Source organism: Neolamprologus multifasciatus, chromosome 23 (assembly GCF_963576455.1).
Source record: "Neolamprologus multifasciatus chromosome 23, fNeoMul1.2, whole genome shotgun sequence".
NCBI lineage: Eukaryota > Metazoa > Chordata > Actinopteri > Cichliformes > Cichlidae > Neolamprologus > Neolamprologus multifasciatus.
In genome coordinates, this window is record NC_140460.1 from 42,871,078 (window position 1) to 42,942,842 (window position 71,765).

The following is a 71,765-nucleotide window of genomic DNA, read 5'->3' on the forward strand; positions in this document are numbered from 1 at the left end:
AGATGATGAGGATGTAAACCTGAGGGGGCTAAATAAGTATATACTTCTGCCTACTCCTTTTCAAACAACTGCATGGAATGATTTTATGAAACGTTGGTGAATGTATATGTTTGAAATAAAAAAGAACTGAACTGAAAGCAGATGTCAGGTCCAACATGAGCAGAGAACACTCGCCTGCATCGCTTTGCATCAAAGTGTCACTGGACGCTCTCCGAAGAGCAGTTTCAGTAGAACTTTTCTAAAACCTTAGCAATAAATGTAGCAATGATTTGGAGATTGCTCTGTAGTTGTGAAGAAGAGCAGGGCCTTAAAAACAAGCAGGGACCAGCTCGAGTAAAGAAACGGGCAAAACCTTCTAACAGGAGCACATAAGATGCTCATATGTGGATTTACTTTCTCACACAGGGCTGGATACATATGGCTTTGTTTTTTTCTTTAATAGTAACTGAAACCAGGATTTAATATTTTTATCTATCATTAAAATTAGTCTGATGATCTGAAAAATGTAAGTGTGACAAATGTGCAAAAATACTAATAAATGTGAAAAAACAGCTGTACTCGATTCACAGCGTCCATGAGCTACCTCAGTGTAGTTAGTCTGAATGTTAGTGAATGATGAGACTGAATCACACCAGGAAACACTGGGCCCTGAAATAAAAAGAAACGTAAACATGATTCTTAGTTTCTTTTAGAAGAACTTACAGAGTCAGATTATTTATTCTAGTGCAGTGAAAGGTCGTCTTTTTTAATCTCTGCTCTCTCTCTTAAGCTGGTTTTAACAAATGATTGTAAGAAAACTTCAAACCTAAAAGTAAAACGTCACCGGTGTTAAGAATCAACCACGAGCTCAGCTGTGTTAGAAAAGCAACAGGAACAGAGGGAGCTCCATCACCTCCACTGTTCTCCAGCACGTTACAAAGCCTGAGCTTCAGCGTGCACTCTGTGTTTTTGTTTATTCTTAGTATGTCTTGTATGTGTGTCTGTCTGTTTGCTGGGTTTTTTGTGCCCTACATGTGTGAGTCAGTGTGAATGACTAGTTTACTTTCTCTTTATATTCAGCTTGAGTTTAGGGAAACCGAGCAGTAACGCCACCTTTCAGTTCTTCTGTCTCTGCATGCAAATATCAGCTAAACCCAGACGCTCAGCACTGCATCAAGATTTCTGTTATCTTCCACTTCTAATCAAAACAATTGGATTTGAAATGTTTATAATGATGCACAATAACTCCTAATTCCTTACACTGGAGGGGAAGAGGGATTATTGCTGGCACTGTGACAGTCTACAGTTTCTACAAACAGTTGCACTTTAGAGTAGAAAAGCACTAAGAACCAGTTCAGTTGTTGCAGCATGCTGGCAGCACTGGTTCTACTGGTCAGTTTGACCTTGAGTGGGCTGGACCAGTGAAACTCGTCCTCCTGTCAGCTCATATTTAATTGTTTCTCTGTGTGATAAAGAAAAAGCTGCTGACACAGAAAGAAATCTGTCAGCACGACTCTTTGGACTTAAACTGTAAGAAATGTGCAAAATTACAGAAACCGTTCTGTGAGCTCAGATGACTGTCCAGCTTTTGTTTTTAATAACTGTTTTTAAAAGCCTGAAATTCCGATATTAGAAAGCGAAAAACAGACATTTTTCTGTCATTGAATTGTTTATTGCTCACTGACTGTGTGTGAACGGCCATGAGGCAGGAAAAGGTGTCAAATATATGAAAACTGGTGAGCAGCAGATGAAACAAGAAAACGGCTTCAGGCACATTCAGACCTGTGAGACTCACTGAGCCACGGCTCTGAGCTTCCTGCGTCTCTGCCAAACACACTTTGTACATGCTGACTGTGTTCAACACTCAACTATAAATTTAGGCTTTTTCAATGAAGCGATTTTTATTCAGTGTTTTCACAAAAGCCTATTTTTATGGATTCGCTACAGCGGAGAACACATGAGGTTTAAGACCTGAGCTGTAAATCACTGTATCAGCTCTGCGCTCACCAACATCATCTCATGTTTTCACTCATTTCTTCACCGACGCGATGCTTTTAAATCCGTCTGTGTCTCTGTGGACCTGGCCTGTACCACTATCTGTCCTCAGAACTTTGCCCCCCTCCTTCTTTCACATAATGGTATGATCCCGGACTGTCTTTGCACGTGATTGGTCGCATGGTTTGCCCATCATAATAAAGTCCCACCCCTGCCCGCAGGGCTCTCAGCAGGGCTCCCACATACCGAGGAGTCATAATGGACAGATGAAGTTATCTCGGTGGCCCTCGGGCCCAAGTTTGACACCGCTGGTCTGAAAGCCTCCACACCCACTCATTACCTGGACCAACTCCCTTTTTGAGAAATCTTTAGAGCTTCACTTAGTTTTGGCGCCTCTGTGTTAGAAGGAGATGAAAGACTTGTTCATTATGGGATGGATCAGTCCACATTTGATGTGTTAATAATGAAGAAATCCTTCTAAGTTTCACTCATTTGCAACTGCAGCTCAACAAGCTTTCATGTAAGACTACAATAATAAACTGTAGTAACTCCATATGAGTCGCACACTTTGAGCCTCACTCCTCTCAGTTATCCTTTAAATATGATCAGTTTGGATCCTCGTGGATTAAAGGAGAAATGAAACTGTCCACGCAGCATGAGGGAGAGAACAAAAAGGGGGAAATAGCTTTTACCATCTTTTAAACCGCGATACTCTAATGGAGCAGCAGTTTTACATAAAACATGCCACGGTAGTACCACATGTACAGGTTATGCGTTCACTATTATAATGGCGCTCAGCTCAATGGCATTTTTAGGGTTTAATCTGAGGTCACGTGTGTTGCTCAGATATAAATGCTTTCCACTGATACTCATAAAACATCGCAGTAATGTGCAGAGCCGTGGTTACAGAGCAGCTGCCTAAATGTTAAAGTTTGTTCGGTTTGTGTGGTTCAACAGTTTTTCCTCCTCATTCTTTCTCTTCCAGCGTTGATCTACTTTCCAACAGCTTCAGTATGACTCACGAAGCATATCTAAACACAGCAGTTGTTAGAGAGCGGTGTGACATCGTTGCTCCGTCCTCCAGCGTCTCTCCTCCACGGTGGCTGGCCCCTCCTCCTGTCGGGTCTCCGCCGAGCGAGCGGAGGAGACTCGCGGCTCCTTCCCCGACGGAGGTTCACAACCAGGGTCACTGCTTGAAGCAGTCAGGGATCGGGAGGACTGTACTTTAAGATCTTTTTTGCTTTTTGGGGTTTTCTGCAGCACGTCATCTTAAAGTTTCGGTTTTAACAGTGTGGTTAAAATGGGACACAGGAGCCCCCCTGCAGCAGAGGAGGTAAGGATATCTGCGCTTGACTGCAGCGCTTCAAGCAGACGTTTATGAAACCTTTATGCATCATTCAGCAGAGCCTCAAGTCATGCATGCGGGATGAAAGTGCTGAAAGTAAAGTTTACCTTTGACAGATTATGACTGACATCTCAGGCGAGCCTTTCCACCAGAAAGTGAGCAGCTGTTTTTTCTGTTCTCTTTTCATTGTTGTGTCATTACAGTGACTTTACAGCAGCTGCTGTGACGATAATCCCGCAGGTGAAGATGGATCTTCCCTCTCAGTTCGTCCTAAACACTCTGCTGGTGCTGATTGTTGTTCCTCTCGCCACTTGTGGCTTCTGCCCCCGACTTTGCTCCTGCCCTCAGCCCACTGAGCTCCACTGCACCTTCCGCTCCCTTCTCACCATCCCAGCAGCTATACCCAAACACGTGAAGCACATGAACCTGGGGTCAGTCCCTCTGGCATCCGCAGCATTGATTTATCACGGTTATTAACCTGTCAGTGACTGGATCAAACACTCAATGCAGTGAAATGCTTTATGTAAACACTTAGGAAGTGTTCTGCATGAACTGGTTGCATGTCTGTTATCCTCTCCACTCTGGTTTTGTTATTTAAGGTTCAACAGAATTAATAACATCACTGACGAATCACTGATGGGCCTGAGGAAGCTGGAGACGCTCATGCTTCATGGGAATGACTTTCACCAGCTGCCTGATGGAGCGTTCACGGAGCTCAGTTCACTTCAGGTGCAATGAAATCAATAAATGGTTGCAGGGGGGTTGTTGTTTGAGCAAAACAGTGAATTTTAATGATGAATCCATATCACTCTCATATGGTATATCACATGCACATATGATTACGAGTCTATACATAAAGCCTATATCTCCTAAAATGCTCGGTTTTAATACAATAATAACTATTTTACTGATTTTACAGCACATATTATTGATTAATTCAACATGAGCACTTAAATGAGATTGTGTAAATATCTTAGATTTATCCACACAGTCTAGTTTTAGGAATAAAAAAGCAAAAGATATCTGAACATGGGCCAAACTGGGAATCGAAATTTACAAAAGACATCCAACTTTAATCATTTTATCTGCTGGACACATTCCTGGTTCTTCCTAAGAATTTGTAAGATATGAAGTAAAAATTGTGTAATTTTAAATCCCAAATTTCTCCCTGAAATGTTAATGAAACAAAGCACTGACATACAAACTGCATGATGTACATGTGCCCTGATGCTGAACCGTGATGCCTGGTTGATGTCTCAGTGCATCAGAAACTAGAAGTACTCTTTCTCTGTTCTTCACTGATGTAGATGCTGAAGATGAGCTACAACAAACTGAAGGAGATCAGCAGGCACGCTCTTCACGGTCTGTGGTCTGTGGCCAGGTTACACCTGGATCACAACCAGCTGGAGCACATCCATCCAGACGCCTTCCAGGGCCTCACGTCTCTCTGGCTGCTGCAGCTGGAGGGCAACCAGCTGCAGCAGCTGCACCCAGACACCTTCACCACCTTCACTGTGAAAAGCCATTTTCACGTCTCAACTCTGAGGCACCTCTACCTGTCAGACAATCATCTGGTGACACTTCCTTCCAGGCTGGTAGGGACCATGCCCCAGTTGGAGAGCCTGTACCTCCATAGAAACCCTTGGATCTGCGACTGCAGCATGAGGCGGCTCCATGACTGGAATAAAAAGTTTCCAGGTGGTATTTTTAATATGTTTACAGCTTTCTTTTTGTGATGGTTAACTCTCTGTAAAACTTAAAGTCCTACCCTTTCGTGGTCCTCGGGACCAAAAATGGTCCCGCCCCAAAAAGTGCTCTAAAAATGTTGTATATCAATATTTTTTTCCACTTTAAATGAGTCAGTCTTTTAAAACTACTTCTGCTTAAAATATCCACATCAAGTTTTAATTATATTTACATTGTTTTAATCCTTTAAATCCCAGTTTGGGTACATGAGCGCCCTGTTTTTTAACAGAAAAAAAATTAAAAACTTAAATATTTTTCATAAAATGCATTTGAAGTAATATTTGATTGTTATTATAATTAGGCCTTTAGATGGTCCAAACATTGGCACCAACATTTATTTTGATCCATTATTATTTTTTGTGCAGGAGCACATTTTAAAAAATCCATCCTTTCGTGGTCCTCGGGACCAAAAATGGTCCCGCCCCAAAAAGTGCTCTAAAAGGTTATATATCAATATTTTTTTCCACTTTATAGTAAACTAAGACTCAAAATGCATAAAATATTCAAAGTCAAAGAGACGTGATGATCTGATTTTATAACACTCTGTTCTTTTGCCCAGGAGTCGTAAAATGTAAAAAGGATAGGACCCTTCCTAGTGGCCAGCTGTGTCCCATGTGCTCGTCTCCCAGACACCTGCAGAGAAAGGACCTCTTTGATGCGGAGAACCTGGTCTGCAGAAGCCCCGTCATCACCGTTCCTCACAGGATGTCCACACCTAAGGATGCTGAGAGTGATGTTTTGACCACAGAGGATTTTATAGAACCATTTGGAAACCTCTCGTTCGGCCTGTCTGATGAACACGGGAATGAGCTGGAGCTGATGTGTAATATTAGCAAGTCTAATGAGCTGACCAAGATCAGCTGGCAGCAGACCAGTCAGCCTCAGCTGACCAACATCACAGCGGTGGTAGATCTGGATTGTCCAGTTGATAGAGAAAAATATGAAAAACTGTGGAGGCTTATAGCATACTACAGCAGTGTGCCCGCACATTTACAAAGGGAAACTATTCTTCATCAAACCCATACGTACAGACAGGACTCTGAGAAAGATGCCCTGTACTACACCGGTCTCAACGTTAATATAACAGCACAACCACCATGGCTGCTGCAAACATCTGTGAACCTTCAGCTGAACCGGCTTCAGTCATCAGCCAGCATGGCAAAACTGACTATGAGCACCGAGCTCTCAGACATGGTGGAGACGGAGGAGGTGCAAAGACAGAAGAGGTCATGGGTCATGATTGAGTCAACAAACACCAGTCATAAAGTCTTCAGCGCCATCCTAGGAAAGCAAACTCGAATGAAGTGCGACGTGCACAGTTCAGGTCGACCAGTTATTCGCTGGATGCTGCCAGATGGCTCCAAAGTGGAGGCGCCATACTCAAGTGCAGGCAACAGACTGTCTGTGTCCCCTGGTGGAGCTTTGATTATTAAGGCTGTCCGTCACACAGACGCAGGAAGTTACTACTGTATCGCCAGGGCTCACGAAGACTTTGCTGTCTCGCCGTTCTATCTGACAGTGCAGGAATCCTCCAGCCCGAGGGACGAAACATCAATCAAACCCAGCGAGGTATTTGTAGGCAAACCTATTTCCCTGCATTGCACTGCATCTGCCTCCCCCGATGCTGAAATTAACTGGATTCTGCCAAACAGCAGCATCGTGAGTCTCCACGCCAACTCATCCCGAGCTTTAGTCTACTCCAATGGCACTCTACATATTCCACAGTCCAAGTTATTAGACAGTGGTTATTATAAATGCGTTGCCGTGAATCAACATGGTGTGGATACACTGGCCACAAAACTCGTTGTTATCAGGCACAACTTCAGGAAGTTTCCAGCAACACCTCAGTCAGCTTCAGGAGTCAACACTCAAATTAAAATCCCCACAGAAGACGCAGAAGAAGCATCAGGGGACACTGAAGGCACTCAGGGTGGGGCTCACCTGGAGCCTTTGAGGAGGAGAACTCCAGGAGGTGTGGTCCCGAGCAGGAGGGGCATTCACCCATCCAGGCACGTCTGGAGGAAGCCCCCAGTGCTTCAGAAACCAAGAGGGTCGCGTGTTGTAGACAGGAAGAGTCCTACTGAGAACACGAGGAGGATTAATATATCGAAAGGTAAAATAGATCCACAGAAATGGGCTCATATTTTGGCCAAGATTAGAGATAGAAAGGCTCAAAATACTGTGACACCAACTCAGCACACAGCAGAGAGGAAAGCTGCAGAGTGGACAACGCAGTCAAATGAAGCTACTACAGGACACGATCCACTGTCAAAAACTGATAAACAAAATGCACAAGAGCAGGCCACGCAACACGTGACATCCAACATTATAGACAACGCACACAGCATGCGAGCTACAACAGCACAGACATCCAACGATATGGTCTTAGACCTACACACAAGTTCAAACAGTGTGTTTCCCCCACAGACCACATCTGTTCCACTGCATGCTGTCACGTTCTGGCAGTCGCTCACAAACACAGATGTTAATGAGGATAAAACAGCTGATTGGTCCCAGGAATCACAGAGGCATGTCGATACAGACAGATTAAAGGTTATTGCCAGTTCGAGTAACGATAACGAACCCTTTTTGAAAAGGATCCTTTCAGTAAACAAATCAACGAAAAGCAAAGAAGAAAAATATCCCAGTGAGCCTGTCATGAAATCTGATGATTTGCAGGCTGTAGCAAGGGCATCTCCAACAACTGGCTCTGAAGGCTCTGAATCTCCTCCACGCCTCCATCAACATAACTCCAGGAGAAGGAATGGGAGTCAGAGGAGGAGGCCAAACAGAAGGAAACAAAAGCTTGTGAAATCTGTCCAGTCTATGGCCATCACACCTGCCAAAGCTATCCCAGCAACTGTCAAGACCACTCCCTCCACACTGCTAAAAATAGCTTCCTCAGAAGTTACAGCAACCAATCCCAGCACCACTGTTCCATTCACCGGCAGCCAAGAAGCGTCATCAGGAAAACTGAGTCATAAAGAAAGCTCGGCCTCCAGGCACGACCACGAGGCAGCCACTAAACCCTCCTCCCCACCAGCTTCTCTCCTCCAAACAAAGCACAGTCATCTGCCATTATTAAAAAGCACGTTAGCGGCACCATCACTTCCAGCAACTTTTCCAGAAGTGGGCGATACAAAGACAACTCCATCTCCACTGGAGCACTTCAGTGTACCAACACCAACCTCTTTGCAGAGGCTTATAAACACGCCTGCTCCACCCATTAGGCTTCCTGAGGAGACACAAAGGTCAAGTGTTATGGGTGACCTCGGACCTCTGCCAAGGTCTGACAGTTGGTTGGTGGGTTTTTACGCCACCAACACCAAACAACTGCAAACCAATGGGGAGGAGAGCCAACTGGGCCAGCAGTACACAACTAATGAAGGGATGCTGTTGAATGAGAGTGGGGAGGGGTCCCCATCCTCCACGTCTTTGATCGACCAAGTAATGAAGACAACCTCTGGGTACACTCGCAGTGACTCGACTGTGACACCAAGCATACTTTCCAAGGATTATTTGGAGACAGCTCTGGATGTTACACAGACTTCTGCAGCAGAAAATTCACATTATACTTCTAGTCAAAGTAAACCCTCAACGGTAGCTCAGAATCTTAAAGAAGCTCTAAATGAAAATGATTTTCCTGCTACAGCTAGTACCTTTAAAGCTAAACCTACCTCTCCTGCCACTCCAAGGCTCGATCCTATAATGCGTATCAAAGTGACAGTGGATACCACACTTCCCAAAACATCTTCCACAGAAGCCAAGATGGACTCTTCACTGAGGACCAGCATGCAGGAGACTCCCTGGATCAGAGTCAGCCATAATGAAGACCAACAAATAAACCCCGTCATCAACATATCAGAGCCAGAATTAAACTTCCAGCCCACAACCCAGTCGGCAGACCACAAACCAACTAGCACACGTCTGACTAGCAGACAGATCGTCTCACAGTCGGTCACCTCTGCACCAACTGCTACAGTCCAAACTAATCCGCATAGGGGGACACTGTTAGCAAGTACTCTCAATGTGTCCAGGAAGCACCAGGTACCCAGACAAGGATCTATTCCAAGAGGAAAGCCAAGGATAACTGAGACTCATCTCCAGACTTTCACTGTTAGAGCTGAAACAGATGCTCAACTTCCCTGTGAGACCGAAGGCGACCCAAAGCCCTTCCTGTCATGGACCAAAGCTCTTAGTGGTACGTATGACTCAACCTCATTCATTCTTCTTTCCATACATTTTCAAAGCCGTCATACGAAAACAGAAAACATATCATTTATTTATTCAAATGGAAAAATCCAAAAATATTTTGATGTTGTGAAATGTTAACCAGAGCAATCTGTAACTACCTGCAGACTTATATAAATACAGCTTGCAAAGATGTTTTATTGGACATATTGACACATAGTATATCAAATAGCAGATTATCAGCAACATTTGCAAGCATGTCAGTATGTTCAGATGTGTTTCCATATAACCTCCATGACTGACGATGCTATGATGTAGATGATGCACTTGTAAGATTATGGTTAAAGTCTTGAATTTCGTAACATTTTTATGATCTATGTCACTTACTTACTTTATTATGATATGAGTTTTTAATGATTAAAAGTAACTATTTTGCTCTTACAGGGTTTTTTTCCACGGTTGGCAATCACACTAAAATATTTGCATTTTTCATTAAGTCCTCTCATTTATTGTATTTTTGTACACTATGTAAATGTGACATCAATTTCTCTTGCGCTAAATATTTTATACTCTCAATTATTTTCATCTTAAATTGTATTCTGTGTTTGAGAAAAGACATTTTGTGTCTGTCCACCTTTGCAGGGGCGAATATTCCTCAGAACACCAGGGTCCAGAGGTTTGAGGTCCACCAAAACGGTACATTAATCATCAGGAACACACAGCTCACAGACGGAGGCCGATACCTGTGCACAGCGCAGAACCAGCACGGCACGGACACGATGCTGGTCAACCTCGTGGTCTTGTCTCAGCCTCCGCGGGTCCTGCATCCTCGGCACAGAGACATGACTGTGCATCTAGGTGACAAAGTCAGTGTGGAATGCAAAGTGGAAGGGCATCCTGCGCCCCGGGTCACATGGGTACTCCCTAACCACGTCCATGTAGCTGCTGGTTCTGTTTCTGTTCCATCTCAGCAGCACGTAGTTGTTGGAAATAATGGCATCCTGCAGATCAGCCAGGCCCGCTATACAGACAGAGGGATTTATCAGTGCATTGGCAGCAGTGCAGCTGGAACTGACTCTGCTTCAGTCCGTCTTCATGTCCGAGCATTGCCACCCGTGATTCAGCAGTCACATCACGAGACTGCCACATTTTCAGAAGGCAGCCCCGCCTACATCCACTGCACTGCTACAGGTTCCCCTCCATCTGTTATTCGCTGGTTTACACCTGATGGTGCACAGCTCACTGCATCCCTAGACACTGGACAGAACCGGATTGTTTTCCCCAATGGGACGCTCTACATACAGCGTGTGGGCAAAAGAGATACTGGGAGGTACGAGTGCTCAGCCAGTAACACAGTGGCATCCAGCAGGAGAACTGTGATCCTGAACATAAGGAAGAATCTGTCCTCTGCCAAGGCCAGTATCATCTCATCATCACCCCAAAGAACAGACGTCATCTATGGGAGTAGTTTGTTACTAAACTGTGTGGCAACAGGACAGCCAGAGCCCCGAATCATCTGGAGGACACCTTCTAAGAAGCTAGTAGACGCTCAGTACAGGTGAAACGTAAATCAAAAGGCCTCAATCATTCAAAGCGATCTTAATTATTAATCATATGCATCAATTGGTTGTTTGTTTTCTGCAGTTTCGACAGGAGAATCAAAGTGTTTCCCAACGGCAGCATTAGCCTCCATCCAGTGACTGACCAGGACAGTGGCGATTACTTATGTGTGGCTCGTAACAAGATGGGCGACGACCACGTGCTGCTGCGGGTTCACGTGCTGAGCAGACCAGCCAAGATTGAGCAGAAGCAGCAAAGATCCAGTCAGGAGGTTTTGTCCGGTGGGGACCTGACGGTGGACTGCGTGGCGTCTGGCCTCCCCAACCCTGAGATCAGCTGGGTTCTGCCGGATGGCACGATGGTTAACCCAGTCAAACAGAGCGATGGTGTCTTTGAGGGGCGCAGTCGCAGGTACGAGCTGTTTTAACTTCTACAAAGTGCTCCCAGTGTCTAACACAGGGGGAAACACCTTCACCTGCCAGTATGTGTGCTGTCTGATCCAAGTTCTTCTGTGTAGATGGAAGTTTAACCATTTTAATGAAGTTATATTATATGGTGATGTTTGTTTATCAGAAGGATCTGTGAGTGAGAAATGACTGAACATCCATCTTCCTTTAACTGTTTCATGAACTTCTGGGCATTATTACAGAAAACTGAGCTAACCTTCTCTGTCTGTACTCTGCTGCAAGAACTCGACTTAACTGTAACCTAAACAGTTCTGCCACCATGTGGTCGAGAGCAGCTACAGAGCACGTGAATGAATTATTTAAAAGTACAATATTGCTCCAATAAATTGTATCCATTTAAACAAAAATGACTAAAAACAGAGCTTTGCTAGTTTGCCTTGTGAAAAGTCTGCAACTACCCCATAAATATGTTGGAAGGTGTCTTACAAATGACCTCATGTCATTGGTCTCATTTCATTAAAACTAGACTCCCTTGGAAACGATTAGTCGAGTCTCTGGTGCACCATACCACCTTAAGTTTAATGACATAACATCTATTAAGCATTGGTAAAATGTGTATTTCTTTTTGACATATTTTGGCTTAAACAAAACATAAAAAGATTCACAAAGCATCAAAACTAGAAGTGGCTTTAAAAAATCGATTTCCCAATTCAAACCGATTTTAATTTGAATAATGCGATAAATCGATTCATTATCCCGAATCAATTTTTAAATATAAATGTATTTTGCCAGAAATGCCAGAGTCTCCGCTCAAAGCTCACTAAACTATTTCAACAACCACCAAAAAGCTAAAACAGCACATGAGAGCAGGTAAACAGATTCCACACAAAGATATAAACACAGAGCGTGGATCATTGACCCGACCGCACGTAAACGGGCACGCCGTCGGTGCTGAAGGCCGACATCTCACAGATTCTGATGCTGCAGGTTTTGTCCCTCTCCATCCAAAATTCACTGAACCAGCAGCAAAAGATCCAAACTAATCTTCATGTTTGATGAACGTCGTTAATTCCCTCTGATTATGGCTGTTTTGCTTCTACCACAATATAATCACACTTCCTGCACAGCTCTTTCTCTCTCAGTGAACTTCAAGAACAGTTTACCATCCTAGAGAAATCCTAGAGAATGGGAGGCAGAGCCTTCAGTTTTCAGGCCCCTCTTCTGTGGAACCAGCTTCCAGTTTGGATTCAGGAGACAGACACTATCTCTACTTTCAAGATTAGGCTTCAAACTTTCCTTTTTGCTAAAGCATATAGTTAGGGCTGGACCAGGTGACCCTGAATCCTCCCTTAGTTATGCTGCAATAGATGTAGGCTGCCGGGGATTCCCATGATGCACTGGGTGTTTCTTCTTCACTCACTATGTGTTAACAGACCTCTCTGCACTGAATCATATCTGTTATTAACCTCTGTCTCTCTTCCACAGCATGTCTTTATCCTGTCTTCCTTCTTTCACCTCAACCAATCACAGCAGATGGCCCCGCCCCTCCCTGAGCCTGGTTCTGCTGGAGGTTTCTTCCTGTTAAAAGGGAGTTTTTCCTTCCCACTGTCGCCAAAGTGCTGCTCATAGGGGGTCATATGATTGTTGGGGTTTTCTCTGTATGTATTATTGTAGGATCTACTGTACAATATAAAGCACCTTGAGGCGACTATTGGTGTCATTTGGCGCTGTAGAAATTAACTGAAAATTAATTAAATTAACAGATTTCAGTCAGACTGAAACATCAGGTGTAATCACTAGTTATTTTTCCTTTGGTAAGAAAAGAACTTCATGTGACAAAAGTGATAATATGTGAAGTTTAAATTTAAATAATGTCATTATATATGTTGTATTAATTTAATACATTCTCTTCATTGCCAACCAATGAATCCATTAATGAAAGTGTAACAGTGAGTAACCATTTCTTCTCTTCTGGATCTACATGTAGGTATGTGGTGTTTGACAATGGGACACTTTACTTCAACAATGTTCGCATGCCAGAACAAGGCGACTACACGTGTTACGCGGAAAACCAACATAGCAAAGATGAGATGAAGGTCCGAGTCAAGATCAAAGCTGCACCCTCCCCACCGAAAATCCAAAATAAAGATCCACAGACTGTCAGCGTTTTCTATGGCAAGGAAGCTACACTGAGATGTAATGCCAAAGGTGAACCAGCGCCAGTCATCACATGGCTTTCCCCTTCAAACAAAGTGATTTCCCCCGCATTAGACAAATACCAGGTTCTGGATGATGGGACATTGGTAGTTCAAAAGATCCAACGTTTTGATAAAGGGAACTACACATGCATAGCTAGAAACAGAGCAGGACAGGACCATGAAGTCACCAGACTCGAAGTCTTGATAACACCTCCAGTGATCAGTGGGTTGAGAGGAACGTTGAATGCTATCAAAGTAACCGCAGTTCAGAATCAGCAAAAGCTGCTGGACTGCAATGTGCATGGAAACCCCAGCCCTCGAGTTACTTGGCTTCTGCCAGGAAATCTGACCCTTTCTGCGCCATATTACAGCAACAGGATGGTGGTTCACCAGAACGGTACCTTGGAGCTCCATTCACCCAAGGAGACAGACTCGGGGCAGCTGGTTTGTATTGCTCGTAATGAAGGAGGGGAGGTCAGGTTGGTGGTCAACTTGGATGTGAAGACAGTTGATGAGAGGCCACAACTTAGAGCTCCCAAAGCAAATGTTCAGTCACTGAGTGTAGGCAATGCTGTGGCTTTGAACTGCTCCTCTGAGGGCTCAATACTGCTGCCTGTCACCTGGATCCTGCCCAGTGGTACACCTTTGCGTAGTGGTGCTCGGTTCTCCAAGTTTTTCCACCAGCCTGATGGCCTGCTGATCATCAGCAACCCCTCTATGGCTGAGGCTGGTGTGTACCGCTGTCTGATACATAATTCAGGGGGGCTTGTGGAGCATACTGTTACACTGTCCCCAGGAAAGAAACCAGAGATCAACAGCAGATATAATTCCCCTGTCAGTGTCATGAATGGGGAAAACCTTTGGCTTCACTGTCAAACCACTGGTGAAGCACTCAGACTAGCATGGACTCTGCCCAGCGGAGTCGTCCTCAGCAGACCACAGAGAGCTGGGCGATACACCATACAGCCCAATGGGACACTTGCCATTCAACAAGTGTCCATCTATGATCGGGGTCCCTACGTTTGCCGAGCTAGTAATGAGTATGGCAGCTCCTTGCTCTCCATTTTGGTAAATGTAATAGCATACCCACCTCAAATTACTAATGGCCCTCCCTCTGTGACTTATGCTAAACGTGGAGTTGCTGTTCAGTTAAACTGTGTAGCAACTGGCATCCCTAAAGTTGAGGTAGCGTGGGAAACACCTGACAAAATCCGTCTGGCTGCCAATGCAAAGCCAAAGCTCTTTGAAAACAAGTACCTCCTCCCGCAAGGTTCCCTCATCATCCAGAACCCAACACAAAGAGATGCTGGCATCTACCGATGCACAGCCAGAAATGCCATCGGCTGGGACTCTAAAGCTACAGTTCTCAACGTGTTCTAAAACGTTCCTCTTCGTCTGTAGCCGCCCAAACAACTGCCTGATTAAAAGGAAGCGTTTAATCACCACATGTAGTCATAACTTCAGTTATAATGACGAGCTGATTAAAACCTGCAGTGATGCTTTGAGTGTTTGCTCTTTAGAGGCCGTTAGTTGAAGATACCGTGTGCCAGTTTACAGTTTTCACCGTTTTGCAAACTTCCCATTTCAAGCATTTAGGAAATATATGCAGTTTTTTTGTTTGTTTATAGAGGACCAATTCACAACAACGATTTCCTCAGCCACTTTACATTGTGAGGTAATTAGCCTACACAACTGGAAAGAGAAAGTAATTGTCTTGTGCTGGCACTTCACGCTATCAAGCAGAATAGTTGTGTTCACCTGCTATGTGCAAGACAAATACTGTAATAAAGGCTTAAATAATATAAAACATCGTTGTTTCGAGTGACTCAGGGACGTGGAGCGTGCACGCCAGCATGCAAAACACAAAAGGACTTTTTGATGTTGATTCGTTTTAGCATAAGATGCTTATCTTATCAAGGATGTGCAATGCTTTAATTTATTTTTCTAAACTTTTGTAATATAATTGTTAATTGGAAATCTACATTTGTATTCATCGGTCAAACTAAATATGTGGACAGCGATTTCGTTTTGCTGGCTTGTGATTAGCTCGGCTGCTCAGTGATGCTGCCGGGGTGCGATGTGCAGGTTATGACAGATGGATCACGCCTAACCACAATCATCTACATGAGACTGAATGAACAACATTGGAATAATTAGCATTTACGCCAATGACTGCCAAACTGTTCAGCATGTTAAAATGTGGCCTGGCGGGACAAAGCTGTGCAAAGACCCAGCCTTAAACTATCTGGCTTTGGCTCTATCAGCTCCACTCAAAGTTCATCACGCCCAAACATTTTATCCTTTGATCTTCAGTGGATCAGTGAGCATATATTCCCAGCTGTATGTACCTTTTCTTCAGTGGAACAGTTATTTCTGACAAGGACAGATGATGTCAGCCTGTAAACAATTGCTAAACAGCTCATTTACTTGTGAAATACTTTTGAACTTAATAAAATTGACTGAGAATATATGTAATTTTGTTGTTGTTGTATTTTTATTTAAAGAAGCTGAAACTGCTGGTATCCTGTGCTTTTCAGAATAAAGGCCCAACCTGAATATTTCATGTTTTTATGGTTCAGATTTTTCAATAACTCACAGCGACGTGGAGCATCTTTGCTTCTGCAGAGTGCTGACACTGCACTACGCTCTCATTTGTAAATGATTTGTGTCTGTCACACTGTGATGCGTAGCAGTTTTCCTTATTTGAATATAAAATTCCTCCACATTTCCACTAAGCTCAAAAATAAAACCTTTATTTGTGCTGAGGTAGGAAAGGGAACAACCTGAAAAAGTGATGACTCAACAATGTTTGCCACTCTGCTAAAAATGACACCATAACTGAGAAAAATGAAATATAACTTTCTTACTCTAAATAAATAACTCAAAAGTGCAGTTTTTGTTTAGCTGGCCTTATAGATCAAACTTTGCAATTAGGATGAGGGAAGCTGGTCGCTGAGAGTCGCCTCTTACAGCCACAGTCTGCAAAGAGGAAATCTATTAGATTATCTTATATGTCCTAAAACAATCCCACTATGAGAATTTTAGCATCAGCTACACGTTTTGTGACAGCTGGTATCAGCATTGTCAGGGTTAATCAGTAAAAGTGCTTTTCTACTCTCCCGGAGCGCAGTACTCCACTGTGGTACACCACCCAGCTTCTCACATGCGGTGCAGCTTTTTCACCAGTAAAATGACTTCAAAGGTGTTTTTAATAATGTGGCTACAAAGATTTAAATGCAGAACTGAATAACCTTGAAGTCTTGGTCTGTGACCCAGAAGGTTAGGGTTAGGGTTAGACTACAGTAAGTAAAGTAAGTAAAACTGATATGGATGAAAACTTATCTATAAATGTGATCGTCTTTAGCAAGGTTTGTAAGTAAAGTAAGTAAAATTGTATTTATACAGCACCTTTCAAGATAAAAATCACAAAGTGCTTCACAGAAGCTAAAACCTAAAAATAAAAATCAACCAAAAGCAAGTTTAAAAAGATGAGCTTTTAGCTGTTTTTTTAAAAGTGACCACTGAGTCCACAGATCTCAGTTCCACAATCTGGGGGCCACACACAGTTTGGAGATGCCACCACGGATGGTTTCCTCCTGCTGTGGTTTTCTCACTGATCAGGGTTATGCAATGTCTCTCTTCTGGATGTTTATGCTCTTCATATCTACCTGATACTTTGTTGTGCTTACCCGCTCTGACTTCAGATGATTTACTAAGGGAAGTCAAATCATGGAAATGGAAAAGGATCCTTACTTCAGGGATTAGTGGCAATCAAAGCTGTGCCCTCCTGCTCAGAAACATCAATATATGGAGAATCTGCTGTGATCTATGGATGAGATTTTCACATGATGTCCCAGCTGACTGATGAACCATAAGCTGTGTGAGAGGCACTTCATGACTGCGTAACAGAAGATAAATGTGATGGTTAAAGAGAAAAACTTTCTCTCTTTGGACCATGAGAGTAAGGACGTACAGATGCCTGTAATGAAAGCAGCACTGGCTCATTGTAATGATCAGATTTGGAGCTTTGAGCTAACTGTGAGTGTTAATGTGGCAGGTTGCTCACTGGTGACAAACACACTGAGCTGTGTTTGTGAATGCTCGTTCTCAATCATATCAGACTGAAAAAGTCGATCTGATATGAGTTTATTTACTGAGACGAGCTGCCTGATGGTCCAATGAGATTCTGTGCTAATGTTCACTTCACCATTTAATATGTACCAGTGTTCAACACAACCAAAATGAGTTCTTCTGTGTCCTATAATCAGGTTTTTAAATATAAATTAGCTTCAGTCAGTTATAAAAACTATTGTGACCTTTTTATCTGTAACATCTAAATCCACTGGCAGTGGGGCATTGGTTATCACAGTGTCCTGCTCTGTGTCGTTTACATTATTCTGACACAACAGGGGGCTACCCCAGCAGTACACTACGGCCCATCACACCATCCAAAGTGAGCACGAACAGCCTCCCCAGATCCCAATCCAAGCATGGGATGAAATAAACCTGATCCACACATACCTCCACCTGCAGCTGACACAGTCCCTGTGACAACCCACCAGGGTCAAAACAACAAAAGCAGAATTCAATTCAATTCAATTCAATTCAGTTTTATTTATATAGCGCCAAATCACAACAAATGTCGCCTCAAGGCGCTTCATAGATACAGAGAAAAGCCCAACAATCATATGACCCCCTATGAGCAGCACTTTGGCGACAGTGGGAAGGAAAAACTCCCTTTTAACAGGAAGAAACCTCCGGCAGAACCAGGCTCAGGGAGGGGCGGGGCCATCTGCTGCGACCGGTTGGGGTGAGAGAAGGAAGACAGGATAAAAGACATGCTGAAGAAGAGGGACAAACATATCATATCATGCCATCTGAAAAAGCTTCTAGTTGGCTTGTATACATTCAAAGAGTTCTGTTGAAATGAGGTAAGGAACAAAAACAGAAGCGTAGATGTTTTAAAAGCATCTGTAGATCTGAATGTTTAATTAGGTGAGTTTCATGCTCCAAACAACCTCCCATCTTCTTAATCTCTTTTCCTTGACTTCAGTGATGATGTCATCAATCAAGGAAACGTGTGAACATATTCCAGCTTCAATTTGGGAAACAGACAAAGATTTTCACCGAGCCGGAGCAGGTGACCCTGAAGCCACCGTTCTCAGGATGCTCGCTCAAAAGGGGTCGTCTGATTGGTGGGGCTCCCTCTGTGTTATTGTAGAGCCTTTACCTTCAAAAACAATCAACTCCAGGTGGTTTACACTGTGATTTGGTGTAAATACAATTGACCAGCATGAGAGAAAGACACTCTCTGTATTCTCTGTCAGTAGTTCATGTTCAAATGCATATTGGTGTTTTCCAGAATTACTGGATATGAATGAAATACTGCATTTCTTCTTTTTTTCTTACTGTTGCTTGTTGTGCTGGTTTTCTTCAATGACCTTCAGTTCAGAACTTTGTTTTCTACTCGAGTACTGAAAGCATTACACACAGTGTATTCTGCTTGTTTTATGCTTTTTAACGTTCACATGCCAATGGATGCATCAGAGACCAAGTTGGGGTTCAGTAACTTGCCCAAGGACACCTTGGTGAGAACTCCAGACTAGAGCACACAGAGATTGAACCAACAACCATCCAATCAGCAGATGACCTGCTGTGCAGCCAACTCAGTGACGAACAAGGAAGGACGACGAGAGAGGAAGAAAAATGGACCGAATGCAGCTGTAGGCGTATGTGGGTGTGTTGATTCTTACTGCCGAGCATCCAGTAGAGTCGCTACGGCCAGTTTATGACATCCTGAGTCTGGTAGAGAAGTTTTAAAGGTGACACAAGATTAATCATAGAAGCACAAAAAGGATATAATTTCTTGATAAAGACACAATAGATGATCATCGTTCATGACACAAACGTGCTCCCATTTGAGGTGTATGGAGCAAGTGGGCGTGTCTCCTGCTGTGATGTCAGATCCTGGTACTGATGTGACTGTGTGAGCACCAAGTCCCCTTCAGAGGACTCTGTCAACAGAACATCCAAGTAAACCAGGGATGAGATAAAAACATGGGCAGCATGTGATGCAGGTCCAGCTGTACATGGAACATGCTAGTGTACGATGGCAAACCGTCTGTCCTGCAGTCAGGACACGTGAGTTGTCCCTAACATTGCAGGTTTCCAAAAGAAAACAATCACCTGTAACAGCTGGTTTACTGTATATGACCCTTGGCCTGCAACTGCAGAAAGAAAGCTGTCCATGATGGGACCAGTGCAGAGGAATAAACCTGAGCTTCCTCCTGATGGGACCAGTGCAGAGGAATGAACCTGAGCTTCCTCCTGCACTTGTGTCAAATATGGACACGCCTTTGTCCTCATGAAAGTTTGCGTTCACTCAGACTCATGCCCTGGTGTCCAACCATGCCAAAATATAGAAAACTGTCAGGTAACGAGTTGGAATAAAGTTGAATGAAACCTTAAAACACAGAGATGATGATATTTTATACTTCTTGCTTTATAAACAGTCAAAGCAAACGGGGTCATTTTTGAGCCCAGAGGACAACAGATGTGATTATTTGCTGCCAGTAAAAAACTTGAAGTTTAAAAACAGCTTTCTAAATTAACTTTGACATAAACCCGTCTGTGATCATCTGTTAAAGCGACCAACTCTGGTTGTGAAACGATAATCACAATAACTGATGATTTAATTTATTTTTTACCCAAAAACAAGGAAAAAAATAATTTTATGAGGTTTTTATCAGACTTAAATTTGAAATGGAATAAAAAAATGTTTAAAAATGTTTGAATTAAGTTTTAATTAAAAGTGGGGGAAAAATCACTTCATATTAATTATCAATCAAACCAGATCGGACCACAGCTGTGATTATGTGCTGCCATTTAAAATCTGAAATGATTAAAAAAACAAAAACAATTCTCACTAAAGTTCAACATACAGCACTCTGTGGTTAGGGGTTAGGGTCAGACAGTCAAAATAATCTAAACATTTAAATATTTTATTGTCTCGTTTTATTTTTGCTCAAAAACAGACGATACTTTATGTAAACAAGGTTTAGTGGCCCTAAAATGTATAATGTTGGGTAAATTTTGTGTTAATGTGTTGGTCTTAAGTTAAACTAACATGTAACACTGAAATTTATACTTTGTACTTTAAAAAACACTCAAATGAAGTGGGGTCATTTTTGACCCCTGAGGACCACAGCTGTGTGGACGACATTATGAGGGTTAAGCTGCTGCAGCTGCAGGTGACTGTCACACAACAAAGGCTGAAATAATCTAACCCAGCTTTCTGTTAGTCATCCTGGGTTAACTGCAGTTACTCGAATCATTTCAAGAGTTGTATCACCTCCGTGGACTGATCTCTTGATTCCTTTTAGTTTTCAGGACTTAATGAATGAGGTGGTCATGTTATTAACCCTGTCATGCATGAACTATACAACCTCAATCAGGACTTTTATTCATCTTTAGGCATGAACAGATGAATAAAAATCCTGATTGAGGTTATCATAATTCATGCATGAAACAGTTAAATAACAATAATTACAAAGAAGCACATCTACAGTAACATTAAAGGACCAGGCAGCGTTTGGACACATCAGTGTCCAGTGTAGAGGTTTAAGTACCATCAACTCTGACACAGATACAGACAACAGCCTTTGCATGCTGTCCACTGTCGTGACTACTGTGTGAAAGGGTTACCTTATCCCGACTCTGCACTCTCACTAATCTTGAATGAATTAGACTGAAGGAGGAACTGCTTAGAGAGCCGGGCACATCGCTGCTCGTAGCCGAGACCTTCTCACATCTTTACATTCAGCACACTGCATTGTGTTGTGGTGACAACATTATAGGAGACATGCTTATGAAAATTACATGCACTGTGTGCTGTGGATAAGGATCACACAGCATCCTGCCAACAGCACACAGACAGCTATTAATCTCTGCTTTTGCTCCTGTGATGAGCTGAGGCCACTCCAAAGGACCACAGCGCCCCCTACTGGAATGTTAAAGTATATCCTTAAGAAATAAGGTAGAGAGTGTGTGTTTGTGCAGATGCACACATGGGGTGGCCCAGGAAGTTCTTATAAATCTGACTACATGACCAAAAGTAACAGTTCCACAAAACAAGTTGATTCAATACCAGCTCAGAAATCACAAATTAAACTGGTGCTTCTGGTTTCTCAAAACGTTAAAAAGCAGAAGCATCATCAATCATTTCACCTGCTTTGCTGCACATTAAAGAGACACCAGCTACACTATGGTGTTATTTTTGTGCCTCTATTCTGAGTGCACATAAAAAATGTTGCAAGTACAAATGCTGCATTTTGAAAATTATTTTGAGCAAAGAGAAGTTTGTCTTTTGTCCACAGGTCTGTCTTTGCTGTGTCCATATCACTGCTGCTGGCATGAAGCCGTGCCTGCAGCCCTTTCAAGTTGCACAGGCAGCTGAGCTCGTCGAGGAAAAGACATCCATGTGTGCGCTCACAGGGCTTGTTCCAGCTCCCAGCAGTCTCATGAGGGTGGAGGAGACTTCGGGAGACGGGGTTAGGGTTGGAGCCCACTCCAGTCAACACAGAGAACGAGGCCTTAATGGCTGAGCTGCAGTTCCTCTCAGCCACTCCTCTGAGACATTCGGCCTTTTCATTGTGTGTGCTGGTCAGATCGTGTCAGTGCTGAGGTTTGTAGAACTTGGTCATTAATTAATCATTCATATCAAAAGTCATTTAAAACCAACTCAAGGACTGCAACCATTTTAATGGGAAACATCTATTAGCCATCAGTGAGTGGTAGTGCCAGAGTTAAATATTTAAACAAGCATGTGTATAGACAGACTCCAGGGGTCGAGCATCTGCCTTTTCCTTTAAGTTTTTACAACCTGTTCATCTTGTTCAGAATATATGTAAATTCTATGGATTTTCATTATTTATAAGGATAGTCATGAATCTTTATGTATTTATAAGGACCGTCTTAAAAGGATGGATCAAAGTTTGCATGACTCGTGGGATATGAGGAGCATGACTTCTTGCATTTTGGTGTTCAAATGATCCAAGTTTGAAAGCCAAGTGCATACTTAAAGTCAACTTCAAACTATCCATCCATCCATCTGCTTCTCCTTTTCAGGATGGTGGGAGGTGCTGGAGCCCACAGCTGTCTTAGTGAGGCAGGGAACACCTGGACAGGTCGCCAGTCTGTCGCAGGGCCAACAGACAGGAGACAACCATTCGTACTCACAGTCACACCTATGGGCAAGTTAAAGTTTCCAATTAAACTATCATATTTTTATGATTCTCACATCAATATTAACTTTGCATTTGCCACTTCCAGCACAAGGCTGTTCCTGCCACAGCGCCACCTACTTCCAAGGTGCATGGAGGAAAACAAGGGTCCAAAGAACAGCTGTGATCCAGCCTGTGGTCACCGTCAGAGAATGATGAAGACGAGTCCAGCACAATACCAAGAAAGCACAGGTTAATAAAACAAAAAGAAAACTACAGAAACTAAACTACTAGCTCTGCTCTGTCCTGACTGGGCCGTCCAGTGATAAGCAGCACAGGGGAGACAAAACCATCTATGAACCCTGTAGATGTCCATCAGACTGCTCAAATAAATAAATCAGTGAGTATGTAAACAGGTAAAAAGTGTGTTACTGTGTGTAACTCCAGTTATTATAAATACTTGTGTGTCCTTCTATGTATGAAGACATGCAAACTGTCAAACCCGAGCATTTTAGTAACCACACCACAGAACATGGAAACACTAAGGCTGATGAAGTTTGACATGTTTAATCCAAAAAGCGGTCCAGCATCCTCTGGATGTTCTGAAAGGCATCTCTGCCGAGGTAGTCCACCTGTCCCATCTCCCACAGCCTGCGGTGGTCCAGCGGCTCGGTGTGGGCAGGAGTCTGCCACGACAAAGTGGGAAATAAACATCACATCATTACATAGATGCTTTTAACAGAAGTCTCGTTTTGAATCCTTACACAAAGACAACACAGTGTGAACACAAAGACAACACAGTGTGAACACAAAGACAACACAGTGTGAACACAGAGTCCGTGTGAAGAGCAGCAGGAGGATCACAGGAGCTAAAAAGAACAAAACACCGCTCCATGAATCATGTTCTGGCAGCACAAGTGCAGCTTTCACAAGCCGTCTGCTGCTCTGTGCCACACGTTTACGTGAACACAGTCAAAGGACGTTTCAGCCAGTGTAGCAGCTCGACTTCACTCTGAACAGACTCAACTTACAATAAACATCGATCTGAAATATTGTAGCAAACAAAATCAAAATGATAGCTGCACCAGCGTGTGCCTGCATGCCTCTGGCTCAGACACTCCTCACTGACACCTTTAGTCTGTTGCTCTGAGCCTGCAGAACGTGCTAATATTTCCACGTCTGAGGGGCCGTCACAACTAGTCTAAGGAGTTACATAATTCAACTATTAACAATTCATAATAACAACATAAACTGTTTTACAGAACATAACTTTGGCAGCTGTAAATTCATACTTCTGTGGTTTGAAGGACTACATACGGGATCAGCAGCCGTGTCTGCAGGAACGTCACTGCTTTCAGAGCCTTCGGCCCCCAAAGGTGGATCCTCAGCTTCTGACTCCTCAGATGATCTCGACTCCTCCTCCAACTGTGTGTCATCTGTGTGGGAGCGCTGCAGACGCAGGAATCATTTTACCAAACAGCAAACATGATCGTGTGTGCCGCACGCTGCTGTGAAAGCTTCTACATCACCTGATCGTGGGGATAACTCTGCTGATGCATGTTCACAGCTGTGATCAGACTGGAGCGAATGTTCAAACTAATCGTACAAGCTCGTATAAACTAGAGATGCACGATACCACTTTTTTTTATGGCCGATACCGATATCATAAATTTGGATATCTGCCGATACTGATATGAATCCGATATAGTGTTTTTTTTAATCAATAAAACTGTTTTTTTAATATCTTGCTGCATTTTGTATAAGTTCATACTCAAGTTTAAACAACAACACTAAAGCTATTCTGTTATACCTGTATGTAAAAAACACACTGCACCCAAAATATTTCATAGTTCAGCAACACTGATCAATCTAATAAAGTTAAACCTGCTCCATCCTCCCTATTCTGGTATTTTAAAGAGTACTTAGCAGAAATATTAAGCAACCTAACTAATAGGGTTGCAAACTCCCAGCTAAAGAAAATAGGGAACCCCCCCCACCACCCTCCACCTCATGATGCTTAATTGACGTAATCAAATTTAATTTGATGCAGGGTGAAAAAAAAAAAAAAAAATCACAGAAATAAATTATTTTTCAAGAATAATTAAATAGATTCAACATCTTTCTTCAACAGAACTGCAGACTGCACAGATGGTTCCCAAAGGAAAAAGTAGTATAGCTTACTAGGGTATATTAGACTTAACAGTTACTATATACAGTTACTATATACAGTAATGGACTTTTATACATTTTACATCAGTTTAAAACTTTGGGTGTAAGAGTCAGATAATTATTTATTAAAAGCTCGACATTTTAAATGAGAATAAGAAAGAAAAGTATGTCTTTGTGCCCCCTTTTCCCTGTTCATGCCCTATCGGCCCCCCTGGCTAAACTTTGCTAGCTCCGCCCCTGCACAGTTACGTCAGCTGTAGAAAAAGATCCTGGTGTAGAAATAATATTAAATAAATTCTAACAACAGCTGATCAAGCTTAAACGTGCTGCTGTTGTTCAGCCGCTGGTTTCCTCTTTCTGGTGAGAAGTGGGCCAAAAACTAAGAAGAGAGACGATCAGCTGATCATTGATCAGTTTATGATTGAAGTAGCAGCAGGAGAGAGAGAGAGAGAGAGAGAGAGAGGCAGTCGCTCCATATATCTGTTGTTAAGCTTAACGTGGGAATGCTTTACAAACATTCAGAGATGAACTTACACACTTGCTTTACTTCTCTCTGAGATAACTTCCTCATAGATTAAATGCTGGTTTGCTAGCTAGGCTACAAATACACACAGCCTCTCTATCACGTGACCACACTGCTCCTACAAGCTACGGTTATGAGCCGAGTTACGCCGTGTGGGAAGTTTTGTGAGGTGCTTTTTTGATATTTAATGGATCGGATTACATTTTTTATTTCTCTCCGATATCCGATCCAGTGATTTAGGTCAGTATCGGACCGATACCGATACGTAATATCGGATCGGTCCATCTCTAGTATAAACACAGTGAATCAAGTTGTAATGAATTAAACAAATGACCGAAAGACAACGAGAAGCTGGGAGGCCTGTGGCAGACAGCAGGCTGTATCCTGGACTTTTTTCTTCCTGGAGTCAAATGAAGTCAGGCTGAAATACTCACAACTACCACAGTCATTACTATGATATATGAAAAACACAACTAGCTAATAAGGTTGTTCATTAAGCTAATTAATGTACTGATTATATCGAATGAGTACTTACAGGAAAAGTCTGACTTGTGTTTAAAGTAGTTAAACGACTCTGACTCATGCACAGCTATGACTGTTATGTTTAGTAATAAACAAAAAAGCAAAAAATGATGCTTCAACACAGAAACTGTCCAAGAGCTTAACACACAGATCAGCATGTCAGCTTACCACAGCAGGCTCAGGCTGTGAATACAGGTACTCTGGAGGAGGAGGAGAAAAATGTGCAAGCAGTGAATTCGAGGTGTCCAAGTTTTCTGTAAACGGCATCTTGGCGTCTCTTTCTTGGATCTGCACAAAGACAAAAAAAGCAGGATAGTAAATGTTGGGCTGACGGCCAGGCCCAGCGCTGCACAGCCATCTGACACGTCGAGCTGCCAGTCTGCACGTTCATGTTCCAAACTCTGCAGCAACTTATGTGACAGACGGACAAATCTTCAGCTACAGAGGGAGAAGTCAGCAGTGAAACTGGTGCTGGAGCGGCTGCAGAGAAAACGTGCAGAGCATCTGCCAAACGTGGCGAATGGTCGACTTCCTGCAAAGCAACACTCGTCACAATGAAACAAGATCCAGCAAACTGGTGACAATGTGTCCTTACATGAGAACCATGCAGTTCAACAAAGCAGACAGTGTGAGTGAGCCAGTGTGGTGCCTTCACTACAGCATCATGATGCTCGTTTACTAACACACCACCTGTGAGCTGCTGTACAGTCACTGATGGGAAAGCAGAGACATCTCAGAGGTTTCACTATCAGACTGACGGCTCATGTGATCGTATGCATGCTCAGCTGTAACTCATGATGGTGACGTCTGCTGCTGTTTAAATCTTTAGCTTCATTGTCCCACTCAGATCCTTTGACTCCAGGTGTGTGACTTCGGACCTCCACCCACTACTGAGTCCCACACCTGTCCCGATTAAACCTTCACTGTCCCACCCGCCCTCATGCACATTCCTACCTGTTGTGGTTTCTTCTGCTCTTGCTTGGGCTGGACCGCTGGAGCAGATGACACTGTGTGGATGAGGTATTCCTTCCACCACAGAGACACAAACTGCTCCATGTTGTGCGAGTAGCTGCTGTTTCCCTGCGAGCTCCAGGGTTTGTCTGCTCCGAGGAAGTGGATGATCTTTGCACCGTGGCCAAACCTGCAAGAACAAACCTGTAACTCCAACATGTCCAACTGTGGCTGTAAAACCAGCAACACAGAGAAGAAACCCACACAGAGTATTTCCCAATTTATCCTCAAACCCATATTTATGTTCCAGAAGGTTCATTGGAGCGTCATCAGCTGTCACCGTCTGTGAGTTTATTCTCGTTGTGTTCAGACTGGAAGGTTACATTCACAGTTGCTCTTGTGCCAATTCACACAAATTAGAAACGAACAACAGAAAACGTGCAGGGCTTAAAAACCATCCTGACTTCTGTGTTTTTGTGTACCTACAACACTACAGATGTATAAAAACACACACAAGCCAGATAACTGCAGCATCCAATCAACGGTCGCCTTCATAGACAAGCTGAAAAGTGTCACACAGATGAAAAGAAGCAAAGCGTTGCCTAAAACACCAGGACTCATTCATCCAGCAGGATTATGGACCTGTGGCCTCCTGCTGAAGCACTTTCCTACTTTACCCGACTGCCTCGTTCACACCAGCACGTTTTTATCTATAAGTGCTTTCTAGACAGCATTTTTCATACAGAGCTTTTGATGCCACATTCAAAACTGCAGCATTAACACTGATCATGTCCAGCAACAGTTGGACATGTATATATCATATATATCATGGAGCATTCAGGAGTGAGCGGTCAGTGAGGGCGTGTGGAGTCAAATTTAGCGGCTCTGCTTCGACGGCGTTGTGCAAACACATCTTGCACAGATGGAGGAGGACAGCTGAAGCAACAAGACGAGCAGAGAAAGTCCACCTCTGAAGAAAATTAGATGTTGGAGTCCAGATTAAAGAGATTTCTCAGAGTGATGTCAGCGACTGATCTGTTTTATTTCAGTGCACGTGTAGCAAATATGTTTTCACCTCAGCGATGCAGGCAGCAGATGATGCTCCTGTGACAATAAATACAAAACTATTTGATTTATGCCCAAAATAATGACATGCATTAAGGAGTAGAACTAGCTTTTACATATGGAGATATTCAACTGTGGGCTTTAAGTGGAGAAGAAGCACAGACACACTCACTGTTGGAAAGCAGGCAGGTAGCTGTAGACCGAGCTGGCACTGAGGTTGTAAACAAATGGCAGGTGTTTGCTGATGTCTTCCACTGACCAGCTACTGAAGAAAGAGTTCAGCAGTCCTTGGTCTCCTCCTGTCAGCACACAACAACAAAGTCCACAATAAAACAAACTCAATGTTTTTATCTTTTGTTTTTGTGTGAATGTGTAACAATTACCCAGGTTTGAACAATAAAGCAACATTTACAAGGACTATCCATTATTTTAGTAATCGAGTATCCTATTGATGTTTCCATGCGTATAGGCCGCAGTTGATAAACGAAGCATCAAAGCAAAGAATTTTTCCGACGGCTGCAACGATTCATCGAGTATTTCAAGGAATTTGATTTTTTTAAATCCTTGAAACAAAGTCTACGTCCACACGTACACGGGTATTTTTGAAAACTGAGATTTTCTGTTTTCGTTTTAAAAAATAATCCCGTCCACACGTAAAGGCAGAAATGAAGGAAAACGCTGCTAGGAACATGCCAAAGCAGCAGGTGGCGCTATATTCCTAACCGTGCAGAAATGTTGGCCAATCAGAAGTCTAGAAGCCTCGGTGGGAAATAGTAAACAAAGCTGGGGCATAGAAGCAGAACCGAGTCGTATGTGTGGAGGGACAGTAACTGTGTGTGTATATGTAAGCATTTAAACACTGCAGAGAGAACAATTAACAGTATTGTAGAAATTCATTTCACCAAAACAATATCGTGGCGCACAGTGTGACGTCAAAAAGGCGCACACCTTTGACGCTGCGTTTTCTCCGTTTTTCTCGTCCACACGTAAACGCACAAACGGAGTTTTCAAGAATATCCACCCTGGCCGGAGTTTTTAAAAATCTCTGTTTTCAGTGACCGAAAACGCCGTTTACGTGTGGACGAAAGGTGCAAACGCATAGAAAAATCTGCGTTTTCAAAAATACCCGGGTACGTGTGGACATATATAAATATAAAAAGCTGAAAACAGGCCAAAATCTCAATATTCTTTTATTTTATTCTTCCTAAAGTTTGGTAGGTGTGCAGGTGCTAAAGGATCCTGCACAGTAAAAACATGATGTTATGTCAGTGCATTACATTTGATGCAAAGGAGCTTGCAAAGAAAAGCGTCTGGACTTCTTTAAGTTACTTGAAGACGTTTCACCTTCATCCGAGAAGCTTCTTCAGTTCTAAGGTCAAATGGTGGAGAGTCCCAGATATAAACCTAGTGGGAGTTTCCCCCCACAGAGGGACAAAAGGACCCCCTGATGATCCTCTAATCGCCTGAGGATAGGTAAGGCTAGGTTTAAATCTGGGACTCTCCACCATTTGACCTTAGAACTCAAGAAGCTTCTGGGATGAAGGTGAAACGTCTTCAAGCAACTTAAAGAAGTCCAGACGCTTTTCTTTGCAAGCTCCTTTGACTACGATGACCTGGATGACTGAGAACCTTCACAGACATTACATTTGATGCAAAGCTGTCCAAGAGTTCACTGAGATCTGCTGTTCCTACATATTAGAAAGTCCTCAATGAATGTGTCACCCACCAGAGGCTGCCTGTGTGTGTGTGTGTTCCTGTCTAGCTATCTTTGTAAGGACCAACAGTCACTTGTGAGGACACGCTCACCGGTCCTCACAAGTTTGAAGCATTTTTGAGGCACAAAATGTGGTTTTAGTGTCAGGGTTGAAATTAGGTTATGGTCAGGTTTAGGGTCAGGGTCAGGCGTTCATTTTTAATGGTTAGGGTCAGGGGCTAAAGCATTATGTCAATGAAGGTCCTCACTAAGATGCTGAAGTCCTGGTGAGGTTAGGCTGACATAACATAATGCATTTCTGAATCAGTCAGCGCTCTCTGATCAGAACAAACCCAAAAGCTGACTGAATATTGTTGTTGGGAATAAAACATCACTGACTTGCTTTCTATGAGCACGTGACTCCGATTAGTTGAGCCATTAGAATTCAAAGCACTGCAGCTCACTGCTTGTGCCTGAGCCCGTGTAGTCGTGTGTTACCATCAAAGCTGCCGTGGCGACTGGCGTGATGCAGCAGTCTGGTGTGAGTGTGGAGGGACGGTCTGAAGACAAACACTCCTGAGTTGAAACAGTCGGGCCAGCCGGGATCAGGAGCGGCTGACAGCTCGTCCCTGTCAAACAGCTCGTCCACGTTACGCAGCACCTGAGGAGACCACAGGTCATCTAAACTCACATCTACACGGACGTCATCCACCTGAAGCTGACATCTGGACGTAAACATGTTACCTTTGTGTAGAAACAGGCGTCATAAGGGATAAAAACGTGGTTTTTTACAGAAAGCATGAGAACATTACTCATCACAGAGCCTGCTGTGAAACCTCAGCTGGTTTCATTCAGTAGGAACATCTGTGACATCACTGAGCCATTAAAGATGGTGGCCAACAGGAAACATCAGAGCTGCATGGGTACTAAAGGTGACTTCCACACACTGGACTTTATCATAGGTCATGAACTCCAGCGTGACCTGTGAACCAGCCATTGATCCGTTTCAGTGTGACTCCAGTTGTTCCTCTGATCACAGCTGCTGTGAAGTTTGAAGGCGAGCAGCTTATATGTGTGTGTTTCTGCTGTTGTTTGTTCCTGGTCAGAAGCACAAACCTCTCAGTTCACCTGCAGTAACATATGGTCACAGAGACTTTCTACAATTACATCCCACTCTAATAAAAACGAGCTGACTGGCTACAGCACAGAAAAGAAACCTAGGGTTGTTCTTGTTTTTATTGTTGTTGTAACAAACTCTATGCCAAATGAAGATATCTGTGAGACACCACTTCCTCTGTGCTGAGACTGGCTCAAACTGCTCCCCACTCCTCCCACCCGAGTGTTTGTGATCCTCCCCTCAACCAGCTTCAGACATGTCGGCATGTGTCAGTGGACTCACCAGAGTGTCGGCATCCAGAAAGACACATTTGCTGTACTGTGTCAGAGTCCAGCAGTGGATCTTAGTGAACGTGATACCGAGCTCAGGACGTCCCAGCAAGCACAGGTGGTGGTAATCTTCACTGTCCATCACATCCACCACAATCACTTCATCAAACACGTCGTTAAGGGCGAGTCTGTGGGGCGAGTCATAAACGTCAAGATATGATTGTTAGCAGATGAGCCTGTTTGTTCAGGAGTCATGGGACACCCAACATTTTCACACAGCTCCCATTTGTTGCTCCCATCCCAGTAACATCTGGCCAGTATGCCAACTTAACGTTACTTCGTGTAGTGACAAATGTGGGTCACTTCCTTCACTTTGATTTTTCCTATATGAAAAGAAACCAAACCACAACTACAGGTTTGATCACCTGGTTCAGACCAGAGTAAAGTGTTTACAGCACTTCACATGTTCTGCATTTTTCATGTTACAGTCCCAATTCCAACTTCTACACACAATAACCCACAATGGAAAAGTCTGGATGCTAATTTATTTTTTTAAAAGCTCTTACTACAGTTGGATCAGGATCGAATGGCTCGTAGAAACGGGCACGATGCGCCCGTACTCCCAAAACACCTCCCACAGATCACTGAGGGCCACGGTTGAATGCCTCCTCCAAGCCCACAAAACATGTGCACTGGTTGGGTGAACTCCCAGCACCTTTGAATATCTCTGAGAGGGTAAAGAGCTGGTCCAGTTTTCCGCAACTGGGACGATCCTCCTGTAACCGAGGTTTGACTAATGCAGGCGTGTCCAACTCCAGGCCTCAAGGGCCGGTGCAGGTTTTAGACGTGTCCTTGATCCAGCACAGCTGATTTAAATGGATAAATGACCTCCTCAACATGTCATGAAGTTCTCCAGAGGCCTGGCAATGAAGTAATCATGTGATCCAGCTGTGTTGACCCAGGGTGAGATCTCAAACCTGCAGGACACCGACCCTCGAGGCCTGCAGTTGGACACCCCTGGACGAATGGATGGTGGGCTCTCCTTTCCAGCACCCTGGCATAGACCTTCCCAGGGAGGCTGAGGAGTGTGAGCCCCCTATATTTGGAACACACCCTCCGGTTCCCCTTCTTAAAAATGGGAACCACCACCCAGGTGTGCCAGTCCAGAGGTACCACCCCTGACCATGCAAGGTATCCAGAGCAACATCCAGAGCCTTCAGGAACTCAGGGCGAGCCTCATCCACCCCCGGGGCCCCGCAACCAAGGAGTTGTTTAACTGCCTCAGTGATGGAGTCGTCATCCACCCGTCCCCAGACTCTGCGTCCTCTACAGAAGACGTGTCAGTGGGTTTAAGGAGGTCCCACAGGCTAACCAAGCCTGATGTCTCCCTTTATCTCTCGTGTCCTGAATGTACATTTCTGTAGGACTCAGACAATCACTGTGCACCAACGTCTCCCACCTGACGCAGTTTGATCAGTTCTACAAAGCAGAACGAGAGAATCTGCCCAAAATTAGATGCATCAAGCTTGTAGAGTCATGCACGAAAAGAACTGAGGCTGCAAAAGCTGCATTAACACAGGCTGTGGATACTTATATACATATGAAGATTTCTAGACTTAATATATTTTGGAATAGGGCTGTAACAGGACAAGATGTGGAACAAAAGCTTCCTGGAGCCACTGCATGAAGATGCAAACACCCATGGATATTTAACAATGACTGACTTCGAGCACACATGAGGAAGCGAGACTATTTCTTTTAACGTTTGACACACGGTTCATCATTCGCCCACCTTGACTGCTCAGACACATTTGGTGTGATCATGGCAACTATGTGGCGAGTTGTTCCATGCCGCCGCAGACTTCTGGCCACGACAGCGGCGCCCATGCAGTAAGAGTCTGTGGTGGCGAGGGTCACAAAAGCCTCAGCAGCTGGAGAAAGAACAGAAAGACACCGTCAGGCTGACGTGTGTTTAATCTTTGTTTCTTTGTTGCAGCAGGAAAAGTAACCACTGCATGGTTTGACTTTTACACGAGGTCCTGATACGCTGTTCATACTGAGAGTTGAGTAACAGCGACCATTTCACAAGCGATATCAGGAAAGGCATGTTAGAGAAAAAAAGACTACTTGTAGTATTTAAAATATTTCAGGATCTTCGTGGAACAAGCAGCTATTTTAAATAAAGAATACAATTCAGAAAGCCACTATGGACAGATCCAGGCCTGCCCTGCTCCAAAGCCACACACTCCTCCCCAGACAGTGTTTCATGAGCCATTAAGCAGCCTGTGATAGGTTAACATCAAGCAGATGCACTTCTAGTAAGACCAACTGACTAGTTTTGGTCATTCTCAGTGGAAGATATGTTGAGGTTCAGACTCTGAAACCTTTCAAAATGTTATTTGACAGATTTCTCTGTAAACAGTCGTAACATGTTCACTGCACTACGTTTTACAAGCGCCTGTTTTCAAGCTTACCTCACGAAACCAGTAAATGCACCAGCTGTGCATCATGTTGTTGTGTTGAGTAACTGTTTACATTGTTTCACTTTGATCTGCAATAAACTAAAGTGATTTCCATTATGCTTTAATGCTTTAGCACGTCTGATGTGTAGAAATCTGCAGCAGCACTGAGAACACACTCAGCCATAAAATAATAAACTGGAGCTAAAATGTTTGATCTCACCGCTCTGTGGGCTAAAATCACCACACGACACTAGAGGTGGGGAAAAAATGGATACTGTGTAGCATGGTGATATTTTGTTTGCTAATAATGTATCGATACAGGGACAGCAGAAATCGATACTTTGTTACAAAAAGGTTTTTGTGCTCTGACTTCAGAGCATGTTGATCCTTTTCCTGAGCAAGAATCCTGACATTCCTTCACTGTCCAAATGTGTTTCACTTGTTTTTGGCAGCAATAAACATGACAGTTTACTTATTTTAATTTAAGACATGTTTTATTTTAATGAAGTTTAAAACTTTTTTATTTAATGTAAAATTATATTTTGTTTTAATTTACTTTCAAATTCTTCAGTTGCTGAAGGGGCTGCATAGTTTTCATAAACTGCATAGTTCAGAATAGCTATAATTGTACCAGATGGTTGATTCAGTTAAGTTGGACTAGACTGTAATACAAACCGTTCAGTTTGTCAACAATCAAACTGAAATGAGAGAAAGACTGAGTGTGAGACTTTGATATTAGAGAAAATGAATATTGATAAAGTTTACCTTTATGTACAGAATCTGAATATCGCTAAATATTTTTAAAAATTGCAATAATATCGTATCGTGCGTTAAGTATTGTGATAATATTGTATCGTGGGATGTATGGTGATTCCCACCTCTACATGACACCATTCAATCTGTGGCATTTTGCACCAGCGTTGCATTTTACTGACACATTTTCTACCTTCACCAGTTTTTAATCCCCAGAATGTCTCTGGAGAAGTTGGAACACGTCAAACCTGATCATTAGATCGTCACTGCTACAGATGAGCTAAATTCACTTTACAGTACAGGGCGCAGCGGCCTGTACTGTACAGTAGGTTCAGCACACACATGACCTCTCAGGGTGGGTAGCAATACACGGGCGGTAGCAGAAGCATCTGTGAAACATGGGAAGCTCTACTGGCAGGAAGATAAATATAAGAGTAATATGAGAATAAACACAAATATGAAACTGCATCATACAGACTGAAGTAACCTAAGCTGGTGTGAGTTCGTAGTATTAAAAGAAGGGCAGGGTCACTTTAAGCACTTTGGTCCACTGATGCATCAAAGCTGTGGAGCGGTCACTGCAAAGGTACCATCAAGGCTGAAAGTATACACAGGTTTTAGAGCAGGGGTCTCGGGGGCCACCAAAGTGAAGAATTATAATGCAGTTTGGCCTCTGAAGTGACTTTTTTTGTTAAAATAAGTGATTTAATATGAAGGCAATATGACAGAGAGCACAAACATGCTGATTGGCTGTGTGAGTTCACACAAACTAGTGTGTAGCACAAGTGCTGCTGTGTGCACACAGAGGACCAGAGTGTTTATAGTTCAATGAAAGGATGCGTTTAGTGAAGCGGGAGGAGCAAACACGCTTCTTATACAATATTTGACATAAAAGAACATTTTATTTGTGGCTGTTTTCTTGTTTGTTGGGGTTTTTGTACGACTCGGACACTAAAGTGGGCGTGGCCAACAGTGGCTCGTTGAAGTTTGACACCCTGATTTAGAGTCACACATCCAGACGTGTTTTATTTCTGCTGTGTTTAGAAAGGCACGCCTTTGTCTGGCTGAGCAGCCTGAACACTACCATCTAAAAACATTTGAATCTTCAAGAAACAACAACAACAAACTGGTTTCAGTTTTCAACTTTAAAACAAATCCAGTAGATTTCTAAGTTAAACAGCTGAGATGCTCGGGTCAAATATGGCTTAAAGATTTCTGCATCTGTTTAGATTTACATTTACACAAAGTCCCAACATTGGTGACTGTGGTTGTACATTTAGGATGGGGTGTGTTTTAGGTGGGATTTGTGTTGTTGTTGTTTGTGTGTGTCAGTAAAAGCCACAGTCGCTCTGCAGTGGTCAGTGGTTTCACAGAGTGGATCATCGCCACCATAGACACAGGATTGAAGTTTTGTTGTGAATGTAAGTTTTAATCACCTTTAGACTCTGCTGGGAACTCTTAATAATAAATCACAGCCCACTGCTGGTTGTTCTGATGCGTGGATACGTGGTTACACTCCTATTGTGGTTGTAAATCACGCGTCACGTAGAGCACCAAGTGTGCATGGCTGAATATCCCGAGCATACAAGCATGTTAACCTGCATGAGTGTCACATTTCACGGCTCACTGCGTGGGAGAGTGTTGGGGAACAGCACGCAATGACTTTCACGTCAGAATTACTCACTGCGCCGTTTTTCATTGACTGAAGCTCGAGAGAGTCACGACTCAGTTAATGAAGTTAACCTGTGGAGCGGTTCGCTGAGTTACTACTGCGGGCTCTGCCTCACATATAAAGCGCCTCGAGGCGACTGTTGTTGTGGTTTGACGCTGTATAAATAAAACTGCATTGAAGGAAGGTCACGCACACTGACGCGTATCTGATTCCTCAGTGGAACAAAGTGTAACGTGACAAAGTTCATGTGTTAAAGGTCACCTACCTGACATTTCTGTTGACAGACGCTTTGCGCACACTTGACAGCTGCACTTATCCACAGCGCAGATCAGGAATATGAGGCACGTGCGTGAAAGTGTCCCTGCAGGGCTGTGGGAACAGCCAATCACAGGCCCAGAGGACAGACCCGGGTTAGCAGCGGCTGTTTAGCGCCACGGCTCCTAAATCCCGAGAAACGCCACCAAACCACCGCTCAGTTGTTCCTCCGACCGTGCGACACTGGGCTGCTGCTGCTGCTGGTGCTGCTGGTGCTGCTGCTGGTTACCTGTTTGCTCAACTGGTCATTCAACCAGCACAAAGGAAGCTTGTGCAACACACTCTGCCCTACTGCCCCTCTGTTGACCGCCCTCCTTTCACTGTACATACGTGACAGGTCACCAATCAGCCGGTGCTTTGGCTCGACACCCACTCTGTGGTGGGCTGTTTGTAAGGAACTGCTGCAAAAAGGAAGTTAACCATCACAGCACGAACACCTTCAGTAAAAACAACGTTACTCGTCATTTATTCAGATATAAGTTTAGTGTGAGTAATAACTGTGCGCATGAGCAGTGAAATGCTTTAATGATGTAGCTTCTATCAAAGAGAACAGATCCTGCATTTCATGACTGATGTGTCTGTAGCAGCTTCTCCCGGCAGCTCTGCAGCACCGCACTACACAATGACGGATTAATAAAGTCTAATCTAATCTATTTTATGGACTTTTGTGTCATTGATGGCATTAATGTATCTTTTAAAAGACACCAGCATCCACATGTCTACCTCACAGGTGTGACAGCCAACCCAGGACCAGTGCCCACCTGACCCACTGATGCTGCCTGTTATGAGTTCAGTAAGAATGTAACCCTGTGGTCACCGTTACATTCTTTGTTTATAGCAGCGCATTTGTTGAAACCGTGTGTGTACGTGGTGCAACATCGACAAAGCCTGTCCATATTAGAGGTTAAAATTAAAATGGAAATAAGTGGTTTCCATCAAAAACAATTTTTTAGATCATATCTCGCTGAACGTGACATAAGATTTCATTATAAACGAGATGAAACATAAAGAAATTCCTGTTTTTATGTGTATATTTCTAACTTTCTGCTTCTTCATTCAGATCAAACTGAGGTTATTGTACAGAGCTTAGAAGCTTAGAAATATGGTATCTAACCAGATTCTTACTCTGGATGGCATTACCTTGGCCTCCAGTAACACTGTGAGGAACCTTGGAGTCATTTTTGACCAGGATATGTCCTTCAACGCACATATTAAACAAATATGTAAGACTGCGTTCTTCCATTTGCGCAACATCTCTAAAATTAGAAATATCCTGTCTCAGAGTGACGCTGAAAAACTAGTTCATGCATTTATTACTTCCAGGCTGGACGACTGCAATTCATTATTATCAGGAAGTCCTAAAAACTCACTGAAAAGCCTTCAGCTAATCCAAAATGCTGCAGCAAGAGTACTGACAGGGACTAGAAAGAGAGAGCAGATTTCTCCTGTTTTGGCTTCCTGTTAAATCCAGAATTCAAAATCCTGCTCCTCACATACAAGGTCTTAAATAATCAGGCCCCATCTTATCTTAATGACCTTGTAGTACCATATCACCCTATTAGAGCACTTCGCTCTCGCTCTGCAGGCCTACTTGTTGTTCCTAGAGTATTTAAAAGTAGAATGGGAGGCAGAGCCTTCAGTTTTCAGGCCCCTCTTCTGTGGAACCAGCTTCCAGTTTGGATTCAGGAGACAGACACTATCTCTACTTTCAAGATTAGGCTTCAAACTTTCCTTTTTGCTAAAGCATATAGTTAGGGCTGGACCAGGTGACCCTGAGTCCTCCCTTAATTATGCTGCAATAGACGTAGGCTGCAGGGGATTCCCATGATGCTTTGGGTGTTTCTTCTTCACTCACTATGTGTTGACAGACCTCTCTGCACTGAATCGTTCGTTTTTATTGGTTCTGCCGGAGGTTTCTTCCTGTTGAAAGGGGGTTTTTCCTTCCCACTGTCACCAAAGCGCTCAAAGGGGATCTTCTCTGCATTACTGTACGATCTTTACCTGAATATGTGTATTCTCATAATAACTAGAGAAGCATTTAGATATGAAACAAGTCCAATAGCTTTGCCTCTGCACTCCAACAAAAGGGTTTAAAATGAAACTTTAACAATGGGAGCACTTTCAGCTGCTCAGGTATGTTTGTGTGGACTTGGTGCAGGTTAAACACAACGAGGGTTCATACAAACACAGATCATTTTATTTGAAACATTTGCATCAAATCCACTCACAAATGCAACATTTCTCTAATCTAAGTCAGATGTAAAAAACTAAATAACAATCTCGGTTTGTAAACCCGGACAAATTAGTAACAGACTAACAAAGCTCGAAGCATCTGTACACACATCTATCTACATCTCACAGGGACGCAAACTGTTTCAATACTTTAGCATCGTAAGAGTTCACGTCACAGTCTGTCTGCTGCTGAGCCCTCAGACTGTGATGTGATCATCTATGACTGATGTCCCAGTGTGAGTCTGTGGGACAGCACGTGTCACTAAAACACTCGATGAGCATAAATGCGTCGGCCCGGCGTCGGTGATCTGTGGCTGCTGCTCTTCTAAGGCACTGATTCATTAAACCTTTGTTTTAAACATGTGCCGACACATCTACACCTCCATGGAAATATACCAGATATGTTCTTTTAGAGACATCGTATTTATGATCCGCACACTGTGTACATAAATCATATCCTGATAAAGAGCTGCTGATTCTGAGTGTTCAAAGCAGCAGATAAAAAGGTTTTGGACAGACGGAGAAAAATGAATTTTTATAATCAAGATAGCAAGAAGCTCATGTTTGTGCTGCATGTAACATTAAGAGCAAAGATCCTAAGAGTTGTCTAGTGCATTAATAAATGTGCATTTTTGTGTTTCATGAACAGATGTGCTCTACAAACATCTCCTGGCTTCAGCACGAGCTGTGCTTCATGTTCGTTTACCATCACTGGAAATGTGCGTGGCCTCCTGAAGAACGTGCACTTCCACTAAACGCTTAAATCATGCGACAAACACGCTTCTTTTACTCTAAAATACACATTTCCAGTTGATTTCATTGGTCACACACTGAGCCTAAACTACAGCTCAACTAATGGAAGCTCTCCTTCAGTTTGAAACACCTCCAGGGACCCGGCTGACCAGCATGAACACACCCTGCTCCAAACGGGGTCACTGCTGTGTTGGGATGTGTTCATGTTGCACTGCACAGCAGCTTTTATATCCCTGTGCTCTGCAGAGGTGTGCTGCAGAGGTGTGCGCTACGCTGAATAGTCTATGTGTGTCTTTACTTTAGTAAACTGTAGTAACGAGTGTTTAAACCCTACAGAGGAGACTTACTGTTAAAAATATCACCTGCATGAATATTTGCACCTACTTTAAAATAAATGTGTGTACCACAGAGTATTCATCTTTACAGCAGTTACACACAGCCAACAAACACAAATCCCCTTTGGGATATTCTGATTTTTGTTAAAGATACAAAGAGAAGATGCACACTCAGATGTTTGCAAACGGACAGTCTTCAAGCTACAGTTGTAGTTGATCAGGCTGCAGAAGCACCACCAACACTGGAAGTTGATTGAAGTCCTCTGGCAGCAGGAGAGACGCGTCTAGTTTGTCTGGAGCAGGTTGCTGAGAACTGGAGTTAGAAAGAGCACAGCGATCAGCCGGTGCCTGCTCACAGTCACCACCAGGGGGCAGCTGGGTTTAGTTACTGTGAGTTATCTTTGGTGCTGTTCTGGATGTTGCCAACATCACGCTACATCAGACCTTCATTTAAGACTTTACATATAATCACTGATTATTTCCCCCTGATCATTCTTTAGTACTCGAGCTGCAAACAGCAGACTGATCTGCATTCAAACATTTTAAATATTCACTTTTTTTCTCCTTCTAGTTCACACTTAACATGACTTTATCATATCAATGAACATGTGTTAGCTCACTCACTGCTCAGGTCACACATTTCAGAGCATAACAGTTTTAAACCTATTGACTGACCAGTCATCACTCATCACAGCTGAGAAAACCAGTGACACTAAAGCTACAGTAACTAGAATCTACTCTGTAACGAGAAGCTGAGAGGTCAGAGGAGGAATGATACTTTTTACTGTTACTTACGGGGCGATTGTGGCTCAAGAGTCGGCAGTTCATCTTGTAATCGGAAGGTTGCCGGTTCGAGCCCCGGCTCGGACAGTCTCGGTCGTTGTGTCCTTGGGCAAGACTCTTCACCTACCACCTACTGATGTTGGTCAGAGGGGCGGATGGCGCGATATGGCAGCCTCGCTTCTGTCACTCTGCCCCAGGGCAGCTGTGGCCCTCCACCAGTGTGTGAATGGGTGGATGACTGGGTGTGTAAAGCGCTTTGGGGTCCCTAGGGGACTAGTAAAAGCGCTTTACAAATACAGGCCATTTACCATTTACTCTGTGACAGCGTGACAGTCAAAGACCCAAGGCAGGTCTCAGTGATCACCTTCATCTTCTGATGAAAGATGATGGGTGTGGTCTCATCATCGGTTTGATGAGGTGACTCATATAATAATGGATTTATAAAGCGCTTTTCAAGGCACCCAAAGTGCTTTACAATGCCACTATTCATTCACTCTCACATTCACACACTGGTGGAGGCAGCTACAGGTGTAGCCACAGTCACCCTGGAGCAGACTGACAGAAGCGAGGCTGCCATATCGCACCATCGGCCCCTCTGGCCATCACCAGTAGGCGGTAGGTGAAGTGTCTTGCCCAAGGACACAACGACCAGGACAGAGAGCCCGGGGATCGGACCGGCAACCTTCCGGTTACAGATACACTTCCCAACCCCCTGAGCCATGGTCGCCCGCACAGTTTGATGAGGTGATGCTGTTGTCCTCAGCAGATCTCAGTCCAGTGAAAACTCCTTATTAAGTAATGTAATGAGAATCTGTAATGAGAAGCTGAGAGGTCCTTTTTACTGTTACTCTGTGACAGCGTGACAGTCAAGGACCCAAGGCAGGTCTCAGCGATCACCTTCATCTTCTGATGAAAGGTGATGGGTGTGGTCTCCTCATGAAGGTTCATGAACGGTTTGATGAGGTGACTCATATAATAATGGATTTATAAAGCGCTTTTCAAGGCACCCAAATCGCTTTACAATTCCACTATTCATTCACTCTCACATTCACACACTGGTGGAGGCAGCTACAGGTGTAGCCACAGCTGCCCTGGGGCAGACTGACAGAAGCGAGGCTGCCATATCTCGCCATCGGCCCCTCTGGCCATCACCAGTAGGTGAAGTGTCTTGTCCAAGGACACAACGACCAGGACAGAGAGCCTTCTTCCCAACCCCCTGAGCCACGGTCGCCCGCACAGTTTGATGAGGTGATGCTGTTGTCCTCAGCAGATCTCAGTCCAGTGAAAACTCCTTATTAAGACACCTTTTGTAACTTGGTAGTAAGCAGCCAGCTTAATCCTGATTCATGGCCATGTCACAGGCTGACGCTCTGCAGCCTTCTCAGAAATAAACTGAGTTATCACTGGTGTCAAAGTAAAGACAGGAAACAAAGACAACAGGCTTGTGTCTCCAAAAACCTCACATTTCATTCTGTTGAAGCCCTTCGCCCCTGATGGTGGAGAGAATACGATCGTACACTCACGTCTTCAACCATGCCGCATGCCAGGTTACAAAAATCAAGATGTGCAGGCGAAACAACACCAAAAGTGGCGCGGGCAGCTTTGGGGCGTGTCACGCCACCGTGCGTGGACTGTAAGAACTTACCTTGAGGCTCGGAACGAGTGCCTTGGTGTCCTTTCCCACTCTCCGGATCTGCACCTGGATCAGAAACACTCTTATCAGGATGACGTCAGAGTCCTGTCATCTGTAATCAGCAGTAATGAATTCATCATCACAGACATGAGGGATACCGACCTCCCTGCAGCTTGAAGCACAGCTTCTTCTTCTGATAAGCAAAGTAACTGGACGCTGCTCCCACCAGGGCAACGCCGACGGCACTGATGATCCCTGCGATCGGACCACTCCCTTCGAACGGGAAAAGGACACATTACTGGAAAGGACTTTAAATGTATTTATTCAAACTCTATTTTTAATCGGTGTCAAATGACTTCGTTCATCAAGATCAGAGTAAAATCACTTTAAAGCAGGAGTGTCCAACTCCAGGCCTCGAGGGCCGGCGTCCTGCAGCTTTAGACGTCCTTGATCCATCACAGCTGATTTAAATGGATAAATGAGCTCCTCAACATGTGCTGAAGGGCTGTGTCCCAATTCAGGGTCTGCAGCCTTAAAGTACGCAGCCTCAACGATCCTCAAGGGCCGCGTACTCAAAGACCGCTAAGGCTGGAATTGCGAGGCTTGTGAAATGGGACGGTCTAGCCTCCGTCGCGCTGCCCAGGTTGCCTAGCAACCATGACACTAACAGCTGGAAACGTTTCATACAGCTTTGTTTGACAGAAGTGAAGGAGAAAATCTTTTGTTCATTTGTTTGTTTCTACATGAGCTTTGATCATTCTCTGATTAAGCTCAGCTATTGAACGGCGTATATTTTAAAGTAAAGGCTTTAAAACCAAGTTAGTACAAACGTCACTAATGTCACATGACTTTCCCGACATGTGGCCAACAGTAATGTTTTAATGATCTTCGTTATTAAACATTTGCACATAAATAAGTGACATAATATTCAGTACTTAGTTTACTAAGTTACTCTTCGGGTGCCCCTCATCCGCAGTTTTTTTCGGCAAAATTATCCACACCCACCGCCCCGCTATGCATTCTGGGATATGTTGGGCCACGAAGTCTACACCGCCACGTCCTTAAAATTCAGGGAAATGAAGGACGCATTTGAGGGCCGCATTTCGAGCAGCCTTTGGATTGGGACAGCCTTCGTCGCGTCGCTGTGACGTAATCGGCCTTAAAATGCGGCCTTTAAGGCTGCAGACCCTGAATTGGGATACAGCCAAAGTCTCCAGAGGCCTGGGAATGAACTGATCATGTGAATCAGCTGTGTTGACCCAGGGTGAGATCTAAAACCTGCAGGACAGCGGCCCTGGAGGCCTGGAGTCGGACACCTCTGCTTTAAGATGGCAAATGTTTGCAAATACTTGTAACTTGATACCTGCTCAAGTGAGAAATCGAAACAGCGCTCTGTGTTTGATCGTTAGAGTTAAGATTTCAAGAACAATTCAAAAAGCTTGATCCAGACCCAGTCCACGAGCTGTAATGACCACAGTTCACCACACGATGGCGGTACCTGTGGCGTTAATAACTTTCAATGCCACAGTTAAAAATGTGCAGGACGGCAAATGAAAAGCAGATACAGCAGCTCCAGAGCAGGGTGTGGCAGCATGAATAATGAAGCTGTTCTTTGAAGCCTCACTGAGTCACCGAGTGTCTCATGATGCTGCTGATCACTGAAACAGGGAGTGGCCTGGATATTAAACAAGACTACACGTCAGGCTGGCAGCCTGTGCGTGACTGACTGCTGGGAAATGTGGAGAATGTCACTGCTCTCCTGTCTCACACAGGAACCTGAGGGCTCAGCATGATGTCTGTTATTATGATACTGGGACATAAATCCTACAGCACAACAACTCTCGTGGGTTTAGGAATCATATTTCAAATACACTCACCATTTCAAGCTGCTTTTATGATTTTATTATCATGTGTTACACTTTTCCCAAAATAAAATCCCTCAAAGACTCGAAGCAAACGTACGAAAAACCAAAACTCCAGTCGTACAAAGAGCAGAAGCTGAGCTGCGCCGAACAGAAGAAGCATCATCGGATCACACGTCAGAAAGTCTAACCCGGGAAGTTTGCAGCTCTGCATGTTGGATGTGTCAGCTGAGGCTTTGAATGCTATCCTAGGAATGCCGACTGTGGAAGAGGTAAGCAGGCGTGTCCTGACACAACGTGATGGCAGTGAAAAACCTGATTCCCAGTCAGCAAACCAGTTGTCAGGATCCCCACATGGATGAACATTTACATTCACAGTCAGACGTTAACAAACTCTCCCAGTATGAAGTGCTGCTGGTATGTGGTCCACTCTGACTGTCACAGCACTACAAAGCACACATCTGTTTGCACAGCAACAAATTACACACAGAAAATGCGAGTAACATATAAAAAGTATCCCAACGACCACAATCGTGGCACCCAGCAAAACAACGTGTCTAACTGCTCGTTGTGAGTCCATCAGAGGTTGTAAACCACACAGCTCACTGCACAGCTCGTAACAGATCCATGGCCCGCTCTAACAGAGGCGTTAAGATTCGCTTTAAGTTGGACATCCACACATAGACCTCCTCGGGCATGTTAGCGTCTAACATCTTCAGGATGTTCCCCCACAGAAAGTCTGGATCTGCAACGACACAATCGTAGCAGCGTTTTAACCAGAGAAACCAGACGGGGGGCCGTGTGAAGGAAATCAGGCTCATCAGCAACTTAGACAAAAGCAACCCATCAAACAGCCAGCACATCCTCCAGCTCCTCCCACCAAGGTGAGGAGCTTTCAAAACAGCTAGTAACAGGAAGTCCATAATGATAAAAACTAATGTAGGGAAGGCATTCTGTGGTGCTTCCTCCATGACAGGAAACAGGAAATGACCAACAACAAGAGCTTCGATTCTGAAGACAAACACACAGGAAGAAGAGCTGCGTGTCTTCAAGGCCGAATAGATAAATGTTGGTCTGATGTGCTGAAACCTTTTTATAGCGACTGCACAACCACATGATCTGCTGTCATTATTACAGCTCGTGATTATATGACCACCACGTTTAAACCACGTGATCATAAAAACAAGAACACTGAACACAGACTGAGCATGGTCCTCATCATGGACACACTGCAGGTCTGAAGCATGGACGGAAGAGTAAACGTGGGACTCACCTTGAGGCTGTCCAGCACCACCTGTGAGAACACAGGACTCACATTAATCAACTGTTTATTACAGACATGTGCTTCATACTGTGACACTGATGTCATGATGATGCTAACACGAGGACGAGGAGCTGCCTGAGTGCAGCTTTGTGCTTCTCGTTTCTCGTTTTTCTGTTTATTTCTGCATCCATGTGGTTCAAAGTTGTTCTTTATAACCACAGATGAACCAAAAGGACTCGAGTCCTCTGAGCCTGCAGAGCTGCTGCTCTGAGGCAAACCTGTGTGTGTGTGTGTGTGTGTGTGTGTGTGTGTGTGTGTGTGTGTGTGTGTGTGTGTGTGTGTGTGTGTGTGTGTGTGTGTGTGTGTGTGCAGTACAACGGATGATCTGATATCGTCGTGTTGCTGTTGTTCCCAGATCATCATGAAAATGTTGTTCCAGGTTCAACATTGCAAGTGACCAATCACATTGTTGTGACGTTATTCTTTTGCGCACCAACCCATTCGTGCATTTATGAAATTCCAATGTTGCAAGGACAATATCAATTCTGCTTAGCGTTTATTAAAGGGTCAGGGTTAGGGTCAGGGTTAGGGTCCGTTGATCGGCGGACAAAGGCGGTTTCTCGCAGCTTAAGTACAGTTTTTTGTTTTACGCCGGTTTTTCCCGAAGTCGCAAAAGTATGACATCACAACATTCTGATTGGTCACTTGCAATGTTGATCCTGGAACAACCTTTAGTATGATGATCTGGGAACAACACCAACACGAGGATATCAGATCGTGCACAGTACAACATCGAGTGCTGCAGTTCTGCACTCGTCCAGGCGAAGCATGAAGAGTAAACGTGGGACTCACCTTGAGGCTGTTCAGCTCCACCTGTGAGAACACGGGACTCACATTAATCAACTGTTTATCACAGACATGTGCTTCATACTGTGACACTGATGTCATGATAATGCTAACATGAGCGTGCTCATTGGCTGATCTTGAGCAAAGTATTTTTTGTGTGTACTCCTGCTGCTCTTGTTACATGAAACATGCAGTAAAAATATTTGTAAGGTAGAATAAAAACGAGACAAGATGAACCAAAGTACTGCATACCCTGAGGATCCATGGCACGACCTGAAAGAAGAGGTTAGACGTCAGTCAGAGAGCTGACCTCAGCACAGCAAATTAACATCACAAACCTCAGTCATGACTTTCCTGTCTTTGGTCAAAATACAACTAATTATTTTAATGCCGTCACTAAACCAAGACCGAGGGTGTCCAACTCCAGGCCTCCGGAGTCCGATGTGTCCTTGATCCAACATGTCCTGAAGGTCTGCAGAGGCCTGGGAATGAACTGATCATGTGATTCAGGTGATCTCTAAAACCTGCAGGACACCAGCCCTCGAGGCCTGTGGCCTATTATCTATGTCAGCGGTCTCCAACCCCCGGGCCTCGGACCGGTGCCGGGCCGCGAGTCGTTTGGTACCGGGCCAAGAGTTGAGGCTCAGGTGTGAAATGTATAGTTTTCAGGGTTTTTATTGGTTTTCAGTGTTATTTTGTTATCGTTTTTATCGTTAACTCGGTTTTCCTGGGTCTTTTCACGTGTGTTATGAATAAATCTTCTTTTTTTCTGTACCGGTACTAGTTTTATTTTGTTGTATTTATCCGCGACACCTTAAAGGCCGGTCCATGAAAATATTGTGGAGCATAAACCGGTCCGTGGCACAAAAAAGGTTGGAGACCGCTGCTCTAGGAGATAATACTTTGGAATTAAAAACCAAAAAGATCTAAACTTGTTTTCCTGTATTTTCCTTTTTTCAATGATAAGAAGAAACAACATTGCAGATGTTCTGATAAACAATGTTTTGATCTGTCCTTTGGTAAACTGGTGGTAACAAATAGCTTCTAGTCATTTAAAGGTCAGCAGCTCAGTATTGCTCTTCACAGGACCTCAGACTGGTCCTAACGTAGCACCTTCCTAGTTCTGGTGACCACTTCAAGTCAAAAACAACAAAGTGAAAATGCTTTTATATCCCATAATCAAACCTCCAAAAGCTCCATCCCAGCTTTTTGACCTTTCACACACGGCGGTCGCTGCAGCTATGCAAAGGCTGTTTACTTGTACGTCTGTCAGTGTTGATGGTATACTTGCACATAAACCATATTTATTATAGTTTATATACATGCTGTTATATTGACATGTTTTTTATCAAAAATATTTGAGTTATTTTATAGTTTTTACACAGTGTATATTATTCATTCGTGTGCCTGTTGTCTACCTAAGTGGATGTAAAAAACTCTGAAAAGTACACGTTTAAAAAAATGAAGTTCAAAAATCTTTTTTCTTGCCTAAAGATGAATAAAAACCATCCAGAGTGAGGTTGTCATAATTCATGCATGGAACGGTTAAACATGTGCAGGAAACTCATTAAATAACAAATAAGGGCCAAAATGCATCAACCTCAATGATAAAAAATCTACTGCAATAAAGACTAAAAATAAAAAGATAGTTGCTCATGTTTGCAGATGAAAACTGTCTCTTTTGTCTCTTTTGTCTTTACGTAACTTCAGTTCCCTCGAGACAACATCAGGGATAAATAATGAAACAGTGTTGGAGAAGAGCCACAGGGCGTCAACATTACTGTGACATTATATCAATGTGTTGTTGTCCTCCAGTGACACATGAAACCATTGTAGCAGCTGGGCAGAGTCAGCGGTAGTGAAGGGCAACAAAACACAACAATAGACAGGAAGAACTGCACAACTCCAAAATGTTTCCTAAAAAACTGGAACCACTGAATCTGACTCACACATGGGAACAAAAACTGCATAACAGCAGTAAAAACATACTTATCAGCTACAGTGCAGATTTAGACCGTATTATAGTGCCGTCTGTCGTTTATATAATCAAAGGTGAGCTGCAAACACCAGCAGTAAACAGCTGGAATCACAACAACTAACATCCTGATTATTTATCCCAGGGGTGTCCAACTGCTCACCCTGGGTCAACACACCTGAATCGCATCATTCCCAGGCCTCTGGAGAACGTAAAGACATGTTGAGGAGGTCATTCAGTCATTTAAACCAGCTGTGCTGGATCAAGTTCACGTCTAAAACCTGCAGGACACTCGAGGCCTGGAGTTGGACTCCTGTGATTTAGGGTGACACTGGAGCCAAAACACAGACATAAAAAGCACAATCACGATAAAATAACATAAAATAACCGTCATCGTACCTCCTGAGCGGCCTCCATCAGGCTTGTAGTCTCCACCGCTCACATCAAACAAGTCGGAATCATCAAAACTTCCACCACCTGAAAAATGACGAGGCATAAACAACCAATTATGGCGTCACATCACCAACACTTCCACAGGCCAGCTCTGCACCGCTACAGCTGTTTTTAACAACATCTGCTGAGACTGAAAATCTGCCACAAATACACCGCTCGATGATCAGTGAACACAAATGTTGGTTTTCTTGATGAATTCAGTCGTTGTCATATCTTAAAAAGGTAAATGTTCATTTATTTCCATTCATGGTTGTGACAGGAAAAGCATATGTAAGGTCACGTGATTAGAGCCTCAAAATGCCTCAATTATTATGTTTATTGGCGTTCATGATGTGCACTGACGAACTGACGGGGAAGCAAAGAGAAAGAGCCTCAGGTCAGAGCTGCTGAACTGGAATCTCATCCATAAATCAGCGTCGAACCAACAACCTGCCGCTGACAGCAGCTTATGAAACAGGCTTACCTCCTCCACCCTTTGGTGGCTTGACAGCAGGTTTGTCAGGTTTGGTGGTTGGTCCTGTAAATACAAATGCATCATGGGAACCAATAATAATATATACGATAAACAAAGCAGATGGATTAAAGTCTATGTGGGCAAAGGCCCACCTGTTAGCACAGTAGCTACACGTCTACCATGCTCTGATAGCACCACGTTAGCATTGAGCCACACACACAGGAGTCACAGATGAACTCGCTCCACTCTCTCTCACGCTTCCCAGGACTCACCATTACCAGCACTAACAAAACTGGAGCGACTGATGGGAATGATCCATGTCTTACCTGGGTTGACAGCGTCTTCCAGATCGAATCCGTTGGAATCTGTGACATAAAAAAGAAAATACTTCAAACACTGTAAGTGATGATTCATTTACCTTCAAATACACTCACACACAAAACAAACATGTAAAATCCATCTTAGCATCAGTGTCCTTGCACCACAGGATGTATGAAGGCAGCACGCAGACCTACCAGAGCCTCCAGGACTTGGTTTCTTGGGTTTTTCCGGCTGTGAATCGCCTGTGCAAAAAAGATTTATTTAAACAAAAACATTTGGTGGACAGTCCAAGCATGGCTAACGATGAGCTGTTTTATGATTCTTAACAGATTTGCATTTGTAGAAGTAAAAATCAGACATGAGATTAAAAAAGGACAAATTCTGACACTCAGCAGAAGAAAATCAGTAAAATCAGACGTCAGCGTGTCTACCTGGTCCGAATGCATCCCAGAGGTTTAGGTCACCTGAAGGAGAAACACATGGATTAGTCTGTTAGCTCGTCCACGTGTGTGGCTTCAAAACAGGAAGCTGTGCAGCATCAACTAGGACATGAGTTTAAATCTATATTTACACAGTCCTACATTCTTATTATGAAGCAGTTTCTGCCAAAACCACAAGAAGAGCGTGAAAAACATCCAAGTTTGATTCATCGAGTTTGATTTACACAGACGATATGTTACAATGAATACACCTGTAATGTCATATATACATATATACACTGACATATTGTGTTCAAGACAATGGGACAGACTAACACAGATCATCATATGTGTAATAATCATCATTGTAAACAAAAGGCCACTGATGGCGAGCTACACACCATCCTTCTTGGGTTGCTCTGGTGCCTTTGGCTTCTCTTTGGGTTTCTGGGGTGTCGGCTCTAAAGAAACAGAAAGAAGTGAGTGAATGAAACCTTTAAAAAATCAATGCTAGGAAAAGTGCCCGATGTGACGATCACTCACCTGGTGCACCCAACGCATCCTCCAGGTCGAAATCTGTATGAAGACACGAGGAAGAGCATTACAGTTTAATAAAGGAGACTGTGGAGTGTAACCACAGGAGGGCCACACATCACATAAATACCTTTATATCTATACATGTCTGTAATACTGTTATCCAGCTTTGACTAGCAGACACAAACATGCCCGTGTGGCCCATGGTGGGAAGCTGTGAGTGACCTGGGTCATGAATGGAAGACTGGGAGTACTGGGAGTACTGGGAGTACTGGGAGTACTGAGAGTACTGGGAGTACCGGCAGAGCGAACATGTCCAGAATGGTGACGTCACATTAGATGGTTTCATGCACAGTGTGGAAGGTGGCAGGTAGATGTGTACCAGATGATAAATGTAACTACAATGATAAATGTAACTACAATGATAAATGTAACTTCAATAATAAATGTAACTACAATAATAAATGTAACTACAATGATAAATGTAACTACAATGATAAATGTAACTACAATAATAAATGTAACTACAATGATAAATGTAACTACAATGATAAATGTAACTACAATAATAAATGTAACTACAATGATAAATGTAACTACAATGATAAATGTAACTTCAATAATAAATGTAACTACAATAATAAATGTAACTACAATGATAAATGTAACTACAATGATAAATGTAACTACAATAATAAATGTAACTACAATGATAAATGTAACTACAATGATAAATGTAACTACAATAATAAATGTAACTACAATGATAAATGTAACTTCAATAATAAATGTAACTACAATAATAAATGTAACTACAATAATAAATGTAACTACAATGATAAATGTAACTACAATAATAAATGTAACTACAATGATAAATGTAACTACAATGATAAATGTAACTTCAATAATAAATGTAACTTCAATAATAATAAATGTAACTACAATAATAAATGTAACTTCAATAATAAATGAACTACAATAATAAATGTAACTTCAATAATAAATGTAACTTCAATAATAATAAATGTAACTACAATAATAAATGTAACTTCAATAATAATAAATGTAACTACAATAATAAATGTAACTTCAATAATAATAAATGTAACTACAATAATAAATGTAACTTCAATAATAAATGAACTACAATAATAAATGTAACTTCAATAATAAATGTAACTTCAATAATAATAAATGTAACTACAATAATAAATGTAACTACAATAATAAATGTAACTACAATGATAAATGTAACTACAATAATAAATGTAACTACAATGATAAATGTAACTACAATGATAAATGTAACTACAATAATAAATGTAACTACAATGATAAATGTAACTTCAATAATAAATGTAACTACAATAATAAATGTAACTACAATAATAAATGTAACTACAATGATAAATGTAACTACAATAATAAATGTAACTACAATGATAAATGTAACTACAATGATAAATGTAACTTCAATAATAAATGTAACTTCAATAATAATAAATGTAACTACAATAATAAATGTAACTTCAATAATAAATGAACTACAATAATAAATGTAACTTCAATAATAAATGTAACTTCAATAATAATAAATGTAACTACAATAATAAATGTAACTTCAATAATAATAAATGTAACTACAATAATAAATGTAACTTCAATAATAATAAATGTAACTACAATAATAAATGTAACTTCAATAATAAATGAACTACAATAATAAATGTAACTTCAATAATAAATGTAACTTCAATAATAATAAATGTAACTACAATAATAAATGTAACTTCAATAATAATAAATGTAACTACAATAATAAATGTAACTTCAATAATAATAAATGTAACTACAATAATAAATGTAACTACAATAATCAGCTGCAAGCAGGTCCATGTTTCAGTGACGCTGTTTTTATTACCAACGCTGTCGTTTTACATTTCTACGTTTTTCTACGATACCATCACTGAACTATTAAGATGTTTGGTATTTTGTTGTTTATTTGTAGCCTTTGTTTATTAACATATTTTAAATACCTTCACTGTACTAAAACGAATCTTAAATACCAGTTTCACTAAGTTGAACGTAGAACTGGGAAAACTGGCTGAAATGTTTTTATTGCAGAGTGGAGTCAGAATGTTCCCTGTGCTATTGAAAGCGTATCGTCACAACCCACAGTCCACACTAATCACACGGCTCACTGTGCGTGTTGGATACAGTCATACGGTGTATTTGCTGGTTGCTACGGCAGCTCTGACTGACACATCAAGAAGCTGTAAAGAGCACGAGTCACAGCTGACAGTAGGAGGTGTGAACCGCACTTTGCCTGAACAAGTGCAGAAATGCAGCACTTGCTGGGCCCGTTGATCTTGTGCTGCACGCGTCCACAGACACACACAGGTTTGCCTCAGAGCAGCAGCTCTGCAGACAGGCTTAGAGCACTCGTGTGCCTTTTGGTTAAACTGTGGTTATAAAGCACAACCAGGACGCACTTTGAACCACATGGATGCAGCAATAAAACGAGAAACGAGAATCCAGAAGCACAAAGCTGCACTAAGGCAGCTCTCTGGCCAGCACGGACTTTTAATGGAGCCGAACTAGTTTTTGCATATTCCTTTTATCTGCTTTGCACTTTTTAAATATAGTTTGTGATCAGATGAGTGCAGCAGGACAAATGTTCGAGGTGATGGACGACAGAAGCTTTCTGTTTCATTTTAGTTTAATTCTCTGGTGTCTTCCTACGATTATTTTATCCATGCTGGGAGTTTGTTGTTTCATTGTTTGGCTTATTATGTAATATATACGCAGCCTATATATGTAGGTCTGTTTCTTCATTGGATTGTTGTGTGTATTATTGTAGGGTCGACCTTACAATATAAAACAGACAGACAAAACACAACGCACATATGCAAACAGTCCCACAAACCTACGGCCTTTTCTGACTCATGCCAGGACAATATGTATGACATGTAGATTATTGATCAGCTCTGTGTGGCTCTGATTCATGGTTACATGACCTCTGACAGGTGATGTAAGACGATGGCGAAGGTTCATCCTGGCAGTTCTGCAGTTTGGAAAGTGTTTTAATTCTTTTCTCCAAATATTAATGTCCCATCAAACACGCGCGTCTGGCCCCACGGTGAGCACGCCAGTGTGGGTGTTTCGGCATGTTTCCTGGGTTACAGTTATAATTTAAGATTTATGCAAAGTATCGTGACGAGCTGTGAAGTGGAAACCTCAGTTACTAAACTACAGTGCGTGCCACCTACTTTAGAAAGCATGCCTGTGGTTAGCCATACCAGCTCTGAGCCTCATACAGGAAGTGTGACAGAGGAAGACGTGCAAATGGCGTGCAAACTTTAAATGTAGCTGACACAAAGGCTGGACTGACATCTGTCAGCTAGCTTAACGCCTCCAAACAGGATGCAGGCAGAAAATGAATGGATGGATTTTTGTCCCCAAAGGTTATACCTCGGAGTATAACTTGAACAAATCCTGGAGATGTATGTATGATGTGATATGTGTGTTACTTGTATTTGATTTTTGGAGTTGTTACTGAGCACTTTCTTGTTGTTAGTGTCTTTAATGTCTGTCATTTAGTGTTTATTGTTATTAACCTCTGTCTCTCTTCCACAGCATGTCTTTATCCTGTCTTCCTTCTCTCACACCAACCAATCACAGCAGATGGCCCCGCCCCTCCCTGAGCCTGGTTCTGCTGGAGGTTTCTTCCTGTTAAAAGGGAGTTTTTCCTTCCCACTGGGTTGGGTTTTTCTCTGTATGTATGATTGTAGGGTCTACCTTACAATATAAAGCACCTGAGGTCACTGTTGTTGTGATTTGGTGCTGCATAAATAAAGTTCAATTGAATTATTGTTGTGGTTATTTGTCGTTGTTTGAACCGAGGAGAAGATCAGCTTGGTTGATTTGGATCTTCTGTGTGTGGATGACTGAATGTGTAAAGCGCTTTGGGGTCCTTAGGGACTAGTAAAGCGCTGTACAAATACAGACCATTTTAGGCCATTTCTCACATTAGTCCACACAGATATGCAGCCACGTCAGGCCCACTCACAGGTTAACATGTTAACGTCGCACTCACAATCTTTTCTACAGGCACCCCAACCTTCATTTGTAAATGAATGAAAATAAAACGGTTTGCTTGATCCTGACGAGCAGCATCTTTTCGCTCTGAACTCGTACCAGTCCTGTGACAAATTGCTTCAACTTCTGGAATTTGGTGTATTCCCAAAAAGGAGATAATCCTGGAAACCTCCAGAAGCAGCTATCATGTGTTTGACCCAAAGAACAAAAAGCCCAGAGGACCACACTAAGGACGCTGTAACAAACATGTAATAAACATTTTTCAACATTATATGAAATGTAGTGTTAATGTAATTATTCCAGAAAACAAACAATGGAAAAGGTTGCAAATGCGTCTGATATGAGCTTCAAGCCTAAACTCTTTAATGACATCATTGCGCTCTGGGAGGAACATCCTATATTTAAAAATATAAAAATATAAATTTAAAAAATATATATCTATATATAACAGCCTATATTTGTAGATCTGTGCGAAGCTGGCAACATTAAATTTGCTTCAAAACCCCACGTGGGCATGACGTGATCAGCGATTGGCGCACACGCATTAAAGTTTAGAGAGACGTGTTACGCGCAGTTTCAGACGTTTATGCGCACAGGAGGGTCGTTAACAGAGACAATGTTCGGATTCGTGAACTAAATAAATTGTGAATAAAGGATCCCGGTTTGGATCGAGGCATTTGGAAACAGTTCAGTGCTCAGGTTGCTTCGTGTTTTTGTGTGCATTGAACCACAGTCCTCAAAAGTTACACGTTATTACAAACATTTGTCTTATTCTACGCGTGTGGATCATATCGTCCGCGCGTGAAAAAGACTTTATCACTACGGAATAATACGCAGCTTTTCAAACAAGCGCTTCTTTGTTTGTTTGCTTGTTTGTTTGTTTTTGGCGAGTGGCCAAACAACTTTTTAATTAATGTAATCGTCTCGCATGACCTTAAAAAGCAGTTACACACAATAATACTGGCAGCTGCGCTTTTACCTTGTGTTAATGTTCCAGTAACCAGGAAAAGCAGCGCAATCCTCAAACAAAGCTTCATGTTGGCTCTTCTGTAGCCGTGTGCGCGGAGCGGCGGCGGGTATTTGTGGACTCAGAAACACTCCGCTGGTGTCTTCTTACACTTCATGAGTCAACTTTGCCTGTGAAGCACAGACTGGGTGTGGCAGCCTCTGAGAGGGCGTTGTGCGTGAGACGCAGGGAGAGACACAAGAACAGCAAACGGAGCCTGAAATGTTTCAGAGATTTCCCCCAAAATGTACATCAGCGGATATAAATGTTACAGTTCGTATGTTTGCTGCTGATTATGTACTTTAGTTGTAGCTATAAGACTGAGCTTTTTTAAGGCAGGGAGGTCTTTCATGGGATGACTCATATTTTCTGGCTTGGTCGTAGCCCCAGGGCTCAGGCTCCTCACCAGCTTATACAACAAGAACCAGCAAGTTTCTGAAACGTGTGTGCCACCTAGTGTGTGTCAGCCTCTGTCATTTCACACACTTTCACCACATTGTTCCTCAATGTTTGTTCCAGTTTAACTTTTACAAGCAATCGGATTTTTGGCTATGATTACTATGACATGCAACGGTTCAGGGTATCCATGTGTACGCCTGTGTGATTACAGAGAACTATAGTAAGAGCTGATCTAGATTTTCAATTCAATTCAATTCAATTTTATTTATATAGCGCCAAATCACAACAAAAGTCACCTCAAGGCGCTTCATAGATACAGAGAAAAGCCCAACAATCATATGACCCCCTATGAGCAAGCACTTTGGCGACAGTGGGAAGGAAAAACTCCCTTTTAACAGGAAGAAACCTCCAGCAGAACCAGGCTCAGGGAGGGGCGGGGCCATCTGCTGCGACCGGTTGGGGTGAGAGAAGGAAGACAGGATAAAGACATGCTGTGGAAGAGAGACAGAGGTTAATAACAGATATGATTCAGTGCAGAGAGGTCTGTTAACACATAGTGAGTGAGGAAGAAACTCTCAGTGCATCATGGGAATCCCCCGGCAGCCTACGTCTATTGCAGCATAACTAAGGGAGGATTCAGGGTCACCTGGTCCAGCCCTAACTATATGCTTTAGCAAAAAGGAAAGTTTGAAGCCTAATCTTGAAAGTAGAGACATAATTGCAACAGATTTGCAACATAAACACACCTGGGATTCCTTCTGCTTATCACATCCCTGTAAATCATCACAAGAGTTTCAGGAAACTCAACTTCTGACCTTGAGGTCACTGAGATTCAAACTCATTATAGATTTTTAGGAGACACATTGGAAACTCCCATGTCACTGCTTTCTCCTTGCCTGCCCACCTGGCAGCATGACCCCATCAGCCTGTTAAAGTTAATCAGTCATTTCATTTGCACCATAGAGAGGAAGAGCAATCAGCACGTTTCTTATCTCTTATAATAAACAGACAGTTAACCAGTTGGTGTAGCATGAAAGAACTTCTTTACACGAGTATGGCAGCTGATACACGTGTCACTGAACACATTAGAAATATGGACGCCTGTGGATTTAAACCTCAACATGTAAATAGAAATTGTTGTTTAAACCACATCTAAAGCATGGCTGGACCGAACCAGGTATGAAAGACAAGTCATGCTAAACAGACACTAAAGCCGGCTACAGTCACCAGTGACAGTTTGAATGTAATGAGTTCATGTTATTACTGGTTCTCTGTGTTTTTACAGTGGAAAATGCTGCTTCAACCAAGTGAGTGTGTGAGGAAGAACATCTTTTAAGTGCTCTGCATGCTGTTTACTATTTTACAAAATGAAAAGATTGCCATGTCATTACTTGACTTCTGCTGCAACTCTGAATTATGCCACATTCAGAAGTTTGCAGATGACACGGCCATCATGAGGTGTATCTGGGATGATCAGGAAGAGGAGACAGAAGTCTGGTGAGGAACTTCGTCACATGGAGTCACACAAACCACCTGCAACTCAACACCTCAAAGGCTAAGGAACTGGTTTTGGGCTTCGGGAGGTCCAGAGCAGGTCCACTGCTGGTTCAGATAGAGGGGGAGGAGGTGGAGGTGGTCAACAAGTACATCATTACCCCAAACCGACATTACCTGCTGATCTGTCCGCCACTGACTGATGTCCCCCTGGTCCCAGCTCCTATATTTGTTCCACTTTTAACAGTAATACACAAACTCTGACTCGGACCTCTCTCTCCCACAGTCAACACAATACCGTCATGATCACAAACAGAAACAGAATCATCATAAATCCAGTAACTCCAAAAACATTAATAACCTCCGGCCCCTTCAAAGATGTCAACATCCATTCAACTCTACCGTTAAATATCCACCAGACTCGATCAGTATGGCACTTCTAAATGTTCGCTCTCTGTTGAACAAGTCTTTTATTATTAATGATTTAATTTTAGATAATAAACTTGTTTATTTTTAACTGAAACATGGCTGAGCTCGGATGCACCAGTTGTTCTCACTGAGGCCCCCCCACCAAACGTTAATTTCTCTTTTCCTATTAGAAGTGGTGAGAGAGGTGGTGGGACTGCATCGTTAACCAACACACTCACCTCCAAACACATTTTATTTGATCATTTTACCTCTTTTGAATTCCATGCTGTTGTTTCAGCAGCCCTCCAGTTTTATCTGTCACAGTTTACAGACCAGCTAAAGACAGTGCTGCTTTTATCAAGGGATTCTCTGAAGTTTTAACAAACATACACTCAAAATATAACATGATAATTCTAACCGGTGATTTTAACCTGCACATAGATAATCCTTCTGCATCAAAACAATTCTTAAACATTCTTCACTGTTTGGATTTTACCTGCATGTCACGCAGCCGACTCACAACAGAGGACACACTCTGGACCTGGTCATCACCCATGAGCTGTCCACCAGCGTGTTGTTGACTTGGCTGTCTCTGACCACTACTGTGTGTTTTTAACATCACTGGAACTGTGAGGAGGCGCTATCTAACCTCTGAAGTGGCTGCAAATTTGTGATTTTACCTGCACCCTGTGATTTTATTTTTAATCATTTTAACAGCAAACTGAAGAAAAGCCTTGACTCCGTTGCTCCACTCACCACCAAAAAGATTAACGTAAAACATTTATCACCCTGGAGAAACGAAGAAGTCAAAACACTCAAAAGGAATTTCAGGGCAGCAGAAAGGAGATGGAGGAAAAGTAAAAATGCAACCAACCATCAAATACTTTGCAACTTAAAATGTACAATAATACACTAAGGAATTCAAGAAATTCATACTTCACCAAAATAATCAGTAATAACAAAAATAATCCCGAGGTCCTCTTTTCCACCATAGATCATTTATTTAACCCTGATTCTAACAGCTCCACAGACTCGCTCTGTGAGCAGTTTGCACCACTTCAGGGGAAAAGTCAGCTCAGATCTGATATTTTATCCCCTCTTCACTTTATAAAACACTTTATGGATTTTTTGAAGCTGAGCTTTCATACATGATGAATTGCTCTCTTCAGTCGGGTGTCTTCCCTGCTGCCTTTAAAACGGCGGTGCTGAGGCGCCTTCTGAAGAAGAGCAGTTTGGACTGTAATGATTTTAATAATTACACACTTGTATCCAACTTACCATTTTTAAGTAAAACTTTAGAAAAACTTGTTTTTACTCAGATTAATGACTTTTTGACTTCAGTGTGTCGAACTGCGGTCGTGTGTGTGGAGAATAGCAGAACTTTCCCCGGAGCCCCGTCCCTCACTATAGCACTACTCTGCACTTCCTGTATAAACACCTGGTGGAGTCTGTGAATTCTTGTGTACAGCTGATTCTGGAGTCCTGCGCTCGAGTCCCCCACGTCGAACCTCAACAGTAAAAATGTTTTCACTAAGGACTCTAGTGGTGATTTTCTTCAGGAAGGACTGCTGCTGACTTGCTGTTGATTTTTGGATTTTGGTGGGAAGACGCTAGTTTGGAGAAAGAAGCTGCAGAGCTTTTTGCACTAAGGGCTAAGCAAGTACTGTAAATCCAAGACGAGCTGCCAAAGAACTGTCCACTCACTGGTTTCTCCGTTTACGTAAAAGACCATCTCTGAGTGGAGGAGGGGCCTAAGGGTACATCTGACACCGTCTTACGTGCTGTGATTGCAGCCATTCCCCAACTCTCTGTGAATGATACTCATGGTTATTGATCAGTGGTTATTGATCACTGATCAAGGACTCATTCCACTTATTGCAAAGAGTCAAACAGGAAGTGGCAGATTCCAAGCCTTTTTATAGGAGAAATTTGGAGCTCACCAATTATGGAGGAAAGAGGGAAAAACAACAAAGTTTATCAGAGTTTTTTTAAATTGTCTCTTGAATCGTGTAAACAAAATTGTGTTTTGGTGGTTTTGTGTAAAAGCCTCAGAAGGAGTAAATAGATGCTAGTGTGCAAACGTACTTGATATGTAACATAACTAATAACTGCTTGCATATGTGACGACCCTTTTGGCTTATGCGTGTCTTGTTTGCAGGCGTTGGAGAGGCGGAGTTTGCGTTTACAATCAGTGACACTGGCAACACCTGGGCCTGTGAGCCAAAACTCCATAAAAAGCCTTAAATAGCTGCGTTTGGCTCCTTTTCCTTCGGCGAAAGCCAAACCAAATGGCACCAGGCGTTGGGTTTGGCTTTCAACACCATTACATGCGCCATTTTCCCACCCAGGCACTCTGCTGATGGTACTGACTACACACACCACAGTTTGTGTTTTTTGACAGTAGGTTTTCTTCTGTTTTATTAATTAATAAATAAATAAAGTAGTCTGGAAACCTTTGTGACACACAGTTTATTCTGGGGAGGAGCTTAAGCTTTATACACCTGGGTTGATGCAGGTGAGGGATTGTTCAAGGTGACCCTGTAAGAACATCGACCCAGCCTTTTTGTTTCAGTTGTTCTCAGGTCCTTTTGAACAGCTTTCAGTAGAGATGGCCAAATCAAGTTTTTCCCAAGCAGTGAAGCTTTTATTGAAAAAGGTTCATTACTTTAACACAGTCTCTTTGGTGACACCTGCTGGGCAAAGATATGAAAAGCAGCTTGAATTAAGCTGCTTCATTATGATTTGACAGCTTCAGTTTAAGATCCTGTAATTGTGTGATACCAGGCTGTTGTTGTCATTAAAAATCATTTTATTGCATAAACCTTGTTTAAACGTGCTGTGGTCTCCTTTGACTTCTTCACATTCGTAAAAATCACAGACTAAAAAAACCTTTTATATATAATAACGTGCACTCTCATAATAGGTTGGGCGTGTGCTTGCGCGGTGAGGTCTCTGCTTCCTCGTGCTCTTGTAATTAACCAGTGGACAGGTGCATTTAGATATATTATAACATATGTCTACGTGTATTTTATCTAAGTTTTGGACCTGGGGGCAGAATTGTTTATGAACTAGTAAAATAAAAACCCCTCCCTTCCGACTCCATGATGAATATGAGGTACTGTCACGGTCTGGCGGTCCTCGCCGGTCCACCTGCCCGTTGAGTCCGTGTGTTGTGTTTTCTCGACTCCACTCCTGATTCCCTGTTTTCCTGTTTGTGTGTTTCGGAGAAACCATCATCATCAGGCCACTCAAAGACAGACTCAAGTCCTAACGTGTGCCTTCCTCCTGCCTGCATATATTTCTCCTGCTTGTTATTTCTGCACAGTTGGTGTGGAGCACTCAAAATTTCATTGCACACGTACAATGACAATAAAGGGCTATTCTATTCTATTCTATTCTATTCTATTCTATTCTATTCTATTCATTCACTCATGGCTGACATCTACTGGCAACAGCGTTTGTTGCACAGCCAAATAAAGCTCATAAAATTGTCACTAATGTTGTGAGAATTACCCAAATATCCAGCCTGACTCGATTTTATAGGTCTCTGTTGTGACATAATAAAAACATGATAAACACATCCAATTTTATCTATAAAATAATACAATAACACAAAAACACTGTGGCGTGGATTTGTCACTGATAGTGAATTACATGCTGCAGGGGGCAGATGGTTTCTTTTTCTTTCTCTGTTTGGTATACTCGATGTTTTCTTTGGCTTGGGGCCCTGGAAATGTGCTAATGCAACATATTTATTGTGTTTGTGTTTTTAGAGTTTTTATTAAGAAGTAATAAGTTTTCCACAGTAAATAAAGTTAAACACTTTTTTTAAACTACTTCCCTGGTCTTTGAGAAAAGAAGTTGGTCACCACGTCCACGTCACCAGGAACAGGATACACAGTTTTGTGCACTCCCCAGTACTTGAGGGGGTCTTCTGCTCTGCTGCATCTGCAGTTGCATGTCTGCATCTTCTGGTATCCTCTACATAATTGTGATGAAGCATCCACAGGCTGCCAGATGTGGCTGCCACCCTCTGACTGTGAACAGTGTTTCTCATGACGGCAGCACACTCAGCCTTCAGGCTTTTTACACCTGTGTTGGTATTTGTAGGACTATGAAAGCCAAGCACGTTTCCATGCCTCAGCACCAGTTTATTAGTCCGCATTGTGCTCATGTGACACACTGGTGATGGATAACCAACTGAACACTGTAGTGATGGACAAGCAGAGGAGGATGGTGGCAGATGGAGCTACACCCACTGATATCAGAGCTCTTGAGCTTGAAAAGGGCTCACCTGCAGTTTCATCAACACCACCAAGCACAAATTTCTCAGCTCAAGGTCACGTTAAAATTCAAAGTAAACTTTATTGTCATCTCTGCTATATACAGTTCAGTAATTAGAGAGACGACGAGGCTCCAGTTCCCTTCAGTGCAAAAGAATAACAATAAATATAAGAAGAGTAAGAATAAATATACTCTTAGAGACTGAGGTGAGGGGAGTAAATGTACACTTTGAAGGATAAAATGGTTTAGTAACAGTCTAACATTTACAATTGAGATTTAAAGTGACTTTGAAGTGGTTTAAAATGACAAACGTAGCAGCTTTACAGTTTGCAGTGTGAGTGATTTAACGTGACCTTGACTGAAACAAAGTGATCAACATCAACCGGGGTAGAGCCGGTAGTGAGTTCAGGAGTTCTTGCTCCTTTTACTTCAGTGTAAACTTGTGGCAAAGGCTCAAGAAGTGTGTTCAGGTTTGTCTGTTGTGCAGAGCTGAGATTATGAAACTCTTAAGAAGATCATATTGCAGGCATAAGAATTTGTCCCTGAAGCATATCATGAAAAATTCAGGAATCTTAGTAAAACTGCTAACCCGACCTTCACCGAGATGGAAGAGAAAAGAGTTCTGTTTGATAAATGGTGTCATTCATGTAAAGTTAAAACGTGTCATACAAAAAGCATTTGACGCATTTATGTTAACAAAAGGTGTCCTCGCTCACTAATGCTGCACTTTTGACTGATGGGTTTGTTTCAACTCATAAAAGTGTGTTTTGTTCAGGATTCATGGCTCTTTCAAGAAATTTCATCTGAACAAAAAAATCACCAAAAAAATGTATCATCGTCTGCTGTTAAGTCACATGATCGTGTCTGTTACTGTCGTGAGGACATTTGAACGCTGCGTGTCCAGCATTAACGAGAAAGGAAGCTGAAGCCACTAAAGCTCCTGCCAGTGTGGGCTTCTCCAGCAGCTTCTCCAGCAGCTTCTCCAGCAGCTTCTCCAGCAGCTTCTCCGGCAGCTTCTCCGGCAGCTTCTCCAGCAGCTTCTCCAGCAGCTTCTCCAGCAGCTTCTCCAGCAGCTTCTCCAGCAGCTTCTCCGGCAGCTTCTCCGGCAGCTTCTCCAGCAGCTTCTCCAGCAGCTTCTTCAGCAGCTTCTTCAGCAGCTTCTCCAGCAGCTTCTCCAGCAGCTTCTCCGGCAGCTTCTCCAGCAGCTTCTTCAGCAGCTTCTCCAGCAGCTTCTCCAGCAGCTTCTCCAGCAGCTTCTTCAGCAGCTTCTCCAGCAGCTTCTCCAGCAGCTTCTCCAGCAGCTTCTCCAGCAGCTTCTCTGCTGAACGTTGATGCTGAGGAAGAATCAAAAGCTGACGTTGATCCACAGTTGTTGCCATTCATCTTACGTTTGCTTCGTTGACTGGTGCATCTTCAGATGTCTTTCTTGCATGCACAATTACACGCGCACAAGCTCATAAAATGGATGAAATTGTGGATTTGTCTGGATTATTTATGGCTACACTTGATGAAAAAGACTCTTTTGTGTCCAGTGATTCTGTAAAAATGATCAGATGATGTTTCTGAAGTTATTCCTGCAGACATAAATTTGAACGTGAATAGACGTGAAATGTTGATCAAACCACAGCAGGGTGATCCTTCACTGGTGTCTTGTTTTTCTCCTGTTGTAGAGGGATGTGATCTAAAGACCCAGTCAGGTATTTAGTTGAAAATGGTTCTGTTGAAGTCTTGGTCTCTGGGCCTTATCCCAGGAAGGAGGGGGAGGATTCGTAGTGTCGAGTCAGCTAAATCTGTTACCAAGTTGGACCTTTTAAAGGGTATTGGCACGTTAACACGTTAACGCTTCTGAAATCTCTGCTTTTGTAATTCCAGATCATTTCTTCCAATACACAGTTATACCTTTCAAGTTGCAAAATGCACCTGCACCATTTCAACGTTTACTGCAAAAGGTTTTGTTTCAAGTGAAAAGCTGTGAAGCTTACTTGGATGACGTACTCATTTATTTTCTGACATCGTCAGAATATCTGGACACGCTCTCTGTTGTGCTGTTTCCACGATGTAATGTACAAAATAATGGTTTGTTACAGATGTGCTGTAGAGTTTGTATTAGGTAGAGTTTGTAATGGTCACATGAGCAGAGTTTGGTTGAGAGCACAACCCTGGCATTGTGGGTCAGAGCTACAGATGCAGCCACAACATGAATGTTATTCTGCATGTGGTCAGAGGCGCACACAGTATGGTTTCATGTATATTGTTTATATAATGTTGCATACATGTTACATTGGTAACAAGAGGACATGTTCTGCTTGCTCCAGACTGTTTATGGACACTAACATGAGACTCTGATAAGATCAAATACATTTATGTTGTAAACTTTATGTTTCTTCAGTTTTCTCGGTGTCTGAAGACCATAGAGACTCACAGACCACGTGACTTTTGCACATTGTATTGTGGGTACGAGTGGCAACAAAATCAAAACACTGCATCAAGCATTTCCAGCACCGGTAATCATTAATTCTGTGGTTTTATTCCCAACTTGCATTTTATTTGCCCCAAAAACAGTGATGTACAAAATGACGGAGAACACAGCAGCTCCGCACGAAGACAGACGTGACGAAGAGGCAAAAGAAAGAAAGTACGAGGAAGAAATCAAAGGAGTGAAAGGGTCAGACCCACACGAGCACAGAGTGGAGTAAGGACGTTAGCGTGCTGCCCAACTGTCATCACGCACATATTTATTATTATATGGTCCTGAGTGAGAGTTCATACACTCACAACATGTTTAGTAACGTCAGATCCTGCAACAAGCCCAGCTCCAGTTTACTTTGGTGATTTGGACGATTCCCTCTCACAGCTGTTGTTACGCATCTATGTGTCGTTTCAGGTTGTAGCGTTACACAACATTTTCAGATCTGATAGAAATAAAATAAGTGTTTCATAATTCATTCAATTTATTGTTTTTATTTATCACTGGCATCATTGTTTCATTCTGTTATAGAATCTCACAGGAAAGAGGCAACATTGTAAAAATCCATCAGCTTTATTAGCTGCTTCAGTGAAGAACAAATCAACAATGCAACAAAAAAAACAACAACATTGCAAAACATCATACTGGAAAACAGTTATTCATCACTTGATTGCTTCAATACAATGATACTGTAGTTTATGTTATGATAACATAACAACTACAAGAACAGACTGACCTTTGTGTAAATGCTTGAAGCAGACTAACGTGAGCTGGACGTTATATTTGGTCTTCCAATGGCTGCAATCCAGTCGCCTCTTTGTTACTACAGAAACACAGCTTGAACAATTTTTTCTTCCACGACGGAATCTGATAAGAACCGATGTCTTTACCCGTCGGCTTCCCGTGGCTGTCATGCAGCTATTGCTGTTAATAATACAACAGCTTCTTGCCATCTTTGTTTCTTTTTATCGCTGCGTGACTGTTGTCTTGTGAAAGCCTGCGTGCGCTAGTACCGCTTGCCACTCGTACCTACAATCCTTTGCGGTTTTACCCCTGAATGACGTCACATTTTCAATCTCTATAAGAGGGAGAAATACATTTCTGAAGACATCAGTTTGATGCGTGGCCATTCTTTGTTGGACGCCTGTAGTTACACACGATGCTTCTCTCACATTAAACCTCTAAATGTACGTTTGGTAAAGCCGCCATCACTTATTTAGGGAAACAAGATGGACGGGGACATGTGCTTTACTTCCTGCTAAAGTAAATATTGTAATATTGTAAATATTGAATGTTGTTGTGTAGCACGCAGGACAGCGCAGCTACAGCCAGATTGGCGTCTCAAAATAGGCTGTGTGATGAATTCTAAGTCAAATTTATTTAGCTTGAAACAAAACACAAACAAACAAAAAGGAGAAAATGGCAAAGATGAGAAAAACTGAAGAAGATTTGGAGGAGATTAAGCTGTCGCTTAACTCGTTGTCAACAGACGTTGAAAGAATAGTTAAGCAACAAGGAATGTAACGACTTTAATGGACCAAATCAAAGAATTGAAAAGCTTGATTAAGGAAAAGGATAAAACAATCCAGCTCTTAGAAAGTGGAGGATTTAGAACAGCACGACTGGAGGACGTGATTATTACCGGTTTGGAAACCAAACACAGGAGCTACTGAGACTGGGAGTGGTGTGAGGTCTGAGCCCCCGGTGGAGGAGCAACAAACACTAGAGCATCAGTTAGTGGAGTTTTTTGCGAGTAAACAACTTCCCCTGCATAGCAACAACATCGCGGCGTGTTATACCCTCCCCAGAAAGAATGCCAGGGCACCTCCAGCAATAGTAAAACTTTAAAAAATTTAAATCTGTAACATAATGTATTGTTTGGAGTTACTATTTTTACCATTTCTTCTTGGAGCAGCTGTAACCCACATCATTTCCTTAGGGATTAATAAAGTATTCTGATTCTGATTGGTTCAGGATGACCTGCCATTATCCAATCACACATCTGCTTACCTGCATCTGTTGCTCGTTTCTCCTCCTCTTCTTTTCTCTTTTTTCTAAACTGAGCACCTGATGGCTTTGAACTTTTCTTGTCCATCTTGGTGTTACGACTGTGATCGTAATCATGTGTAAATTTGAGTGTCCAGGTGCTCCTCCGGGATTGGTGCATCCAGGGTGGATGCCTCGCACAGATTGGCTGCGGACCGGGAGGCAGCAGATAAGAAGAGACCGCCGGCGACTGCTACTTCATTCATCCTCGGCCCAACCCAACCGGCAGACCGTTCACTGTGTCACTGTGTTGATACTCGATGTAAGAGCATGTAGGGGTGGACCGCCTTTTTGTTTGATCAGTTTTCTCCTGTTTTTGTTAGGCAGGGAGGAAAGTGATTGTCGTTTGGTTTAGTTCTTTTTGGGTAGGTAAGTTGTTTATTCCTGAGATAGGTTTGTTTGTTGTTTTGGCCTTGGGTTCACCCTGACGTTACGATATGCTCCCTTCCTTGGTTTAACTGCACTTATTGTAAATAAATCACTGTCACAAAATATTAAGTGTGTGACGTGCTGCTTGGGGTTGGACGGGGATGGATCACCCTTTATGTTGTGGTCTGGCCGCGCCTAGACGCGCCATAACAATTTTAATTTTGCACTCCAGTATGAACACAAATCCCTCAACCCGAGGATCACCACAACATAACCTAACACACCTACACCTTAGTTCACAGATTCACTTTGTCTAAGGTTTATTTCTGAGATTTCACACAACCCAGGAATGAAATCATGAATACATGATGGGCTTGGATTTACATCATTATGAATGAAATGTGCTCTATTTGGAAGCAGCCCCCCCCCCTTTCGACAGGTTGTGTGTGAGACTTTAAATCATCAAACTGTAAATTATAAATTTTAAATTGTTATTGATCCCTTTACCCCGAGTCCTAAAGTGTATGTTTATTTTCTTACTTCTGACTCTTCTTATATTTATTGTTTGTTTACTTGCACTGCTGTAACTGGAGCCTCGTCGTCTCGTCTCTCTGTATACTGCGCTGTCTGTAGCGGAGATGACAATAAAGTTTACTTTGACTTCAGCAGCGAGCAGGCGCACCTAACGCTCACTTTTCGTGTACAGAATTTCGAAAAAACATCGGTGCAAATTATAAGTCTGTATCATGATGTCTGGTGTTTTTGTGTTTGTTGGTTTGTTTTTATTTTGTTTTATTTTGCGAGTTGGTTATTAGACTTTGCTCCAACTGGTCAGAAAATCCCCCGCCGCCCCGTCCTCTCCTCCCTGTGCCGCAAGCAGCAGGCGCACCTCGCAAACGGAGGGCGCCCTTACTCCCAGCAAATGGGCGACAGAAAACCGATCAGTGCCTGTGACATTCCCGATATGAGCTGGCTGACGTCGCGCAGCATGAGTACGAGCATTTTTTTTTTGGCCGATGACCGTGAAGCCGCCCCCCACCACGATGCCGCCCCGGGCAACCGGCCGTGTCACCCGTATCTAAAACCGCTACTGGATGTTGTACATGAATGTACTATTGCTGTGATTTATTACTGTTACTGAAGGTCCGCGGCTCCGAACCGTAGTAAAGGGACCTCTGGCTAATACGGTGGGTTCTGTGTCGGCTCGTAGCTGAAAACTAGCTTTACTTTGTTGTCTGGGTCAACTTTGCTAGCAGAGACAGAGAGAGGCGTTGAAAGGCTGCTCCAACAGAACTTATTGTTTCAGAGGAAAACACGAACACGGTGTACAGTCGAGTCTTAATAGCTTACTTACAGCTGGGCTCGTCAGGCTCTCTTCTTGGCTGCAGTGGTTATTATTATATTTACATGCTTCCAGCTCCCGTTTCTGCTCGATGACAGCTCGTACTTTTCCTTTTTCTCCCTCCCTCGCTCACAGACACATAACGTGTATGGCAGTCCATTCTCCCTGCAGCACGGACTACACTGCCCATGATGCTACATTCTTTAGAGCTATACCTGTAGCATTCTGCCTGTTAGCTTAGCACAACAACAAAAAGGCCTCTCTCACCCAGGAAACACGCAGAGAGAGAGCGTCACCCTGTAACCATGGCAACTGTAACGCTGCCTGGAACAACAGAACGTAGCTGTCAAACAAAACCCAAACAGTCCTGACCCGCCACAATATGAAACAGGGAAGTACCGCCGTGTAATCCATTTATTTCAACAAAGTAACTGTATTCTAAATACCACCTTTTTAAACGGTAACTGTAACGGAATACAGTTACTCATATTTTGTATTTTAAATACGTAACGGCGGTACATGTATTCCGTTACTCCCCAACACTGTTGACAGCACACGGCTTTGTTAGCGCATCAGCTCCTTTGTACTTGAACTGTTTAATGCGTCAGTTCAAAAGTGCACATGTAAGTCGCTTCTTTTTCTTAATGAAATACTTCAGGTACAGTGCAACGTCGTAGGCTAAGACACCCTCAAATATGTCGTGGCCTAAACCAGGTGGGCAAACATGAAAAGATTTCAAAGTATTAAAAACAGAGTTTATCCCTTTGATTTCTTGACTGCCTTCAGTTTGTAGATTGTCCGCAACAGAATTGTAGCTTTCAGATGTGCGCTGCGGATCACACGTGTTACGGAGTATAGCATGGTGGAAAAGGGTGGAGAGAATCCCCCACTAAGCTTTTGGGTTGGCATTACTTTAGATTTTGTTTTGTATTAATTGCATGCTTTGGTGTTTCTTTGTGTTTGATGTGAGGTGTGGGCCACGCCCATGTGGCAGTGGAGATTCTTCTAGTCCAGCTGCCAGCTATTTGGAGTTAAGTACAGGGAACAGCGGATTGGGGAGGATTGGAGCCTGAAAAGGTGGGTGGCAAGCCTTTTTGAGGAAGATGCAGGATTGATACGTTTTGGCTGCTTGTTCTTCCAAGTGACCACCTTTCCCCTGTTTGTAACCAGGCTAACAGCCCTGACCGCGGTGGCTTTGGGCCTTGGATTCCTGGCCAGAGTTGTCTTCAGCCAGTAGTTTTACCCGGAGAAAGAACAAATAAATCTTGTGTACCCCATTGCAGTGTGGTGGTTCGTTACTGGTCAATATTAGAGCTACTACCTTCTTGTACGGAGGCCATTTTGGGGCTTTACGTAACACATGCATTTACATTATAACTCTGAAACTCACCTTGTGTGATTTCACAGCATCTGTATTCAGCGACTGAAGTTCTCAGTAAACCCACCAACGTTGTGTGAAACCAAATTATCCCCAGCAATACAAGACACAGCTGCTTTGACTGTTTCATCACCAGAAATGATACCACTTCCCTCCAAATCTCAAATCTTCTAACATTTTTGAGAAAAAAAGAAAAGGTCATTCTCTCCACATAGTAAGATAAGAGACATGTGATCAGCACTGGACCACACATGAGCAGGCAGATTTGCCACAGACAGACAGACTCCAACCACTTTGTGTTTTTTCTTAGCAAAGCCAAGAGCATTAACAATTTCAAATACATCGTGGGACAGAATTAACTTTAGGCATCCTGGATTTTCAATGAAAAACTTGACTTTTCCATTACTTATGTCACCAAAAGCATCCGAGTCAGACTGACTGCTGTGACACTGAATTCGTCCATAATTCTGATTTAATAAGCTGCTTAGTGTTGGTTTCATTGGTATGTAGAAGGAAATCCTTGGTGTCAAATTTCCAACATTTCCTGACGTTAATTCTTTAGGCTTCAGTATGTTGTTCTCAGTGGACTTAATGCAATCACAGATTTTAGCAATAGCATCATCTCTTAGGCACAAGTCATTTGTTAAAAGTGACTGTAGTTTACCTGAAGCATAATCCCGGCCCAACTCGTGCACGTTTTGTGTCTCTTGAGCAGTTGCCTGTATTATTGAAGCTGGAGGAAGAAGCAAAACCAACACATTCCTAAGGAAGGCCTCACTGAAATTCTGTGGCACTTCAGAAGTTTGTTGTTGCCTCAATTAAGCATTGGGGAGCATCTTCACATGCAACTAAAGCGGTGGGGGTGGCTGTAGCTCAGGAGGTAGAGCAGGTCGTCTAGTGATCGCAAGGTTGGTGGTTTGATCCCTGGCTCTCTAGTCTGCATGCCAAATGTCTTTGGGCCCCAAGTTGCTCTCCGATGCATCCATCGCAGTGTGAATGATGGTTACTGAGCACTTAAAAGCATAGAAAACAATGTGAATGTGGCATGTTGTACACCGCGTTCCAAATTATTATGCAAATTGTGTTGAAGTGTCACAAAGATTCAATATGTTTTTCAATCAAAGTCATGGATAGCATTGTGCCTCAGAGCTCTTTGGATGACTGAAATCAGCCCCAGACACCTGTGATCATTAGTTTGCCAGCTGAGCCCATTTAAAGGAAACACTAAAGAAGGATGTTCCACATTATTAAGCAGGCCACCGTTTTCAAGCAATATGAGAAAGAAGCAGGTTCTCTCTGCTGCTGAAAAGCGTGAAATGGTTGAATACCTTGGACACGTAATGAAAACCTCAGATCATCTCACTATTAAGAGGTTTGTGGCTGACAGCACACACAACGAGCAAGGTTTCTGCCAGAAAATACATCAGATTAAGAGAGCAGATTTTATTCTATTGTATATAATATTCTTTTAATTTTGTATAGTATGTTATTCTGTTTATCTTATTCTATTCTATTGTTTTTCTCTTTTTTCTCTTAATTTTTTACTGCTCTTGTACTTTCTGTTGTGAACAATCATATCTTATCTTCTTTAATTATCAACATTGGCTGATGGATTACAGTAGCTGTACATAATGTACATTTATGAGGTTTATTTGTAAAAAAAAAATTCATGAACTATTACTACATTGAAAAAATATTTGTAAAATTCACAGTGAAATATTCTAAAATCTTGACATCAAAAAGTGTAAATAGAAAAACAAACCAATTTACAACAATATTTTCTAAATAATACATATACTACTGTAAACTAATGAACCAAACAAAAATGTTAATTTTACAGTAAGGATATGTTTTAAAAATCACGTCTTTGTTGAATTTACAGATTACTGTTATATAAACACTGATGTAATGTTAAATTTGTATTCTTTGTTTATTTTAATACATAAAGTAACTGCATTATATTTTACAAATTCATTCAAACTCATTTACAGCGTCGGCCACACACAGTCCACTTGGATTTTAAGTTGGTCAGACCAGTCAAACTATATTTTCTGTCAGAGTAAAGAAGATATTGGAGTCTAAGGAGCTTAGAAAGAAAAGCGTCTGGACTTCTTTAAGTTACTTGAAGACGTTTCACCTTCATCCGAGAAGCTTCTTCAGTTCTAAGGTCAAATGGTGGAGAGTCCCAGATATAAACCTAGTGGGAGTTTCCCCCCACAGAGGGACAAAAGGACCCCCTGATGATCCTCTAATCGCCTGAGCCAAGGTGTGGAACTGGGTGTGGGTCACAATCAGCCAGAGTTTCAGGTGAGCTCATTGTGAAACCTGGCCCCACCTTATCATGTGATTTCCTGAGGTCAGATGGCCCAGGATGTGAGTGGGCGTTAAGGCGACTGGGAAGAATCTCAAAACTGGATTATAGATGGCAGAGAGTTGGAGTCATAAACCACCGCC

General features: G+C 42.7%; 3 protein-coding genes across 12 annotated transcripts; 1 reads left to right on the forward strand and 2 right to left on the reverse strand.

Moving 5' to 3' along the window:
- The first annotated feature begins 2,274 nt into the window (after positions 1-2,274).
- Positions 2,275-16,539, forward strand: mxra5a (matrix-remodelling associated 5a). Of its 2 annotated transcripts, none has more exons than XM_085151408.1 (8): positions 2,275-3,307; positions 3,523-3,750; positions 3,919-4,048; positions 4,627-5,017; positions 5,625-9,266; positions 9,899-10,814; positions 10,901-11,227; positions 13,211-16,539. In XM_085151408.1, the coding sequence occupies exons 2-8, from the start codon at positions 3,566-3,568 to the stop codon at positions 14,799-14,801; spliced, it is 7,182 nt and encodes a 2,393-aa protein (XP_085007534.1). In that variant the 5' UTR covers positions 2,275-3,307; positions 3,523-3,565; the 3' UTR covers positions 14,802-16,539. The 2 variants fall into 2 exon arrangements, with proteins under 2 accessions (XP_085007534.1, XP_085007533.1); XM_085151407.1 differs by having other exon boundaries at positions 3,560-3,750.
- A 1,471-nt stretch (positions 16,540-18,010) lies between these two features.
- gyg2 (glycogenin 2) lies at positions 18,011-36,415 on the reverse strand. 3 transcript variants are annotated; one of them, XM_085151425.1, is made up of 10 exons: positions 36,104-36,414; positions 32,744-32,882; positions 30,965-31,139; positions 30,064-30,226; positions 28,045-28,171; positions 26,811-26,997; positions 26,025-26,144; positions 23,935-24,091; positions 23,170-23,328; positions 18,011-23,135 (listed from the first exon to the last, which is right to left on the reverse strand). In XM_085151425.1, the coding sequence occupies exons 1-10, from the start codon at positions 36,108-36,110 to the stop codon at positions 23,071-23,073; spliced, it is 1,299 nt and encodes a 432-aa protein (XP_085007551.1). In that variant the 5' UTR covers positions 36,111-36,414; the 3' UTR covers positions 18,011-23,070. The 3 variants fall into 3 exon arrangements, with proteins under 3 accessions (XP_085007551.1, XP_085007552.1, XP_085007549.1); XM_085151426.1 differs by having other exon boundaries at positions 23,960-24,091; positions 36,104-36,388; XM_085151423.1 differs by having other exon boundaries at positions 18,011-23,328; positions 36,104-36,415.
- Positions 36,416-38,328: 1,913 nt separating this feature from the next.
- Positions 38,329-55,401, reverse strand: cd99 (CD99 molecule). 7 transcript variants are annotated; one of them, XM_085151443.1, is made up of 14 exons: positions 55,098-55,390; positions 50,027-50,059; positions 49,885-49,944; positions 49,496-49,528; positions 49,259-49,306; positions 49,070-49,108; positions 48,753-48,806; positions 48,236-48,313; positions 46,114-46,134; positions 45,868-45,888; positions 45,025-45,045; positions 42,052-42,162; positions 41,902-41,955; positions 38,329-39,786 (listed from the first exon to the last, which is right to left on the reverse strand). In XM_085151443.1, exons 1-14 carry the CDS (start codon positions 55,153-55,155, stop codon positions 39,758-39,760), a joined length of 660 nt encoding a protein of 219 aa, XP_085007569.1. In that variant the 5' UTR covers positions 55,156-55,390; the 3' UTR covers positions 38,329-39,757. The 7 variants fall into 7 exon arrangements, with proteins under 7 accessions (XP_085007569.1, XP_085007570.1, XP_085007571.1 ...); XM_085151444.1 differs by lacking the exon at positions 46,114-46,134 and having other exon boundaries at positions 48,215-48,313; positions 55,098-55,396; XM_085151445.1 differs by lacking the exon at positions 45,025-45,045 and having other exon boundaries at positions 55,098-55,391.
- Positions 55,402-71,765: the final 16,364 nt, after the last annotated feature.

Coding starts and splice junctions, on each gene's coding strand:
- mxra5a (XM_085151407.1), top strand. CDS start 3,275: ATGGGACACAGGAGCCCCCCTGCAGCAGAGGAG. Junction 9,267..9,898: donor ATGGACCAAAGCTCTTAGTG/GTACGTATGACT, acceptor CCACCTTTGCAG/GGGCGAATATTCCTCAGAAC. Junction 10,815..10,900: donor CTAGTAGACGCTCAGTACAG/GTGAAACGTAAA, acceptor TGTTTTCTGCAG/TTTCGACAGGAGAATCAAAG.
- gyg2 (XM_085151423.1), bottom strand. Junction 30,227..30,964: donor TTCTGGATGCCGACACTCTG/GTGAGTCCACTG, acceptor TGGTCTCCTCAG/GTGCTGCGTAACGTGGACGA. Junction 28,172..30,063: donor TCGCCACGGCAGCTTTGATG/GTAACACACGAC, acceptor GTGTGCTGACAG/GAGGAGACCAAGGACTGCTG.
- cd99 (XM_085151444.1), bottom strand. CDS start 55,155: ATGAAGCTTTGTTTGAGGATTGCGCTGCTTTTCCTGGTTACTGGAACA. Junction 48,314..48,752: donor GCCACCAAAGGGTGGAGGAG/GTAAGCCTGTTT, acceptor GTCATTTTTCAG/GTGGTGGAAGTTTTGATGAT. Junction 39,787..41,901: donor CACTCGTTCCGAGCCTCAAG/GTAAGTTCTTAC, acceptor TTCTAACTCCAG/TTCTCAGCAACCTGCTCCAG.